Consider the following 61,246-nt stretch of genomic DNA (forward strand, 5'->3'; position numbering starts at 1 on the left):
ATTAGAGAGCTCTGTAACTGGAATTATTACTAGTAAAGATTGATTTAGAGAGCTCTCTAATTGTAATTGTTACTTGTTAAGAATTCAATTAATTGTACTAGTAATAAAGCTCTGTGATAAAAAAAATGAATGGAAGTCAATGGAGACATATGACTAGTAAAAATTCATTTGTAGAGCTCTTTAAATGGAATTGTTATTAGTAAAAATTGAATTATAGAGCTCTCTAATTGAATTGTTACTAGTAAAAATGCAATTATGACGAGTAACGCACATAGACTGTAAAAAATATGGACGTAGTATCGTGACATCACCCGTAGGGCAAAACTAGCTATATAGACCAAAACCATTTTTTGAACCAGGCTGTAAACATACTTTTTTCTGCTGGAAAGTTGGGCATTTTAACATGGAGTGTCAATGGGATTGACTCCCTTTTGCAGCCAGCCTCAAGCGGCCAGTCGATGAATTGCAGTTTCAGTCACTTCCGTGTTGGTTTCACGAGGGAGACCAATTCGGGGAAGGTTGCCCCTTGGTAACGCATAGTATATTTTAGGCTAAAACGGCTTGCCATAGGGCAAAATTGTAAGCAAACACATTGCACAGCAAACAGAGTAACATAAAATATAAAATTACCTCAGAAATTCATCGCTAGTTTGGACAACATTGTCTTGCCTCCTTTGAAAGTCCTTATTGTTTTTATTTCCACTACATTGACTACGTTACAAAAACGCTAGATTCGCTGTTTAGATGCTGAGGACATGTACTGGTTGAAGTCGTGTAATTGCAACAAAATATACAGTTATCGTTCACTAATGTGGACGCAAATATAGTTATCGTTGTATTTATAGTTATCGTTATCGCCCTTGGTGTGAACGGGCCTTTACAGAAAGAAAACGGTGGATAACTTAAAACGTTTAATGTTTGGTTTTTATCCTGTTTTATCCATGTCAACATGTTCCACGGAATTTGTGATCATTTCTTACTTTTATGTCCAACGAAAAATAACGACTGACTAACGTTATTTTCATACGACATATCAATTTGGAACGACATGAGGGTAAGTAACTAATGACTATCCCTTTAATTGTGCATCACTAGTCATTTAGCGTCTGAGGCAGGAATACACCGACTGCCTGGAAAAGGGGTGAAATGGAATAGTGGTCCAGACACAAATGACCCGTGAGAATTGAGTTTAGGCACCGCGGAGCTAGCGATACCATTACCCAGAAAGCATTACAGTTCTCTAGAGTCTCTAAGCTGAGATGTCAGACAAAATAAATGCGTTGAAGCGACAGTAGGCCTGTTTCGTCCTCATTAATACAGATATACTGTTTGTGGGATAGTGTTTGGCGTCCATACGAAACGACACAGATGTTTATTCAGCACAACGTCGTGAATAGCTGATTTGTTGTCGAATATTCACAGATGCCACATTTCTATTGTACAGACTGAGACTAGGAAACAATGGGCTTTTTCAGGCTGCAGTACAGTATGTTCATGGTATGTATCTGTGTTGTAATCTGTAATGGTATTGAGGTTTCAACTTCACCTCCATCTGTCACTTTCTACCAGCATCTCTTCTGTCCATCTGTTGGTTTCTGTAGATTCTCATCATCACCTCTGTTGAGTTATTTGTACTCTCAGTTATGTCTTTTTTAGTTTATTTTATGTTTAAAAGGCATTTAGATATAAAATATTTGCACAGCTAAAGGTATAGTCCACCCCAAAATGTTTACTTAACTCATGTTGTAAGACATAATATCTTTTGCAGAAAACAAGATATTTTGAAGAATGACTTCTGGACATCACTGTATGTACACTACCAGTCAAAAGTTTTTGAACAGGAAGACTTTTAATGTTTTTTTTTTTTTTTTTTTTTTAAAGTCTCTTCTGCTCACCAAGCCGCATTTGTTTGATCCAAAGCACAGCAAAAGCAGTAATATTGTGAAATATTTTAACTATTTAAAATAGCTGCTTGCTATTTGAATATATTTTAAAATGTAATTTATTCCTGCGATCAAAGCTACATTTTCAGCATTATTACTCAAGTCTTCAGTGTCACATGATCCTTCAGAAATCATTCTAATATGTGACCCTGGACCACAAAACCAGTCATAAGGTTAAATTTGACAAAACTGAGATTTATTCATCATATGAAAGCTCAATAAATAAGCTTTCTATTGATGTATGGTTTGTTAGGATAGGACAATATTTGACTGAGATACATCTGTTTGAAATCAGAAATCTGAGGATGCAAAAAAATCAAAAAGACTGAGAAAATCACCTTTAAAGTTGTACAAATTAGGTTCTTAACAATGCATATTACAAATCAAAAATTACATTTTGATATGTTTACAGAAGGAATTTTACAAAAAATCTTCATGGAACATGAACTTTACTTAATTTCTTAATGATTTTTGGCATAAAAGAAAAATCTAAAATTTTGACCCATACAATGTATTTTTGGCTATTGCTACAAATATACCCCAGCGACTTAAGACTGGTTTTGTAGTCCAGGGTCACATATGGTGATTTGCTCTTTAGGAAACATTTATTATTATTATATCTATATTTAAAACAGTCAAGTACATTTTTTTTTCAGGATACTTTTGATGAATAGAAAGATCCGAATATCAGCATTTATCTGAAATAACAAGCTTTTGAAACATTATACACTATAGCATTCAAAAGCTTTAATAATAATATTAATTTAATTTTTTAATTAATACTTTTATTTAGCAAGGATGCTTTAAATTAACAAAAAGTGATAATTAAATTCTATTTTAGATAAATGCTGTTCTTCTGAACTTTCTATTCATCAAAGAAACCTGGAAAAATTCTACTTAGCGGTTTTCAACATATTAATCATAATAATAAATGTTTTTTTGAGCAGCAAGTCAGAATAATAAAATGATTTCTGAAGGATCGTGTGACTTGAGTAATGATGCTAAGATTTCAGCTTTGAAATCAAAGAAATAAATAATATTGAAAAAAAACTTTTTTAATAGTAAAATATTCAAAACTGTACTATGTTTGCTGTACTTTTGATCAAATAAATGCAGGCTTGGTGAGTAGAAGACACTTCTTAAAAAAACATTAAATAATCTAGTAGTGTAAATGTAGTTTTATATAAAACCAATAGCAGTCTATGGTGTATTTGTTGACTGAAATGACTGATATTGTCATTTGTGTTTGCACTGCAATCCATAATATGACCACAATATAAACACCATGCAGCAATAATGTGAGATTAACAATATTATGACATACAAAGCTGACAATAAAAAGACTAAAAATCAAGAAAATTAAGTTTAATACAGCTATTGTACATTGTCCATCAACAAAATCAAAACCCAAGTCTATTCAAATTGTTATATTCATTTGTACAATGAAACAAAGATGCCAACACTCTGACTGTTATTGATTAATTAATGTTAAAGGAAATTATCTTTCATTTTATCCTTTAAAATGTACTGCTATGATTTTCAGCTTGTATTTGTGAAATAATATTTCAGCTCTGAAAGACTAGGTAAGATTACAGTAGTTAAAAACTAAAAAGAAAAATAGATAACACAAATAGGGATCAGTATGCAAAACAATGCAGTTCAGATACTAGATTATGTACAAGAGGCACAAAGTGATGCACTCATTAATGAAATTAATAAAATGGTAAACAGTGACCACTGGAGCTTAACATGCTGTATGATAAATAATATTTGATTGATTGATTGATCCAGTATCATGCTGGAATTCAGGCTGTGTTCGGAAATGCATACTAGCGTACTGCAGCGGGTGGCTCTATAGTGATTAGTCACATGGGATTAATGGCTTAAAATACAATAAGGCCATAGCTGAGAGCCCGTTAGCAAAGACAGAGCCATGCATGTTGTGTATTTCCAGGGCTGTGCACTTGCTGAGGCATTGAAATGAATGGAAAGCGCTTGGTATTATTATAGAAATGATTGAAATGGACTTCTAAGAAGCATTTTAGCTCAAAATTAGATTCAAAATAGCAACTTTTTTAAATTAAGGCAAGACACTATGAGCAAAATCCGTGTTTTTTCATGCACTGGTCAATTTTGAGATTTGTTTTGCCTCCAAAAGAACATTTAATGGTTCATTTGAATTATACTTTGTCAATTTATGCTTGTAGATTTCAATTACAATACAAAATGAGTTGTTTGTTGCATACACCAGAATATCCAGTTTTATTTTTATAAATATTATGAAGGCTTTCACAAAATGTTTTTTCAATGTAACATGCTCCATTATTATTTTTCTAACTTCTAACTCCAAAATATATATTTTTAGAGTGTATCATAGTTGTTATTGGTAACAAAATCTAGAATTAATTAATTTGTTGTTGTTGTTGTTAATTAACGTAAGTTGAAATAAAATAAAATAGAAAATAAATATTAAATGAAAATATTTTTAAAAAAAATGTAAATGTTGTGACCTGGCAGCTAACAAAAGTAAAATAAAATAAGTTGCAGTACTAGTTTTACTAAAAATAAAATAAAACTATTACTAAAATCCTTTATAATAATATGTTTAATACATTAATGGGAAAAATGGACAGAAACGTAAAAAACTCAAAAAGTGATAAAAATAACAAAAGCACATAAAATCACACATAAAGTTAAACACATGAAAAATATAAAGAAAATCAAATTCAATATTTAAAACTTTTTTTTTTAAATGGCAAAAAGTAAACTATATACAGTACCAGTCAAAAGTTTTTGAACAGTGAGATTTTTAATATTTTTTAAACAAGTATCAAGTCCCAAGCCTGCATTTATTTGATCCAAAGTACACCAAAAACTATTTTTTTATATATTTTGCTATTTAAAATAACAGTTTTTTTGTTCAAATATATTTTAAAATGTAATTTATTCCTGTGATTTCAAAGATGAATTTTTAGCTTCATTACTTCACTCACATAACCCTTCAGGAATCATTCTAATATTCTGATTTGCTGCTCAATATTATTATTATTAGGTTGAAAAGAAGTAGAATTTTTTCAGGTTTCTTTGACAAAGAGAAAATAGTATTTTGTTAATTTTTTTACCCTATTTACCTAGAGTCTTGCCTTAAACATCTGAAAGAATTACAGCATCAAAGGTTTTCCATTCCATACTTCATACAGTTTCAAATAAATAATAGTATACAGTAGGTTAGTACTTTATTCCGTACACAGCCCATGTGTCTCCACTGTAGTGTTGTTGCTGACCTTGTTGATGCTTTTGATATAGAAAATAAAGCAGGACAGTGCTGTTAAACATGGAAAGATGTACAATACATGCATGTGTAGATCACGCATAACAGATCGATGGAATATATTCATAATCGCAAGACACTGAAAAAAAAAAAAAATCCGGTCAGATTGGCACGACATGTAAATCACAGCAACTTAAGGGTCTTTGTTCAGGGGGGACATATTATTAAGAAACTGCACATGATGGTTAAAGGTGAAGTATGTAATAAATGTGACATCAGAGAAGCAAATGCTAAAATAAGCCATATTACAGAAACTTCCTATGTCTTAACATTTAAAATCAGGAGCCGAAAGTCTTGAATTCATTAATTCATGGCATTCAATGTGGCCTTTACTGCAAAAAAATGATGTTCTTCCTGAGTGTTTTTGTCTTGTTCTCCAGGAAAATATCTAAATATTCTTACGTTTTTGCTTTTGTGAGAAGTTGAGTGAGTTTATGCTTAAAACAAGAATAAATAACTAACAAGGAGTAGACATTTGGTAGATATTTGTTGTTGTTTTAAGCGTAAAATTACTTAATTTTTTTATACATTTCTCAGAATACAAGACTTCTTTTGTCAGTTTTCATCTCAAGTAAATATATCTTGATTATGAATCTTTAGAAGAACGTTTTTTTGCAGTGTGATTAGGTACACTCTTAAAAATAAAGGTGCTTCAAAAGGTTCTTCACAGTGATGCCATAGAAGAACCATTTTTGGTTCCACACAGAACTGTTCAGTCAAAGGTTCTTTAAAGCAGTGGTTCTCAATCCTGGTCCTGGAGGACCCCTGCTCTGCACATTTTGCATGTCTCCCTTATTTAACACACCTGATTGAGATCTCCAGCTTGTTAGTTCAGTTAATGGATCTCTACTAATGAGCTGATGATCTCAATCAGGTGTGTTAAATAAGGGAGACATGCAAAATGTGCAGAGCAGGGGTCCTCCAGGACCAGGATTGAGAACCACTGCTTTAAAGAACCATCTCTTTCTTACCTTTTTATAATCTGAAAACCTTCTTTTACAAAGAACCCTACTGTTGAACAGAAAGGTTCTTCAGATGTTAAAGGTTGTTTATTTAACCATGTAGACAAACAAGGTTCTTCTATGGCAGAGGTTCTCAACTCTGGCCCTCGAGGTCCACTTTCCTGCAGAGTTTACCTCCAACCTTGATCAAACTCACCTGCCTGTAACTTTCTAGTAATGATGAAGAGCTTGATTAGCTTGTTCAGGTGTGTTTGATTAGGGTTGGAGCTAAACTCTGCAGGAAAATGGACCTCGAGGGCCAGAGTTGAGAACTCCTGTTCTATGGCATCGTGAAGCACCTTTATTTTTAAGAGTGTAGACTGAAAAAGCTCCTAAAAGTCTTAAGTTTACTTTCATAAATACTGCAGAAAACTTGTAAACAGATAGAATAGTATTATGAGTTTGTATGATTCCGTAATATAAGAGTAGGGTTTCACTCTCCCCATTGGTCAGACAAACAGCAAATCCCGCCCCTAGACTCACGCCATTGGTTGAGGCTGTTGCTATGTCAGGCTGGGCAGGACGCTCAAACAAACAGAGCCGTAGTTTTTACATTTATCTGGAAAATCAACCTACAACGTCTCTTGCATATTAGACTGGATTGAGCAAAATTACACACTTCACCTTTAATGACCTTTAATTACAAGACCTTGACATCAGTAACCTCATATAGAAAACCTAAGTGTCTCTTCAGGGGTGAGTCATGAAGATCCATGAGCAATTTCCGCTAATGCATATTCAGAGTATCCACTGTCCATTTACTCAGTCCATTTCTCATACTTATTTCTTCAAATTTAAACACATGGACGCAATCGTACACCTCCGGTGGGTTAAAACGCACACATCAACAAACACCGGAAACGTTCATACTGCACTTCTGAGACAGTTTGTGAATTGTGTCCGTCCAAAACCCACCACTGATTTTTCTCCTTAGCCCAAACAACCTGCTTCCGGAAGTATGTCTTTTCCATGCAGGTCTGATCAGGGTGCTGCTACTCCAGGATGTCCAGGTAGACGGGCGGGTTCTTGACGAGGGCCACGAGGCGGTTGTAGATGTCCTTGATGACAAGCCTCTGCTGCGGTTCTCTCTGCCAGCAGCCCTGCATGAGGAGATGCACTTCCTTCGGGCAGGTACGTGGTCGCTCAAGCTCTCGCCCCTGTGTGATGCACTCAATGGCCTGGAAAGAGGGTAAATATTTCATATTTACAGTCAGACAAGTGGAAATGATGGTAGTATAGTTGTAGTTCTTTTTTTAGTCTGCTATTTCAAACTACAGTTGAGGTCAAAAGTTTACATAATGTTAATTATTTTACCAAAATAATTGTTATTTTTTTATTTAGTACTGACCTGAATAAGATATTTCACATAAAGGACATTTACATGTAGTTCACAAGAGAAAATAATAGTTAAAAATGTATAAATGTAATTAATCCTGTTGTTACCTGAATGATCCATAGCTGTTTTTTGACCTGAACAGGTCCAACAAATTCTTTGGTTTTTCAGCATTTGTGTGTATTTGAACCCTTTCCAACAATGACTGTATGATTTTGAGATCCATCTTTTTACACTGAGGACAACTGAAGGACACATATGCAACTATTATAGAAGGAAACACAATGCATTATGAGCCGGGTGAAAACTCAGGGTAAATTTAACTTATTTTGTCTTCTGGGAAACATGTATCTGCTGTGGCTTCTGAAGGGCAGTACTAAATAAAAAATATATATTTAGGCAAAATAAGAAAAATGTACACATCTTCATTTTGTTCAAAAGTTTTCACCCCCTGGTTCTTAATACATCGTGTTTCCTTGAACCTTCTGTAATAGTTGCATATGAGTCCCTCAGTTGTCCTCAGTGTGAAAAGATGGATCTCAAAATCATACAGTCATTGTTGGAAAGCCTTCTTTTCAGAAAACACACAGCTGTGGATCATTTAGGTAACAACACAGCATGAAGGTTGAAGCGTATGTAAACTTTTGAACAAGGTAATTTTTATAAATTTAACTAATGTTTTCTCTTGTAAACTATATGTAAAATCTTTTATGGGAAATATCTTACTCAGGTCAGTACTAAATAAAAAACATGCATTTTGCAGATTCTGCAAGGTGTATGTAAACTTTTGACTTCAACTGTACCTTCAAATTCCAAAGCTGTTAAAACTGTGAGCCTGTGCTTGCATTTAAAATTGTTTTTGTTAAAATAAAAAATAAAAATATTGTTATAAAAAATAATAATTTATAATAATGTGCATTGTACTTAATTAAAATAAAACAATCAAAAATAAAAATAAATTAATGTCAAAAAAACAATTATTTTGTTTAGCTAGTTGCCAAATGTCTGATCTGTCTAATTTTAAATAATTGAAACTAAACCTGAAATAAAACAAATAAAAGCAATGTAAACAGAAAAAAAACAAATACAAACAACAAAATTACTAAAACTTTAACTAAATTTTAAATGAAAATGGAAAATAGTGCGGTACTAAATGCTAAAATTTAGGCAAAATAAGAAAAATGTACACAAATTTATTCTGTTCAGAAGTTTAAACCCTTGACTCTTAATCCATTGTGTTTCCTTCTGAAGCATGAGTGAGCGTTTGAACCTTCTGTAATAGTTTATATAATCATAAATGTCAATTATTTAAATTGGGTCATACATGATTTGTTTGACAATAATATTTTTAAATTATTATTAAAGGAAGAATAAACATATAAATGCTCTTTTCTTTAATATGGAAAAGTTCTAAACATTACATTACGTTTTCGTGGTTTATTTCATGTATTTTATTTTAAGAAAATCAAAGAAAATTTGATTTCTCTGACTCTATTTTCTCCAGGTAGCAGTTGGCTGCAAAGAAGCACCCTCTCTTCTCTCCAAGGCTATTCCTGGTGGCTATTTAAAACGGCAGTGACTTCAAGCCCTTATAGTATTGCCTCTTAATCAAATGAGGTGAAGAGACTGTCAGCACCACACAACATCATTCTGAAATGGGCTTTCAATCACTGCAATAAATTAACAAAAATTCACATTGACCCCTCTGAAAGTCTGGCACCCTCTCTCTTCGCAGATGGAAAGTTACGAACGATCCGTCTCCGTCCCATACAATTAGGCTCTGGATAATTAGCTGTGTCCATCATGGCTCGAGAAGGATTAGGTTAACAAGGTTAAACAACGTCGGCCCAAGGCGAAGATGAGGTTTAATCGGATTAAAATCGAGTCGACAGGAAAGTGATCTACCTCTCTGTTGAAAGAAGAGAGGCCTCTCCAGCGTAATAGTGCAGTTGTGGTCACACCAGAGTCCACTTTTTGGTGCCTAATCTGAGAGGTCTGGATCACTCTGGAACCGAAAAACATCTATTGATCTTCTCGTTCATAAGTGCTTAAGAGCACGGTCTGATCCAGTCCAAAATGGATGTTCACATCACGATGAAGGTTGGGAAAAGCAGCTCTGTCTGTTTGCTTTAACTCACTAACCAGCACTGATGCCATCAGACAGTCCAAATCACTTCTGTCATTGCAGGTAAACATTACTGCAATCGTTTACTGTCAAATGAAAATTCATTTACTCACTCTCTTGTTGTTCTAAAGCGTTTTTTTTTTTTTTTTTTTTTTTTCAGTTGAACACAAACGGAGGTGTTTTGCAGAATGATAAAGTTGAAAACCATCAAAAGTCTCATTAAAGTAGTCTACAGTTGAGGTCAAAAGTTTACATTCCCCTTTCAGAATCTGAAAAACGTTAATTGTTTTAGCAAAATAAGATGGATCATACAAAATGCATGTTATTTTTTATTAACTGACCTGAATGAGATATTTCACACAAAATATAGTCCACAACAGAAATAGTTGAATTTATAAAAATGACCCTGTTCAAAAGTTGGTTCTTTATACTGTGTTGTTACTTAAATGATCCACAGCTGGGTTTTTGTTTACTGATAGTTGTTCATGAGTCCCTTGTTTGTCCTGAACAGTTAAACTGCCTGCTGTTCTTCAGAAAAATCCTTCAGGTCCCACAAATTCTTTGGTTTTCCATCATTTTTGTGTATTTGAACCCTTTCCAGCACTGACTGTATGATTTTGAGATCCATCTTTTCACACTGAGGACAACTGAGGGACTCATATGCAACTATTACAGGAGGTTCAAACACTCACTGATGCTCCAGAAGGAAAAACCGCGCATTAAGAGCCGGGGATGAAAACTTTTGAACAGAATGGAGATGTGTACATTTTTCTTATTTTGCCCTCAGAGGCTACAGAAGATAGTTACATGTTTCCCAATGGACAAAATAAGTCAAATTTACCTTGATCTTCAAATTCAAAAAATGTTAACCCCCAGCTCCTAATGCATGGTTTTTCCTTCTAGAGCAGTGAGTGTTTGAACCTTCTGTAATAGTTCATATGAGTCTCTCAGTTGTCCTCAGTTTGAAAAGATGGATCTCAAAATCATATAGTCATTGTTGGAAAGGGTTCAAATATACAAAAATGCTGGAAAACCAAAGAATTTGTGGGATCTGGAGGATTTTTCTGAAGAACAGTGGGCAGTTTGACTGTTCAGGACAAACAAGGGACTCTTGAAAGTTTTTTAGGTGAGCTGATTCTTTAAAATCTGTTTGTTTTGTGGTGGTTGTTTTTTTTTTTAATGATGACAATAAATGAGTTTGGCATTTAAATAGGTATGCTTGTGCAGCCACACATGGTTGACACTAACTTTGAACAATAAATGTGGTACTTTACCTCACTGTTGGATAGCTGATACCATGGTTGTTTGCCATAGGTGAAGATTTCCCAAAGGACCACTCCAAAGCTCCAGATGTCACTCTCCGTGGTGAACTTCCTGTACATGATGCTTTCTGGTGGCATCCAGCGAATGGGCAGCATCGTCCTCCCACCAACCTGTGAACATGAAAGAAAACAGATTACAGCCAAACATCTCTGCTGTTGGTACATAAACAAAATCACAGGGCAAAATCACAAATGAGATATCTTAAGTGTCTCAAATGTTTCTCCCAGACCTCAGAGAGATACAGAAGTAGAGAAGTCTCCAGTTTCTGAAGAAAGTCAGAAATCAGACCAAATGATTTGCCACTTTTGTTATTCACAGTATATTTTTGGAGAAAATTTTAGGAGAAACATCTGAGACGTGTTGAAATTAAAATGCGGTGTTTTACCCTGTAGTAATCAGTGCTGTAAATGTCTCTTGACATCCCAAAGTCCCCAATCTTCACCACCAGCCCTTCTCCTACTAAACAGTTCCTGGTGGCCAGGTCTCTATGGACGAAATGAAGGGAAGCGAGGTACACCATGCCCGAGGCGATCTGAGCTGCGATGTGGAGCATCTGAGGAAGAGTCAACTGACCCATCGGAGGAACCTTCATCTCATCCAGGATACGAGCATCTGGACCGTGAGCCCTGTACAAACACAAAGTATGTACATGTTATGTGAATATGCATAGATTACCCAGATAGCTTGCTACATTGTCCTAGATATTTAGTATATATGTGATGCGATCTAGGAAAACCCAACACATGGTGCAATTATTTTTAGGTTTTCAAGCCCTTTCCAAAAGTGTTTTTATTTTGTCCGTAGCTTAAACAACAAAAGTTGTCTATCGGGATTTGTGTGATAGCTATGATTTTCAGGAATGGAATTTTGAGGAAAACTGATTTAAAGTGAGACGGGTTTTACTTTCACTTCACGGGTTTAACTAGAGCTGTCTGTCAAGTCAGAAGCGCCAAACTGCCTCATTACACAAACAGACTAACGTCTGTTTTCCGTTAATTATCAGGGACATAGTCTCTAAACTTTTCATCATGTTTATATAGCATGAATTTTAATTTTAGCTTTACATTTAGTTTTTACATTTACATTAGTTTACATTTAGAAAAGCGAATGTAGCGTAACCTTTTCATACAACAGACTGTCTTTCGACTCCTCCTCTTTAGTAACTTCGTCATCCGATCCTTCGTCTCTGGATGTGAAATAGCCATCTCACCATTTAAAACAAAATATAAATAAATAAAAAAAACTTTGCGTGCCATAGTTTACACAGGACTGGTGGGGAATGTTCATTGATACACCTTTATTAAATATGTTTCATGATTTATTGTGGTAGGTTAACTGTTTTTGTGGTGTTTAGAGAAAGCACCTCCATAGGGCGTTCTTATAAGAAGAAAGACAGAGTAATTTCTGCTTGCTGCAATAAATCGCTATTTTTCTGCAGTAAACAAGTGAATTTTGCTAAGATTTTTTCAGTGATGATAGACAAGATGTTATAGACTAATTTAATGAAAACCTAATTTTGACCAAAAATTTATATTCTACCTATTTTTCTGAATTTCCTGAAAATGTCCCAGTGCGATATCCGACAGGTTTTCCCAGATTGCATCACATATTTAAAGCATGCTATACTCTTAAAAAAAAAAAATAGGTTCAGAAGGGGGTTTGTATGACAGCATATTTTGAGATGAAATGTTGAAACGTTTCGAGAATAAAGTCGAAATGCTTTTAGAATAAAGTCGAAATGCTTCGAGAATAAAGTCGAAATGCTTCGAGAATAAAGTCGAAATGCTTTTAGAATAAAGTCGAAATGCTTCTAGAATAAAGTCGAAATGCTTTTAGAATAAAGTCGAAATGCTTCGAGAATAAAGTCGAAATGCTTCGAGAATAAAGTCGAAATGCTTTTAGAATAAAGTCGAAATGCTTCTAGAATAAAGTCGAAATGCTTCGAGAATAAAGTCGAAATGCTTCGAGAATAAAGTCGAAATGCTTTTAGAATAAAGTCGAAATGCTTCTAGAATAAAGTCGAAATGCTTCGAGAATAAAGTCGAAATGCTTCGAGAATAAAGTCGAAATGCTTCGAGAATAAAGTCGAAATGCTTCGAGAATAAAGTCAAAATGCTTTTAGAATAAAGTCGAAATGCTTCTAGAATAAAGTCGAAATGCTTCGAGAATAAAGTCGAAATGCTTCGAGAATAAAGTCTAAATGGTTCGAGAATAAAGTCGAAATGCTTCGAGAATAAAGTCTAAATGGTTCGACAACGAATTCAAAATGTTTCGACAATGAAGTCGAAATGTCTCAACAATAAAGTCAAAATGTTTGCGATTACTGGGTGGCCGACACAAATAATGAATGGAAGAAGTATAGAGTATAGATATTATTTCCAATCATTAACTGTATTATACCGTATACTGAATACTGTATACTGTATAAAAAGTTGAATAGTCACGTATATAGCCACAAGTGAAAAGCTAAAGTTATTCTATATCTACACCACAGTTGCACAACTTCAATGCTAAGCAATTCAGACAACCTCTGTAGACTTCATGATAATGGACCTGAAAATTTAAGACTTACTAAACTTATTTCCAGGTTTTAGAACTCATTCATGCAGCACTTTATTCCCATTGTGACAGAAATGAACTGAAAGTGACACCAACTGTGATCTTGGCACAGAATGAACTGCTTGAGATGAAGACATTTTTACACAATATTGAATAAAAAAAATAGAAAAATTGTGTATTTATGAGATTATAACTGGATGCCGTTTACTAGCAATATAACAACGATGCAGCATACCGCTTTATATTGTTATATCCACCTCTTTCGGTAAGAACGGTCACGGCCATTTGTACATTGTATGGGTCTGGCGCGTTGAAGAAAAAGGTGGATACAGCATGCAATTTCACATTTTGACCCTCAATCGGTAAGGCCAAGTTTATAAATTATGCTTTATGCTTTGGAGCAAACTCCAGATTGAAGCAAGTCACTTTGGATGAGAAAACATCTGCTAATGACAGCACAAGCACCATGGGTCACCATTGCCTTGCGTGTCAGGCCTCAATGTGCAAAGCACTCTCGCCATTCATCCTAATATAAACTCTGCCACTCGCTTGCCTTCTGAGGTTTAGTATGTGATCCCTATTAGTTTAGCAGGCAGGTGGCAGGATGAGGCAGCTGCAAGCAAGACTGGAGACACATCCATACACGTGAAAATGCGATTTCATCTCCCCCTCAAACATTCATATGTCCCCACTCCCAATCTGGCCCCAGCAACCACCTGGCAAACAGACTGGATCTTTACGCACCGAGACTCAGCTGTGCTGGACATATGGTCAGTCCCCCATCAGCCACCTCATACTTCAGTCAACTTTACATCTTAATTAAGACTGGAGCATCACAAAGCTGCATCTGCATTTGGGCTCCATCGCTCCTCTACTTTGTTAGGTCTTCGAGTTTCAGATATGGAAAATGAATGCTTTGAATTTGATGCAACTGATCAAGTACACTCTTAAAAATAAAGCTTCAAAGAACCTTTCAGTGTTTTTTGGGTGCAAAGAACATATGTGACCCTGGACCGCAAAACCAGTCTTAAGTAGCATGAGTATATTTGTAGCAATAGCCAAAAATACATTGTATGGGTCAAAGTTATTGAATATGTTTCTTTTATGCCAAAATCATTAGGATATGAAGTAAAGATCATGTTCCATGAATATAATTTGTAAATTTCCTACCTTAAACATATCGAAACTTAATTTTTATTAGTAATATGCATTGCTAAGAACTTTATAGGCAATTTTCTCAGTATTTAGATTTTTTGGCAAACTCAAATTCCAGTTTTTCAAAAAGTTGTATCTAGACCAAATAGTTTACTATCCTAACAAACCATGCATCATTGGAAATGAAAATTTAAAAATTTTGACCCTTATGACAGGTTTTGTGGTCCAGGGTCACAGTTAAATTTGGACTGGAGCATCACAAAGCTACATCTGCATTTGGGCTCCATCGCTCCTCTACAAAACTTTTAGTGTTTTCCTGGTGTAAAGAACATTTATGACCCTGGACCGCAAAACCGGCCTTAAGTAGCATGGGTATATTTGTATCAATAGCCAAAAATACATTGTATGGGTCACATTTATCTTTTATGCCAAAATCATTAGGATATTGAGTAAATATAATGTTCCATGAAGACATTTTGTAAAGTGCCTTACGTAAATATATGAAAACATAATTTTTATTAGTAATATGTTTATTAGTTTATTGCTAAGAACTTTATTTGGACACCTTTATAGGCAATTTCTCAGTATTTAGATTTTTTGGCAAATTCCATTTTTTCAAAAAGTTGCATCTCAGCCAAATGTTCTACTATCCCAACAAACCATGCATCAATGGAAAGCTTATTTATTCAGCTTTCAGATGATGTATATATCTCAATTTCAAAATTTTGACCCTTATGACTGGTTTTGTGGTCCATGGTCACATTTTAATTAAGACTGGAGCATCACAAAGCTGCATCTGCATTTGGGCTCCATTGCCCCTCTACTTTTTTGGGGCTTCGACTTTAGATGTGGAAAATGAATGGTTTAAATTTGATGCAACTAATCAAGTACACTCTTAAAAATAAATCGTCAAAGAACCTTTCAGTGAAACTTTTAGTGTTTTCTTGGTGTAAAGTGGTTGGTGTGTCTTAAGTAGCATGGGTATATTTGTATCAATAGCCAAAAATACATTGTATGGGTCAAATTTATCTTTTATGCCAAAATCATTAGGATATTAAGTAAAGATCATGTTCCATGAAGATATTTTGTAAATCTCCTACCGTAAATATATAAAATTAATTGATATTAGTCATGTGCATTTCTAAGAACTTAATTTGGGCAACTTTCAAAGCAATTTTAAATTTTTTGCACACTCAAATTCCAGATTTTTTTAAAGAGTTTTATCTCGACCAAATATTCTACTATCCTAACATCATACCATCAATGGAAAGCTTATTTATTCAGCTTTCGGATGATGTATAAATCTCATAAAATATAAAAATCTTAAAAATTGACCCTTATGACTGGTTTTGTGGTCCAGGATCACATTTTAATGATCTTAAAACCCTTTTCCACTTTAAATGACTTTAAATAAATGTTCATTAGTGGCATCTATGGGTCCATGAAGAACTGTTGATATCTATGGAAACTTTCCATTCCACAAAAGGTTCTCTATAGTGGAAAAAGGTTCTTCAGATCCTTAAAACATTCTTTACACTAAGAAAATAATTGTTGTTTTAGGAAGTACTCACTGAAGGGTTCTTTGGTGAACCCAAAATGATTCCTCTATGGCATCAGTGGAAAAACGAAGGTTGTCTAAGAACAACATTTTTACATCGGAGCTTTAAGGAAGCTCTTTAGTTTCTGACCGCTGTACTGCATTGCTGGTGCTGTAGTTAATTCGTTGTGAGAGGCTAGTGGTTATTAAACTGACCTTAGAAAGCGGTTGAGGTCTCCGTGTCGCATGTACTCAAACACCATGGCCAGAGGTTCTCCGTCTGTACACACGCCGTAGAACCGCACAATGTGTTCATGCTGTAAAACCGTGAGCAGCTCGGCCTCTCGCTGGAAGTCCTGCCGGGTGGACTCGTTGGCGACTTTCAAGGTCTACACAGACAATCAGATATGAAAATAGAGTGAGCATATTTGGACACTGTTAAAGAAATTCAAGGTAATAGATTTTGGAAAATAAATACTTGAAAATTTATGCCATTCAAATTCAAACTGCAATTCTTCATTCTGTTCGCTACTTAAATTTTACGTATTAAATGAATTTTAATTTGAATTTCTAAGTTCAGTTCTAAATGGCACTCAGCTCTGGTTTAATGCTTTGTAATTTTGTTATGTGTTTTTTGTTTGTCGTTTTTAGTGTTTTCTATTTACACTACCAGTCAAAAGTTTTTGAACATTAAGATTTGTCATGTCTTTTTAAAGAAGTCTCTTTTGCTCACAAAGACTGCATTTATTCAATCCAAAGTACAGCAAAAATAGACAAATTGTGAAATATTTTTACTACTTAAAATTGTTTTCTCTTTGAATATGTTTTAAAATCTAATTTATTCCAGATTTCAAAGCTGATTTTTAGCATCATTACTCCAGTTACATGATCCTTCAGAAATCTTTCTAATATTCTGATTTGCTCCTCAAAAAACATTTATGATTATTAGTATGTTGAAAACAGCTGAGTAGATTTTTTTCTTTGAAGAACAGAAAGTTCAGAAGAACAGCATTTATCTGAAATAGAAATATTTTGTAACATGATAAATGTATTCATCAATTTAAAGCATCATTGCTAAATAAAAGTATTAATTTCTGTAATTTCTTACCCAAGAAAAATCCTGAAAAAAATGTTAAATAGTAAAAATATTTCACAATATTCCTGCTTTTGATGTATTTTGGATCAAATAAATGCAGGCTTGGTGAGCAGAAGAGGCTTCTTTTAAAAACATTAAAAATCTTACAAAAATGTTTGACTGGTAGTGTAGCCTTAATGTACAGAAAGAAAAAAAAAAAAATATATATATATATATATATATATATATATATTTCTTTATAATTTATTTATTTATTGTTTTTTTTTTGTGTGGATGTTTTGAATGTTGTTGCAAATTTCCAATTTTAACTACTTGTCTAGCTAGCTAACATGAATGTGACAGACTTGAATGAATCCGAATTGGTTAAAAATCAGTGATGTTTTGCATTGTATACGATCAATCTCAAACAAATGCGTGGTTTTGCACATGCAGTTACTGTATGTATTTTAGCTGGAGAATTTCTAGCTATAATTATATAATTTTTTCTGGCACTTAAGAGTATATTGACTTAAAAAATCTTACATAATGCTGAACTACAAGAATGTTAAGCCCTGATAACATAAAGCGTGATTGCATACCTTGATAGCAACCAGCATCTTGTCAGTATCAGGACAGAGATTTGCACATTCTGCCAGGTAAACCTTGCCAAAGGCTCCTTCGCCCAGTTCCCACTTCAAAACAATGTCTTTTCTTTTAATGTGCTGGACGCCTGCAAAGTACAAAGTATTAATCACTTTAATGTAATCAACATGCTGAAAACTTGTGTGATATGGTTGAATTGTAAGACACTCACACATGTCTTTATCTTTGATGATTCCACAGAAGTACTGCGGGTTCTCTACAAAGCTGGACAAGCCAGAATCTAATGTACCATCATCTGAAGATGGAGGACTTGCACCGAAGTTCATGAAGCGAAGAGATACGGCCAAATCATCCTCAGTGCCTAGAACAGATGAACCTGTGGGGAAACAGACAGGAAGTGGTTGTCAAGCTGCTCCGGTTTGGTGTATTTGTTTCCTTTCTTCACATCTATATCCTGAGCCCATGTTAGGTTAATCAACTTATTGGCAATCACTGAGTCATCTGAAGTGCTCTACACAGCTTCCTGTGTATAGTTTGACAACATAATAGACGCTACATTCTCTCTTATTTCCTTGTGTATTTTTAGCCGGCCACGTTTAACACTTTCACATCTGTTTACTGTTTAACTTTTTAGAACTTTGGATAATGTTCTGGCAAGGTTCTCTCAAATGTTCTTCCAGTAACACTTATAGAATGTTCGTTTAAAGATAAGTGGTATTCAAAAATGTTCTTAGAATGTTTTCAGACTTTTTTTTAAAGGTTTAAATTAAATATTTTAAATGCAACTGTGTTTCAGAACATCCACAGAATATTCAAATGTAACATTCCATCTCCCCAAAATTAAAATTCTATCATCATTTATTCTCCCTCCACTTTTTCCAAACCTGTATGAGTTTCAATCTTCTGTTGAACACAAAAGAAGATATTTTGAAGAATGTTGGTAACACACAGTTGATGTAGCCATTGACTTGACAGAAAAAAATACTATGGAGGACGGTGGCTACAGTTAACTGTTTTAGGGTGAGTAAGTGATGACAGATTTTTCAGTAAAATATCACTTTTGCATTTGCAAAACCAAGAAAAAAAACCTATTTATATATTTTTTTGTTTTTCATAACGTAAGGGGAACATTGGCAAAATGTTCTTAGAAAGGTGGTTTCAAACTGGGACCCAAGAGAGTGTGGGAAAAGTTGAGGGAAAAAAATAAATAAGTAAGCAAACCAAAATCTATTTGACATAAAATAAAAATAAATAAAATGTAATTACATTTTTAAATAAATAAACGCATTTATGCATATTTATAATATACATTTTTTACAATATACACTGACGCTCAAAAGTTTTGGAATCAGAACAATTTTTAATGGTTTTTAACGACGTTTCTTATGCTCATCGAGGCTGCATTTATTTGATCATAAATACAAAAAAGTATTATTTCAATTTAAAATAGCGGTTTTCTATGTGAATATTTTTTAAATGTAATTTATTCCTGTGATACAAAGCTACATTTTCAGCATCATTACTTCAGTATTCAGTGTCACATGATTCTTTAGAAATTATTCTATCTAAGTTGTGCTGCTTAATATTTTTTTGTAACCTGTGATGCTTTTTTTCATGATTCTCTGATCAATAAAAGGTTAAAAATAACAGCATTTATTTAAAATAGAGAGGTTTTTTAGCAATATACACTGCTGTTCAAAAGTTTAGGGTCAGTATATTTTCCTTCTTTTTTTTTTTGAAAGAAATTAATACTTTTATACACCAAGAATGTGTTAAATTATTAAAAAAAGATTTACATTGTTAAAAAAAGATTTATATTTTAAATAAATGCTGTTCTTGTTATTCATCAAAGAATCCTGAAAAAAAAAGAATCACAGGTTCCATAAAAATATAAAATAAAAATATAAAAACTGTTTCCAACATTGATAATAAAAGTAATAAATCAGCATATTAGAATGATTTCTAAAGGTTCATGTGACATTTAAGACTGGAGTAACAGCTGATGAAAATTCAGCTTTGCATCACAGGAATAAATTATATTTTCAAGTGATATTGTAATAACATTTTGCAATATTAGTTATTTTCTGTATTTTTGATCAAATAAATGCAGCTTTGATGAGCATAACTTCTTTAAAAAACATTACAAATCTTACTGATACCAAACCTTTGTACCAGTCTTCATATATGAAAACATTGCACAAAGACCATATTTGGTGGTCTCCAAGATTGAAATCCCCTGGTTTGAAAAAGTAGCATTACAACTTTCCTCAACAAGCAGCGAGATTTAAGGTATCATGTGGCGCAAATGATTACATAGTGTAATTTAATACTTGAGGCTAGGAGTTTGTTCAAATCTGTAACCCTAAGTGTGCGAAGTAGTACTGCTGATGCTTGCCTTGTTAGATGTTGTTTAAAATTGACAAGAAGATGCATATCCAAAACAGCATCTACAAAACAGATACTGTATCTGTCAGAATGTTTACTTGATCCGAAGCAAATGACTCTGGTTTTTAGAAAGCAGAATTAGACGCGAAAGCTTCTCCTTCAAATCACAAAACCCACTCAAGCTATAACCGCAGAGACCCCAGACTGGGCAGAGAAGAGGAACGCAGGGAATAGAGGGCGAGAGGGGAGGGAGGCAATCAGGTCCACTTAGGCACTTTGTGAGCCGAGCGAGTGGACCTGAAAAGCCTGGCTCCATCACTCTTCTTTAATGGCTCGCTCGCGGCTGGGGCTCCCGATGCTATTTACTTTGCATGCTGTAATTAAGACCTGGCAGCACTTTGCCGAGCTGTTAGGCTGACACTGTACAAAGTTACAGCTTCGAAGAGACTGTATTTCGCTGCCTTTTTGTGCCTTACTTAAAAGCAACACAATGCCTCCTGTGGAACTCATTCAGATTCCAAAATAATAATGGAGAAAGTCATTTTGGCATGGGCTGTGATTGTGCTGTCTCCGGCTTTCATTTAACACCAACGTCTTCTACTGTTGCGTGAGTTGCACCTGGTTTGTTTTCACAATGCATTTGTTTGCGATAGTTCTCTTTTCCATGAAAGACCAAAACAGCTTCAATTGAGACCAAAGTAAACTGATTTAGTCTTCTGATTAACTGCAAATTAATCTGGATTTTGAAGAAAAATTGAGGCGTCCAAATATGATTTTAAATTGTTGTACTTTTGAGAAATTAACAGAAATTGTGAAAAGTCAATAGTCTTGAAAAAGCAGTTTTATGACTGCTGTATCAACCAGTTATACATGAAAAGTAGTAAAATATTAATCACAACTAATTTTGCTTCTGTAATCTGATGTATTGTGGAGGTAAACAGGATATTTAATGAGAAAAAAATGTACGGTGGTGCTTAATAGTTGTTCGTGTCAGATTTGTTGCTGATTTAAAATTCAATTTAACAAACATTTCCCATTTTCCATTCCCATTTCCCAAGTTGGTCTTGCATGCCCAAACTAGTTGCTTGAATAAATTGCAAATACCCTTTCTAGCTCTTTACTTTCTAGCTTAAACAATGCCTGATATATGGTATTATGACCACTTCCTATGTCAGTCTGCCTCTTTAGGATGAATCGCTTGTTGTACTCCCCAATTGTAAGTCGCTTTGGATAAAAACGTTTGCTAAATGAATAAATGTAAATACGGCTATAGAGTGAAACTGACTTTCCTTTAAGGGGCATCTGGTAACACATAAAGTCAACATGAAATCTTAATCACAACTTGTATTCATAATCTGGTGCATTTCCGTGCTGAACAGGATGTTTAATGAGAAAGAACTGCAGAGTGAGGCTTGTTTGTATCAGTTTAGAATTAATTTGTTTGTGAAAAGTGGATGTAACATGCCAAAATGTGGTTCCATCAGCTTAAAAGGAAAGTTTTTCAGAGCAGTATGGAGCAAGGTTTAGAAGGCAAAAAAATATATTATTAGGAATAAAATGCACAGTAAAACTAGGAACATGCATCAAGAAAGCAAATACAGGTGATATTTTTTTTTACATGTTGACTTTTAAGCCTAAATGTGGAAGTAGTACTTACGGTGGATGCCAAACTTGGAGTGCTGTCCACATTTATTGATGACGACAACCATGATGAGCAGAAATGTGCACGCGAACACAGCGAGACCCACCGCTACTGACACCTATGAAAGTGGAAAATTAGATTGATGAGTGTGGAAACCCGTTTCCGTTACTGAATGAAAAATAAAAAAGGTAATTGTGACTTTTTATCTCACAATTATGACTTTTTTTTTCGCAATTGAATGTTTCATCTCAGTATTCTGACTTTTTTTTTCGTAGAATTGCATGGTTTAAACTTGCAATTGGGAGTTATAAAGTCAGAATTAAGAGACGTACTCTGGCAATTCTGAGAAATAAATTTCCACTTCTGAGAAATAAAGTAAGAATTGTGAGATATAAACATTTTTTCCCCTCAAACTTACACTTTAAAACTCACAATTGCGAGTGTATATCTCACAATTCTGAGAAAAAATTGCAAGATATAAACTCTCATTGATGAGACAAACTGAGAATTCTCAATTCTGACTTTATAACTCGCCATTGTGAGTTTATATAACACAATTCTGATTTTATAACTTGCAACTGTGAGTTTATATCACGCAATTCTGAGAAAAAAGTCCGAATTTTTTTATCTTACAATTCTGACTATCGCAATTGTGAGTTTATATAACGCAACTCTGACTTAATAACTCGCAATTGTGAGTTTATCACATGCATTTCTGACTTTATAACTCGTAATTGTGAGTTTATATCACTCAATTCTGAGAAAAATTTGAGAATTACGTTTTTCTGTCAATTCTGAATTTTTAACTCGCAATTGTGAGTTTATATCATGCAATTCTGAGAGACAAAATTGAGAATTAAGTTTTACCTCAATTTTGACTTTATAACTCACAATTTTGAGTTTATATCACTCAATTCTGAGAATAAATTGAGAACTGTGAGTTTATATCACGCAATTCTGAGTTTATATCACGCAATTTTTTATCTTACAATTCTGACTATCGCAATTGTGAGTTTATATAACGCAACTCTGACTTAATAACTCGCAATTGTGAGTTTATCACATGCATTTCTGACTTTATAACTCGTAATTGTGAGTTTATATCACTCAATTCTGAGAAAAATTTGAGAATTACGTTTTTCTGTCAATTCTGACTTTATAACTCGCAATTGTGAGTTTATATCATGCAATTCTGAGAGACAAAATTGAGAATTAAGTTTTACCTCAATTTTGACTTTATAACTCACAATTTTGAGTTTATATCACTCAATTCTGAGAAGAAATTGAGAACTGTGAGTTTATATCACGCAATTCTGCCCTTATAACACAATTGTGAGTTTATATTACGCAATTCTGAGAAAAAAGTCCGAATTTTTTTATCTTACAATTCTATCGCAATTGTGAGTTTATATAACGCAATTCTGACTTTATAACTCGTAATTGTGAGTTTATATCACTCAATTCTGAGAAAAATTTGAGAATTAAGTTTTTCTCACAATTCTGAATTTTTAACTCACAATTGTGAGTTTATATCATGCAATTCTGAGAAACAAAATTGAGAATTAAGTTTTACCTCAATTTTGACTTTATAACTCACAATTTTGAGTTTATATCACTCAGTTCTGAGAAGAAATGAAGAACTGTGAGTTTATATCACGCAATTCTGCCCTTATAACTCACAATTGTGAGTTTATTTTACGCAATTCTTAGAAAAATGTTTGCGTGATATAAACTCACAATCGGAAAAATTGTGAGATAAAAAAAACATTGACTATTTGTTGCGATTGTCATGACTTTATAACTTGCAATTGTGAGTTTATATCACTCAGTTCTGAGAAAAAAGTTGTGAGATAAAAGGTCCTTTTTTAAAACTTTTTATTCAATGGTGGAAACAGGTTTCCATAGATAACAGTTATAAAAAAATAAAATAGAAAATAATAAGTTGTGCATCATATCTCGTCTCTTACCCCAAAGACTCCGTTCTCCAGTTTCTCTGTCTCTGTTGACTGGTTAGTGGGAGCTGCAAATGTTAAAACATTTAATAAAAAGTTACTTTATAAACACTGCAAAAAATGCCATTTTTTGTACAAATCTAAACATTCTTAAATCAAGATACATTTACTTGAGAAGCAAAATAACTTAAGATAGTAAGTCTTGTTTTCTGAAAAACCTATCAGAATTAAGTGAGGGGGGAAAAAATCTTATTTTCCCTTAGAATTTATTTTAATGAGTCATTTTGCACACTGAGAAAGTATGTGCAGTGAATGAGATAAATTGTGTATTATAGACATTTTAATATTTGACATATAGGAATTTGATTTAGAGTAACTTACTTGGGTCATCAGGGAGGACTTGCATGTGGAGAGAGAATTAAGTAATAAATGAGTCAATGCACGACACAGGCGATGAAGTACATGCCATGTTTTTGCCATGATGTGCACTCACCAAGAATGATGCCCTCCGGGTCAAGGGGGTCAAAAGGATTGTCCATGAACTTCCCTTTTGCCGTCGCCTGATCTCTACCCAGTTTATTTTCCACGATGAGCGTGTAGTTGCCATTGTTGAGGTGAGTGGGCTTGTTGAGGAACAGGCAGCCGTGTTGAACGGAGCCGTCGGCCGCGTCTCTGATCAGTTCGGTGTAGGCGTAGCGTGTTTCGTTGAGAGGCGTGTGGTTGTACAGCCATTTGATGGTGGCGGGAGGATTGCTGTCCACAGCGAATGGGAAACACCAGTGATGTTGTGGTTCTGGATCCTTTAGGAACAAGATCCGCACTGGAACTAAACACATAATGGGAATGAGTTTACACACATGTGCATATTTAACAGTTTCTTCAATTTTGAGATTTGGTTTACTTTTGATATGATCTTTCTTGGCTAATGTAAAGGGATAGTGATAGATTTTGGCAAAAAAACACTTTTATTAAATAACAGAATTATTAACTTTCTTATTGTCTTATTATTAACTTTATATTTTTAAGAAAACTTCAAAAATGATGTTTTGAAATTATTATTATTATTATTATTTTAATAAATTTTTGTTATTATGTAAGAATATGGAAAAACAGTAGAGCTGTGTGTGCATATATGCATAAAAGAATTTAAACTTGTATTGTTGTTGTTATTATTATTATTATTATTATTTAATTAAATAACAGAATTATTAGCTTTCATATTGTCTTTTTATTTAACTTTTCATTTTTATATTTTTAAGAAGACTTAAAATGATATTTTAAAATTATTATTATTATTATTATTATTATTATTATTCAATAATTTAATAAATTTAGTTATGTAAGAATATGATAAATCAGTAGCAGAGCTGTGTGTGCTTATATGCATAAAATAATTTAAATTTGTATTGTTATTATTATTTTATTAAATAACACAATTATTAACTTTCTTATTATCTTGTTATTTAACTTTTTATTAATTTTATATTTTTAAGGAGACTTCTAAAATGATATTTTGAAATTTTGAAAAAAAATGATATTTGATTTGCTTTCATTATTATGTAAGAATATGATAAAACAATAGCACAACTGTGTGTGCATATATGCATAAAAGATTTTAAACTTGAATTCTTGTTATTATTATTATTAAATAACTCTTATTATTTTAACTTTTTATTAACTATATTTTTATCTTTTTTAATACTTCAAAAATGATATATTGAAAATGATTTATGATTAATATATAAAATTATTACTATTATTAATAAATAACATACTTATGAACTTTCTTATTATTCTATTATTTAACTTTTTATTAAATGTATATTTTTATATTTTGTCAAATTATATTTTGAAATTATAATAATTATTATTATTATTATTAAAGTATTTTTATTAACTTATGTTATTATATAAGAATAATTAATGAATAACTATAACTTTTTTATTTGTGATTTATGTGTATTTTAGTGTGTTTGTCTCACTTTTGTCCCTTCTTCTGTAGCTTATATTTGCTTTTTGCTTTTTTTTAAATGTGCAACAGCCTTTATATATTTGTCAATCTAAACAATATCCCATAGGTTCCTACTCTATTATTATAAGCTTTTTTTCCTCAAATTTAAACAGTGTATTTTAAAGTTAATTTAAAAAATAGTATTTATTATTATTATTACTATTATTTCACATATACTGTTTTTGAAATCAGTTTTAAATATGTACTGTTTAATAAATATACTTTAAAATATATACAATAATAGAAATAATAATAATAAATACTGTTTTTAAAATTAAATTTAAAATTACATGCTGTTTAAAACATATACTTTAAAATATATACTGTATATATTAATATTGATGATAATAATAATAATAACGATAACAAATATATACTATTTTTAAAATTGGCTTACTGTTTAAAAATGTATAATTTAAAATTTATACTATTTATACTAGTAATTGTAATATCTAGGGTTGCAAAATATCTGTAAACTTTTTAAAAAATTTTGAATGTTTCCAAAAGATTTTTTTTATTTATTGAAATTTTTTTGTCAATTTCTGAAAATGTTCTGCATCTTTGCAACCCCAATAATAACAAAGTATTTTAAATAATACATTTTTTTGAAGATTTTTTTTTCGCCTTTATTATAAAGAATATTTAAAGAATACCTTTCAACCTGTGCATTATAAAATGGTTTGGTAATTTGTGATTTTGTGACAATTTTGTGAATTCAGCTCTCTGTGTTCCTATTGGTAGTCATTGCTTCGCATCACAGCTCATTTGCATTAAGTTAAAACCAGTTGCTGCTTAAAATCACAGCTGCCTTCAGCATTCACGCTCAATTAAAGAAGTCCACCTAATGTTCCTGTACAGATAATGCTTTTCTAAATCCAGTACCTGTTCTTCAGAATAGCTCAAATGACTGGCACATCCGTCATATTTTTTTTCCACGAATCAATGTGCTCCATTTTTACAGTAAACCTGTTGACCTGTTATAAATAATAAATCCCTGTCTGTTTAGGGGACCTAACCACAAGAGGCACTTGAGAGCCTGCCGAAGGTGGGATGCAGGAAATGGTTCTTTTAGCCGGGAGAACATGCTGATGCGCACGGCCCGCTCTCTGCCTCATAACCATTTCACTGCTCTTAACCCGTGACCCTGCCTGCGGAAAGTGCTTCGCACGGAGAATCGCAGTCATTTGTGTCGTGGCCTAGAGTTCACGCTTAAAAACCGTCCTCGTTACACCGACCCCACGTTAACGGTCGAGTTCGAGAGCCATCTGTGAACTCTGCTAATTGTGGTAATCAAAAGGAATTAAATAATTGAACCATCAGGTTGCAGTTAAAGTAGATGGCCATAGGTGAATTTCATCATCTGGAGCTACGGTTAGCTGTAAGTACAGTATGCTAAGGCCATTACAAACGTTAAGGGAATTATATTATCGATTGGTGTCTGGGTTTAATAAAAGAGGTTTTGAATCAGAATTAGGCCTGTGTGCGGTACGGGATTTTGTGAGCACGTTGCTGTGACCACCCCGCTAATTCACGAAACTAATTAAGCAGAGGCCGTTGACGAGCCGTTGTCCACCCGTCACATGATTCTGATAGACTGGCATCTAGCACACTTGCTATCTGCCAATCAGTCCTCACAATTATATTTCCGGACTACGGGGGAGAGAAATCCATTAGTAGAGAACAAACAAGATCTGAAGACGGTTATCATCCCATTTTCCTGACAGTCATTATCGCTCCCCTGATGGCTATACATTTGTCTGAAGTCAAGCACTGTTTTTCTTCTTTCTGAAGAGGAGGTGATAAACAGTGATAATTGCTGTGGTGTGGAGTGCGGTCATATGGGAGGATTTTCGATGGAAAATCTCACAATGCTTTTGCTTGCTGGCAAGAGCAGGGATATTGTCCATTACTAAAACTATTCAAGCATTTTTTAATTGAAATAAAGTTTTAATAAAGTAAAATATAAATATTTGGTAAGAAACTTTAAATGGACGTGGAAATGTCGCCTTAACAGTGAGCTAAAATATATTTAAAATTAAATTATAATTAAATAAAGCTATGAACCTAAACAGGGTTATTATAGTTATAGCATTTTTCTTAATAAATATTAACTGAAAAAATACTAAAATAAAATTAAGTATACACTTGCACAGCAGCGTGTTTGACTAAAACGATGCAGAATTTAAACCACTAATTAAAAACTCAAGAAAAATTACATTTAAGATTAGAATAGAAAAATGAAAACTATATGAAAATATTAATAAAAGAAAAATATGATAGTATCTCTACACTGATTCTAGTAATTAAAAAAAATAAATAAGTAGCAAAAGAACAATAAAATACTTAATATATATATATATATATATAATATTAATATTAAATAATATTAAAGTATACTATTTACTATTTAAATAAAAGCTAGAAAGAAGTCTCTTCCGCTCATTAAGCCTGCATTTATTTGATTCAAAGTACAGCAAAATCATTACAATTTTGAAATATTTTTACTATTTAAAATAACTGATTTCTATTTGAATATATTTTAAAATCGTGTTTATTCCTGTGATTTAAACGCTGAATTTTTAGCTGCATTACTCCAGTCACATGATCCCTCAGAAAACATTCTAATATTCTGAGTTGCTGCTCAAAATTATTTATTGTTATGTTGAAAGCAGCTAAAAACAGAGTAGATTTTTTCAGAAGAACAGCAATTATCTGAAATAGAAATATTTTGTAATATTATAAATGTTTTTATCATCACTTTTGGGCATTGACAATTGACAATTTTGTAATGGTATCTTTTCTTTGGATCTTTCTATTCATCAAAGAATCATAATAAAATGTATTTAATTTTACAATTGTTTTAAATATAATTAATAATAATAATAATAATAATAATAAACATTTCTTGAATCAACATATTAGATGATAATGATTTCTGAAGGATCATGTGACACTGAAGACTGGAGTAATGATGCTAAAAAATGTCGCTTTGATCACAGAAATAAATTACATTTTAAAATGTATTCAAATAGAAAACAGTTATTTTAAATAGTAAAAATATTTCACAATATTACTGCTTTTGCTGTATTTTGGATCAAATAAATGCAGGCTTGGCGAGCAGAAGAGATTTTTTTTGCTTGTGTGGAAACCTTATTCGCAGTTGTATTCAAATTTTCAAATGCACTGGCGGACATTTATGCAACGCGACTTGGTTTTCCACAGAAAAGTAACCCTGTACAAACTAAGAAAAAAATCCAGGAAATTAAAAGACAGAAGGTTTTAGCACATACATTCGATGTCCAGTTGCACCACAGCTTCTCCCATTCCAGCACGATTCTCCGCCTCACATGTGAGGTTGTGCAGGTTGTCTCCGGACGACACGTTCCTCATGTAGAGAATCAGCTCCAGACTTGATCCCCAGATTCCTCGCTGTGGACAAGGATGGATGTAAGCAAGATTTTACTGACTGACACCTCTCCTGCAACTACGTTTGAAGAAACCAACCTATAAGGCACTTGAACAACTGTTCTTTCAACCAATTTTGCTTGTAATAATTGTCAAAAGTGGCTTACAAATGAGGAATACTACAACACAAGTAATTCAAGATTGCATGGTTTTTATGCTCCAGTGCCAACAGATGATCTTGATTTAAGTATTCAAGTATGTAAATCTAAATTCTTGGTTAATCACATTGGTCATTTTCCATAGATTTCAATTTCATTGACATTGTCCTTGTCTGAAAGCTGCGTTGTTTACCTGCAGGGTCCAGCTGGACTGTAGATGCTCTGTTCTCCAGCGGATCGTCGGTGTTGGTACTCCAGTCACTAGACAGGTAAATGTCAGATTTCCACCTTCTTGAGTTGACAGTGTTGATGGGTGAATTAAGACCTCAGGAATACCTGCAGAAAACAAGACGTTTTGCCGGTTTTAGTTTTAAGGACGTTGGAAAATAGGAAGAAGATCAGGAAATATACCAATATGAAGTGTGTGAGTACACTCTTAAAAATAAAGGTGCTTCAAAAGGTTCTTCACAGCGATGCCATCGAAGAACCATTTTTGCTTCCACAAAGAACCATTTTAGTCAAAGGTTCTAAAGAACCATCTCTTTCCTACCTTTTTCTAATCTGAAGAACAATCTTTTCACCACTGTTTTGTGAAACAGAAAGGTTCTTCAGATTTTAAAGGTTCTTTATGAAACCATTTAGACAAAAAAGGTTCTTCTGTTGCATTGTGAAGCACCTTTATTTTTAAGAGTGTACATGGAATATTCTTGAATACACTGCTATTTACAAGTGTGTTTTTAAAGAAATTAATTCTTTTATTGAGCAATGATGCATTAGATTGATCAAAACTAAGAGTGAAGAGTCAAATAAATGCCGGTCTTTTGAACTTTCTGAAAACTGATCACAGTTTTTACAGATATAAGCAGCACAACTGTTTTCAATAGTGGTGATAATGAAACAAATGTTGCTTAAAGGAGTAGTTCACTTTCATTACAAAAATTTACAGATGAGGTACTCACCCCCTTGCCATCCAAGATGTTCATGTCTTTCTTTCTTCAGTCGTAAAGAAGTGGTGTTTTTTGAGGAAAGCATTTCAGGATTTCTCTCCATATAATGGACGTCTATGGTGCCCCCGAGTTTAAACCTCCAAAATGCAGTTTAAATGCAGCTTCAAAGGGCTCTAAATAACCCCCCTTCGAGGAAAAAGGGTCTTATCTAGTGAAACGATGGGTTATTTTCTAAAAACGTTTACAACTTATACTTTTTACATACTTTCGAGCTAGACAAGATGAGCATTTGAGGTTAAAAAGTATATAAATTGTATTTATTTTTTTTGCTAGATACACTGTAAAAAAAAATCTGTAAAATTTACGGTAAAAAACTGGCAGCTGTGGTTGCCAGAATTTTACCGTAAAAATACGGTAGCAATGTTTTACATTTTAAGGTTTTCACTTAAATTTACAGGTAAATACCGTAATTTCATACTAAAAACCGTAACTCATATAATGGTAATATACCAACTTTTTGAAGCACTGAAATCTGTTTTGTACCTTTGTAATACAATGATAAAACACATAAAACTGAAATAATGCAAAAAAACATCAATTTAACAACATTATATGTAACATACAACCCTAATGTACAAAACTGCCAAGAAAAAAAAAATTAAGATGATGTTATTTCAACCAAAGAAAAATATCAAATAAAAAAATGAAATTCAGGGAATTCTGGAAATGTCAATTTACGGTTATTCACTGTAAATTTTACGTTCTTTTTCACTTCCAAAAACAGTATACTACCGTAAAATTAAATGCAATGTCCAACACAGTTTTTCGCCGTATATAGAAGGGGAACTTACCGTTAACCATTTCACAGGTTTTTACCGTAGCATTTTTACAGTTTTTTACCGTTAAATTCACTGTCATTTTTTACAGGGTAAGACCCTTCTTTCCTCAGCTGTGATCGTTTAGAGCCCTTTGAAGCTGCATTTTGGAAGTTCAAACTCGGGGGGCACCATAGAAGTCCTTTATGTAAATACTGGGTACTTCTGCCTATGTCAAGCTTGGTCAAGATGAGCATTTGTGGTGTAAAAGTTGAGTTTTTTTAGAAAATGAGAGATCGTTTTACTAGATAAGACTGGGATCGTGTAGAGCCATTTGAATCTTCATTGAAACTACAGTTTGGCCACCATGGAAGTCCACTATATGAAAAAAAAATCCTGGGATGTTTTCCTCAAAAACCTTAATTTATTTTTGACTGAAGAAAGAAAGATATGAACATCTTGGATGACATGGGGGTGAGAACATTATCAGGATTTTTTTACTAGAAGTGAACTAATCCTTTAAGCAGCAAATGAGGATATTAGAATGGTTTCTGAAAGATCTTGTGACACTGAAGACTGGAGTAATGATGCTAAAAATTCAGCTTTGCATCATAGGAACAAATTCAATTTTAAAATATTTTCTAATAGAAAACAGTTAGTTTGAGTTACAATAATGTTTAACTATTTTATAGACTTCTTTCAAAAACACAAAATCTTACAGCCCCAAATTATTGCACAATGTAATATTGTAAAGTATCCTTCACAACAATTTGGTTTCAATATCTTAAAGGTAAAGTGTGTAATTTACCATAGGTAATGATTGTTTCCTAAACACTGCCATTAGTCAGTCCATCCCTAGTGTTTCGGGAAATCAATCTATGCATGACTTGCTTATATTAAGCTCAGATAGAAGTTAGTAAAACGACACACTTTTTCTTAAAAATAGGTTTTATCCCAGATAGGTGCACTTACTGCAGTTATCCATTTCAAATGAATCCAGCTGAATGCTGTTGCCATTGTACATGCAGTTTTGTTGAGAATCAGTGTCGCTTTGTCTTTTTCTGTGCCACTGCTGAAGCCAGTAAATGTCACATGAGCAGGTGAGCGGATTGTCTCTCAAGATTCTGTGCGAAAGAGAAGCAGTTGACATTTCTTATGCTTATTTCACGCTTTCAGCAAAATAATACATGCGTAGGACCTCAGATCTATCATTTAAACTTTTCAGACAGAGGTAAAGTGTTCACATTTTCAGTTTGAAATCACCAGCAGAGCAGAATAATTCTGTAAATCTCAGTGGCAGTGCAGTGTGTTACTCACAGACTCAGCAGAGGGACCGATTGGAACACCCTCCAACTGATGTGCATCAGGGAATTAGAGGCCAGGTTTCTGTAAAAGACGAGAAGATATGAATTACACATGACAAAGAGAGATACATATTCTCGTGCATTGAATTCTTTGAGCTCTGGTGTATAATAGTTAAATAGACTCCTAATAAATAGGACTATTTCTCTTTAAAAATGTTATATAAAGTGTAGAGTTTAACCTGTTTGGAGAAAAATTAGACTTTTATGTAAATTGTGTAAAATATGTTGCTGTGATACTATACCAGAAGAAAATGGATATAGAAACAATTTTTACTCAGAAATTGCTAATAAATGTAACAGACAACCACACAGAACCAGCAAGTAACAGAATTAAATATAGTTTTAAAGTAGAAAAACCGCTGAACTTTAAAGTTTAAGTTTGAGTCAAACTAAAAATTAAAACTAAAACTAAACTTAAAACTAAAAATTTTAAAAACAATAACCAATTCAAAATAATAATAATTACTCTAATAATATATAAATAATTCTAAAATAACGCTATGTGCAAGATGTTTTCCTAGATATTTTATTTAGTTATTTATTTATTTATTATTTTTTATATATTTATTTATTTGTATTTTATTTTTCAAAAAATAAATAAATGGAAATTTAACATGCCTTGGTAACTAACTAAAATAAAACAGGTTTAAGTTGATGTAAAATTAACACACATTAAAAGTTACTAAAACTTAAACTAAAAATTTAAACAAAACTCTAAGATGCAAATTCTAAGAACAACAACCAATTCAAAATAATAATAAATACCCTAATAATATATAAATAATACTAAAATAACACTGCAAAACATTTTCATATATATATATATATATATATATATATATATATATAATTTATTTTTTTATTTTTTTAAAGAAAAAAAAATATTTAAAATGCCTTGGTAACCAACTAAAATAAAATAAGTTTAAGTTGATGTAAAACTGAAACTAAAATAATAATAGAAACTTATTAGAAATAGAAATAAAATAAAAAAATTACAAAACCACATTAAAAGTTACTAAAACTTCAAATTAAAATTAAAACCAAAATTCTAAAAACAACCAATTCAAAATAATAAGAAATACTCTAATAATATATAAATAATAAAAAATAACAAAAGACGTTGTCCTAGATATTTTATTTCTTTAATAAAATAAATAAATGACAATTTAAAATGCCTTGGTAACCAACTAAAATAAAATAGGTTTATTTCAAAATTGATAAAACAAACTAAAATAAAGTAAAGCTTAATAGAAATACAAATACAAAAAAATCACTAAAGCACATTAAAAGTTACTAAAACTATATAAATAATACAAAAATAACACTACCTGCAAGGCATTGTCCTAGATATTATATTTTATTTTATTTTTTTAAATATATATATATTTATAAATGCCTTGGTAACCAATTAAAATAAAATAAGTTTGAGTTGATTTAAAATTATTAAAACTGAAACTAAAATAAATGAAAGTTTAATAGAAATATAATTACAAAAAAAATCACAAAAGTTACTAAAATTCTAAAAACATCAACCAATTCAAAATCATAATAATTACTCTAACTGTAACTACTTGCAAGACCTTTTCCTATATATTTTATTTTATTTTATTTTATATTAGTTTAGTTTAGTTTAGTTTATAAATAAATAATTAAAAAAAAAAATAAATAAATAAAAAAAGCCTCGGTAACCAACAAAAATAAATTAAGTTTATGCTGCGGTAAAATTAATAAAACTGAAACTAAAATAAATTAAAGCTTAATAGAAAATATGAATACAAAAAACAAAAGCACATTAAACGTTACTAAAACTTAAGCTAAATTAAAAAAAAAAACGAAATTCTACAAACAACCAATTTAAAATAATAATAAATACTCTAATAATATATAAATAATACTAAAATAACTCTACCTGCAAGACCTTTTCCTATTTTATTTTATTTTATTTTATTTTATTTTATTTTATTTTATTTTATTTTATTTTATTTTATTTTATTTTATTTTATTTTATTTTATTTTATTTTATTTTATTTTATTTTATTTTATTTTATTTTATTTTATTTTATTTTGGCAGTTTTGTTGTCCTCCAATTAAAAATCTGAAGTCCTAAAATAACTATACCTGCAAGACCTTTTCCTATATATTTTATTTTATTTTATTTTATTTTATTTTTCTCCAATTAAAAATCTGAAGTCCTACCACCAAGTAAATGTATCATGATTTGAGGTATTTTTCATATCTGCAGCACAAACATAAAGGATGCTTTATGCTCCGAAGCCCAAAATATTTAAGCTTAGGCATTTCTATAAATCTCAACCATCATATATGAGCAATGGCAAGCAGCGGTAACAAGATTCAATGCAGTAAAATATTTCACAACAACACTGCATTTCTAAATAACACTGGCACACATCTCTTTGAATTGGACTCAAACTTAATTAGTTGAGTGTATTTCTTCTCTTTCTCGCAGACAAGGTTTGACTAAGAGCAAGCGAGTGAATTTCAAAGGCTTGTTTGTTGATCGCAAAGATAGTTTGATAGATATTTTGCATGGTTTTGTTTAGAGAAAACTTCTCAATTCAAGATTTCTGAGATATTTGTCGTCCAGTCTAATTGAATTTGCAAGACACAAGCTGAAATCCAAAGCTAAATAGAGAGATATGACAGCCGACGGTGACGGATTTGCACGTATAGATTCTCAGTGGCAGGGCTAATGGGGGCCAGCAAGGGTTCAAATATTTGTTTTCCCTACTCCCAAAAGTTCATGTCAGATGGGTCGGCCATCGGGGCCTATCTATTACAGCTCGATTCTACCGTAGGGAGAGAGCGTCTGAGAATAGCAGCTGCCGTTTCGTACTGGCGTTGAGGGGAGGGGGAGGCCGTGGATTAAAGAACCCAAGGCACGGACGGGTCAGGCGAATAAAAGATAGACTCGTTTATCCTTATGATTTTTCATACTGTACATCTCCAGCGCCACACGATGAGATACAGACACATCTGGTGCCCTGCGCAGCCCTCTGTGAAATATTGATTGCGTGATAATGGACCCTTAGTGGAGTGTATTTATTATGCATCAGTTGTCAATAATACGCCAAAGTGGGCGAGTAAAAGGTGACTGCTGGATATGCTCTCATGTTTCCCCAGAACCCTCCCGTTCCCCCTCCTGTGTGACCACTTTCCCCCACATCAACAACAGTGGACATGTCGCTCACACTGAGAGATAATGATAACAAGATAGTGGAGATAAGGGTCAACAGCCTTTCGGGCTAATGTCGTTAGTGTTTTGTTGATGCCGTGATTAGAAATCTTCCCTTCAGGAGGGAATAGATGCCACATCTTGAGCCTTAAAAGGATGCTTTGAAAATGGCTATGCTTCTATGCTGAAAAAATTAATTTGAAATTACTATAAAGACTCAACGATTTTAATTTAATGCAAAATTTTGAATAGTATTTTCTAATACACCAATAATCAGCTTTATTAAAGAATTCAGAACAAAAATTTACAGATAATGTACTCACCTCTTTGTCATCCAAGATGTTCATTTTTTTTCTTTACTCGTAAAGTAATGATGTTTTTTGAGGAAAACATTTCAGGATTTCTCTCCATATAATGGACTTCTATGGTGCCCCCGAGTTTGAACTTCCAAAATGCAGTTTAAATGCAGCTTCAAATGGCTCTAAACGATCCCAGCCGAGGAAGAAGGGTCTTATATAGCAAAACGATCAGTTATTTTCTGAAAACGTTTACAATTAATATACTTTTTAACCTCAAATGCTCGTCTTGCCTAGCTCTGCGTGAACTCTGTGTATTCCAGTTCATGACAGTTAGGGTATGTCGGAAAACCTCCATCTTAGTGTTTACAAATGGAACGTGCAAAGAAAATCAAACATCCTTTACAAAAAAAAGTTAAACAGCAATGTAGGACAATTTTAAAGTTGGAGGAGAAAATGAGATGGGAGTTTTTCGACATAACTGTCATGAACTGGAATACATAGAGTACACACAGAGCTTAAAAAGTAAATAAATTGTCTTTTTTTTTTTTTTTTTCTTTTTTTTTTGAAAATAACCGATTGTTTGCTAGATAAGACTCTTCTTTCCTCGGCTGGGATCATTTAGAGCCCTTTGAAGCTGCATTTTGGAAGTTCAAACTCGGGGCACCATAGAAGTCCATTATATGGAGAGAAATCCTGAAATGTTTTCCTCAAAAATCATAATTTCTTTATGACTGAAGAAATAAAGACATGAAAATCTTGGATGACGAGGGGGTGAGTACATGATCTGTAAATTTGTTTCTGAAAGTGAACCACTCCTTTAAAAAGGATGCTTTGAAAATGGTTATGCTTCAACACTGAAAATTTTTTTAAATGGTTTTTCCTAAGAAATTACTATGAAGACTCAAGTAACAATTTGAATTTAATGCAAAATTTTGAATAGTATTTTCTAATACACCAATAATCAGCTTTATTAAGTCACTTTTTAGACTGTTTTAGAGTATTTATCTGTGTTATGCAGTTTTATTCTATTAAAGCTTTTGCTAAAGTGGTAATGTTTTTTGCTATGTGATGTTAGATTTGTTGTACACTCTTAAAAATAAAGGTCCCAAAGGGGTGTTTTGCAGTGATGCCATAGAACAACCAATTTTGGTTTCCCAAAGAACCTTTTAGTGAACAGTTCCTAAAAGAACCATTTTGAAGAACAATAAAAATCTAAAGCACTTTTTCGACTATAAAGAACCTTTTCTGCATTTGAAAGGTTACATTGATTTTCAAGGTTCTTCATAGAACCACTGATGCCAATAAAGAACCTTTATTTTTAAGAGTGTGTACATGATTTCAAAAGAAATCATAAGCATATGATTATATTTTGATATTTGTTTTACCCAAATAATTCACCCAAAAATAAAAAAAGGAAAGAAAATAACTGCATAAAGAAAGAGCTTGTATACGGGTTTGTTATGACATGAAGTGATTTGTTGTATACATGATTTTCATGAGATCAAGGGCTTAGAAACCATTGTTGTTGTTATTTGAAGATTTTAAATAATTATTTCCTCCTAAAAATTACAATTTAATTATTTATTCACGCTATCATATCTATGGAAACCCATTTCCGCCACTGAAGAAAAAAAGAGGTAATTGCGACTTTTTATATCATAATTCAGACATTTTTCTCGCAATTGCAAGTTTACATCTCGCAACTCTTTTTTCATAGAATTGTGAGATATAATCTTGCAATTGTGAATTATAAAGTCAAAATAGCATGATATAAACTCGCAACTCGTCTTTTTTCCTCTCAAAATTGGACTTTATAACTCGATATTTCACGTTTAAACCTCACATTTCCAAGAAAAAAGATATAAAGTTGCAAGTCAGAATTTTGGAGTTTTGATTTCTCGCAATTGTGTTTATATCATGCAATTGTGAGAAAAAAAGTCAGAATTGTGAGTTTGTATCATGCAGTTCTGATTTTATAACTCACAATTGCATGTTTATAGCTCACAATGCTGAGAAAAAAGTCAGAATTGTGAGTTTATATCATGCATTTCTGAGAAAAAAGTCAGAATTTTGACTATATCATGCAATTCTGACTATAACTTGCAATTGCAAGTATATAGCTCACAATTCTGAGAAAAAAAATCTGAATTGTGAGGCTACATGGTGCAATTCTGTGAAAAAAAGTCAGAATTTTGAGTTCATATCACACAATTCTGACTTTATAACTCGCAGTTGCAAATTTAAAGCTCATAATTCTGAGAAAAAAGTCAGAATTGTGAGTTTATATAAAAATCTATTTTAAGTTTGTATCGTGCAGTTCTGACTTTATAACTCACAATTGCACGTTTACGGTTCACAATTCTACATTGCGCAATTCTGTGAAAAAAGTAAGAATTGTGGGTTTATATTATGTAATTCTGCAAAATAAATTGTGAATTTATATCACACAGTTCTGTGAAAAAAATCAGAATTATAAAGTTACATTGCGAAATTCTGAGAAAAAAAAGTTCGAATTACGAGTTTGTATCATGCAACTCTGTGAAAAAAAAGTTAGAATTGTGAGAAAAAAGGTTGCAATAACCTTCAGTGGCGGAAATGTGCTTCCATACATATCATTCCCAAACTAAAAATATATATACAGTATATATTTTTAACTGTATTCTTTTCCATCCAGTTACTGTATATTCCATATGATTAAGTCTCATTTACAGCATGATTAAATAATTCCATAGAAAAAAATAACAGCATATTCGCTTGAAATGTTAGGAATGTGAATAAATAATGACAGAACTGTCACACCTTGCATTGCAAATAGCAAATCAGGTTAATTTTTTTGTTGGAGTGGGCGGGTTTATCAAGCTTTTGGACTAGAAATCATCCATCAACACTGGCCATTTCATAAAAATAATAAATGAATATTCATGAGCCAAGATGATTCCAAGTCTCCTCCACCCCACCAAACACAGTTTTCAGATTGTTCTTACACCCTTGGAATACATGATGATCATGATCTAATCTCTGCTAATTTCCTTTTGAATTAGGGACAATTAATGGAATTAAATGATTTCAGGAAGTGAAATGTGGAAATGTTTTCCTCAAAAGTGATTTGGTTGCTAACTAATTTTAAATGCGTCTTGGGTTTTTACCGCCTGAGACCAATAAAGCAGCTTCACTCATCAGAAGGGAAAGAGGGTTTGAAGTGATTGACAGGTACAAGCCTTGAGACCCAAGTGTATTGTGGGAACGCCAGATGCATATGTAAAGAACACTCACACATACTGCAGCTTGAAATTATGCTGGAAGGCATTTTCAGAGATGTACACCAACCCACAATCTGTGACCGTCCTGAAACACAAATATAAATGCACAAAATCTCATTCAAATCTAAAGTTACTTGAAAATCTTTTGGAATCTTATATATGTTTTGTCGACTGTGTTTTACTTACAGGTTCTTCAGTTCTCTGTAGTTGGCGAGGTCTACGTCTGTGATGTTCTCCAGGTAGGTTTGGCTCTCTATGTAGCTAGAGGGTTAAAATGAAAGAGCAGGTTGAAATTCAACTACAGTGAGGAAAAAATTTATTTAATCCCCTGCTGATTTTGTATGTTTGCCCACTGACAAAAAGAGGATCAGTCTATAATTTGAATGTTAGGTTTATTTGAACAGTGAAAGACAGAATAACAACAAAAAAATTCTGAAAAACGCATTTCAAAAAAGTTTGCATTGATTTGCATTTTAATGAGTAAAATAAGTATTTGATCCCCTATCAATCAGCAAGATTTCTAGCTCCCAGGTGTCTTTTATACAGGTAACAAGCTGAGATTAGGAGCACTGTTTAAAGGAATAGTTCACTTTCAGAACAAAAATTTACAGATAATGTACTCACCCCCTTGTCATCCAAGATGTTCATGTCTTTCTTTCTTCAGTCATAAAGAAAGTGTGTTTTTTGAGGAAAACATTTCAAGGTTTCTCTCCATATAATGGACTTCTATGGTGCCCCCAAATTTGAACTTCCAAAATGCGGTTTAAATGCAGCTTCAAAGGGATCTAAATGATCCCAGCCGAGGTAGAAGGGTCTTCTAAAAACATTTTCAACATATATACTTTTTAATCTCAAATGCTCGTCTTTCCGTATTAGAAAATAACCCATCATTTTGCTAGATAAGACTCTTCTTTCCTCGGCTGTGATTGTTTAGAGCCCTTTGAAGCTGCATTTTGGAGGTTCAAACTCGGGGGCACCATAGAAGTCCATTATATGGAGAGAAATCCTGAAATGTTTTCCTCAAAAAACATAATTTCTTTACGACTGAAGAAAGAAAGACATGAACATCTTGGGTGACAAGGGGGTGAGTACATGATCTGTAAATTATTGTTCTGAAAGTGAACTACTCCTTTAAAGGGAGTGCTCCTAATCTTAGTTTATTACCTGTATAAAAGACACCTGTCTACAGAAGCAGTAAATCATATTACAAACTCTTCACCATGGCCAAGACTAAAGAGCTGTCCAAGAATGTCAGGGACAAGATTGAAGACCTACACAAGGCTGGAATGGGCTACAAGACCATCGCCAAGCAGCTTAGCGCTGTGCCCTTGCAGCCGTTAATATGAGGCATAAGCACCATCACTGAAGTATTTTGAAATTGATTACTTTTCAGTTCCACAGTTTCGTTGAAAAGCACATGTACTTCCAGGAAGGAGAACACAGATTCCTTTAGAGAAAAGTTTTAATGCTTTCTCCACAATGGCTCAGTGAATCAAACTATACAGAGCTAGAAAACAATATGGATACATCGTATGAAGTCAAAAACTATGCAAAACCATCCATGGTTTGGTGAAATCAAGTCTCTAATCATCCAGAACATTTCATTCTCTAGGTCAGTGTCAACTGAAAGCAGCACTTGACATTGACAAAGCCAAATAAACCACAGAACTCATATCTGAAGTACTTTTTGTAAACCATTTTACATGATTCTAAAGTGCACATCTAATTAAATTCAATTCAATATGATGTTTTCAAGCATTCGCCAATTATTGCATTTACTGTAACATGCTGAAACATGGTCTTTAAAGAGATGAAATATGATATAGCCAGTTTGTTTTGATGTGTATTAATGCCAAACAAATGATTGATTTTTCAAAGATTATTGGAATATGTTTTGCAAGAAAAATACCATTTCATTCTTCTACTTCAAATTAACTAGCGATTTAAGTTGCAATAAAGGTAACTAAATAAAAGTTACTCACTATATGCTAACTAAAGACATTTTGACTTTACTGGAATCCTTTGATCTGTGATTCTGTTTAGTTGTGTTCAAGAAGCACAAACAGATATTTATTAGCGTCTGAGTGACCCAGAGAGCCATAATGCAATTACAGAGCAGGTGGGACGACATCTCAAACTGCTTTGGCTTATTGAATCGAGTCGAGTGGGCAATATTTCATCTATTGTTTTCAGCGGTGCATTCGCGAGCAATTCACAGAATGGAATTTACAGCATGATGAATGATGTATTTCTGCTGCTGGTATGAAGTTAATGGTCTCTTGTTTTCCTCCCTGGTAGAAGCGCTGTTCCTCTGTACTTTGCCCATCTCACTAATACGGCAAAATGCTGCGTTTTTTTTCATGGGCACAAAGTGTTCTGTGTAAACACGTGGCGAAAGAGCATTCTCATTTATTGATTGAATGCTCGTAGTAAATGTTAGACTCGACTGGAGTTCAGAGAATCGCGCCTGAGCAGGTGTACTGTGAAAAACAACTGTGCAGAACTTAAAAATACAGTGGTGATGAAGTCAGACATTGTGGGATGCAATTTGGAAGCTATATGTTACTATATGGACCAGAAAACCAGTCATGAGTCAATGTTTTTGCTTGTTAGGATAGGACAATATTTGGCCGAGATAGAACTGTTTGAAAATCTAGAATCTGAGGTTGCAAAAAAATATTTAGAAAGATGTCCAAATTAAATTCTTAGCAATGCTCATCTCTTCTAGAGAACCAAGAGAGCCAGATCCTTAAAACATGATTGCAAAAAACATGGAAAACATGATGATGTACAGTTCATCAGAAAGGGTCTTTGCAGCATCTTTGTGCTTGGAGCGCACATTGTGATCCAAACAAGCGCAAATCAAGTAAAACATCTAAATGCCACTACATGAATGCAATAAATGGTAATTAAGTAAATATCATAAGAAAATGAGATGCAGCATTGCTTTAAAAAATAGAAATGATATTGTTTTGACTAAATTATGAGGTGAATCATACTGAACAAATCCATCTTGATAATCACAAGTGAATTACAGTCAAACCTAACTTTATTCTGACACCTTTAAAATTTCTCACACTATTATAGTTTATTCACTACAGTTTAGAAAATGGTAATAAATCATGACAAGAACTCAAGCGTCTGAACAAATTCATCTTGAAAATGTCCAATAACTTTGATAGAAAGGTATGTTACAAAACAAAGTGTCTTGGTATAATATAATGCTGGGTATAATATTTCACAGTTCATTTTGCTATCCACACTAACATGAACTAGAGTGTTCTGTACTCGCTAGTAAAAAACAATATATCAAAAATTATATCAGGTGTCTGAATAATTTTGGTTTGACTATTTTAAACAATGTTGTAGTGTAAAATAAACATTGCCTTTTTAAATATAATGCATATGATAAACTAAGTGATCAGGCTTTTTCTAGCATTTCTTTCCATTGAAATATTGCATTGTTTACACTGAAGGGATGACAAGAGAGAAGGCATGAAACTGAGATGATTGTAAGAGGTGTAGTGATTATGTTTCCTACTATAAGCATGAGTGCTATAGTGATATAAACACTATTCTGAATGAAGTGCACTAAACTGATCTCAAGTCCTGCACCTCTGGGAACCATCCGTCTGACTGTACACACATGAACGTGGAGATGTTTTCTCGCCATTTCCGAGAATAGATTATGTACCTGACACTCTTAAAAGCACTTAAAGAGATGCAGCACAAAGCTGCTCAGCAGCAACACAAAGTAGCAGGCCTTTCCTCCAGTCCTTGACTAGTTCCTTAGGATTGAGAAAGTTCTGCTTTTAGAGCATTACGTCTTGATTCCACAAATTAACTGCAATGCTTTCAAAACCAATAAAAGCTGATGATAATTGAAATGGTCTGACTGGAAAATCCACTAGGCTACATCATGCACAAACTATATATCCAATTTTCTAATTTCCCCATGAAAAGTCATGAAGGCCAATCACTTCGATTGAACTCGCCACCCGTTTCGTCTCCTTCCAAGATCAAGCGCTGAACTTCCACGCAACTTCTAAGCTAAGCACCAAACACAACTTACATTTCAGTGACGTTTTCGCTCTCTTGCGCCGCCAGCGCTGGGATGCTGGTGATTCCGTCCGGCTCCAGGCATTGAAGCATGGCGAAGGAGCAGCGACAAGCGCCTGGGCATCCGCTCAAGGCTGGTGCGACCAGGACGAGAAGCGTAACCACAACCGGGGCCACCATTCGGTCAGCCATGGTGAGGTTCGAGTGAGTTTTGTTATCCTGATGGAAACTCCACCCTGCAGCAGGAACTCTGGATGTGAGGAGAAGCGGCTCTTCTCTTGGCCAGCACTCAGGGTTATGATCCCATCCAGGAGCTGAGCTATTGAGCCGTGTAGCAGGGCCCAGGGGAACGGTGGGCTGTTGCCTCCTCTCCTCCTCTCACTACCTCCCAGTCCGAGATGGAGAAACGAATGGGAGGGGCAAAGCAGTCCATTAGTTGAGTGTGAGTGTGAGATGAGAGAGAGCAATAGTCACCAGACACCTCTGTGACACTCGCAGAAGCGAGCGGGTTAGCCAGAGCTGCAGGTGGACACGGATGGATCAGAAGTGCTCCACCTGTTAGAGCTGACTGCAAACTTTGAGCCCATGAGGAAAAAACAACTTAGTAGAGTAGGAGGTCTCCATGCATAAAGGGCAATGATCATGGGACTTTCCTAAATCGTCTCCCTTTACCTCTAGAATGGTGCAATGTTTATTTAAGGCATGATGTGTGTAACTTTCTGTGTAAGTGACCTCTGTTTGGTCTCATATTAAATGCTAGAGTGATCTGTGAGGAGGCACATGGAGTCTTTTTCTTAGGAGATTACATCCGAGAAGACTCAAGTGAACGTTGTCATTTACTTCAACTCCATTTAACCTCATTGCTGTCTTGAGAGCCAAGTGAGATATTAAAGAGATCTGATTTTGTATCAGAGGAAAATTATATTGCTCAGAAGATGCTCTTTTATAGCTCTGAAGATCTCAGATGTATCAATTTCGTTTTGGTTCATTAGAAATATGTGACCCTGGACCAAAAAAACAGTCATAAGGGCCACTTTTTTAGATGTATACATCTGAAAGCTAAATAAGCTTTCCGTTGATGTATGGTTTGTTAGGATAGGACAATATCTGGTCGAGATACAACTATTTGAAAATCTGAAATCTGAGGGTGTAAATCAAAATATTGAGAAAATCGTCTTTAAAGTTGTCCAAATGAAGTTCTTAGCAATGCATATTACTAATCAGAAATTAAGTTTGGATATATTTATGGTAGGAAATTTACAACATATCTTCATGGAACATGATCTTTACTTTATATCCTAATGGTATTTGGCATAAAAGAAAAATCAATAATTTTGACCCATACGTAAATTCTTTGTCTCTTTGCTGTCTTGGGAACCAACTGAGATATCAAAGAGATGTGATTTTTGTTTTCTTTCCTAGTTTTTCCTTGTATGAGAGGAAAATTATATTGCTCAGAAGATGCTCTTGTATCATGTATCTGAGATCTGTTTCGGTTTGGTCAAAAATAAGTAAACCTGGACCACAAAACCAGTCATAAGGGCCATTTTGTTTAGATGTATACATCTGAAACCTAAACAAATAAGCTTTCTATTGATGTATTTGTCACACTCTGGGTGGTTGAGGAGTGGAGAAGGAGGAGGAGATCCGGAGTAGATAAAATATAAACAGTTTATTGAAACAAAACACTGAAACTAAATACAAACAAACAAAAACCAGGAGCAAAACCGAGGACATGTAACGTTAACGACGGACACTGGGGAGTGAGCAGACACAGACTTTATACACAGAAACATGGGCGTGGTCACAAACAAGATGACGAGGGGGAAATACAAATATGGGCAAGACTAAACCAAAAGGACTAAACCAAAAGGGGGAGAACAAGGACTAAACCAAATTAACTAGAAACATGGGGGGAAAAACACTTGGAAAACATGACAGAACAGGACAAAACACAGACATATTCCTGACAGTATTTGGTTTGTTAGGATCAGACAATATCTGTTCGAGATACAACTATTTGAAAATCTGAAATCTGAGGGTGTAAAAAAAATCTAAATATTGAGAAAATCGTCTCCAAGTTGTCCAAATGAAGTTCTTAGCAATGCATATTACTAATCAGAAAATAAGTTTGGATATATTTACGGTAGGAAATTTACAAAATATCTTCATGGAATATGATCTTTACTTAATATCCTAATGGTGTTTGGCATAAAAGAAAAATCGATAATTTTGACCCATACGTAAATTCTTTGCTCTCTTTTAACCTCTTTTCTGTCTTGGGAACCAACTGAGATATCAAAGAGATGTAATTTTTGTTTTCTTTCTTAGTTTTTCCCAGTATGAGAGGAAAATGATATTGCTCAAAAGATGCTCTTGTATCATGTATCTGAGATCTATTTTGTTTTGGTCAGAAATAAGTAAACCTGGACCACAAAACCAGTCATAAGGGCTATTTTTTAGATGTATACATCTGAAACCTGAACAAATAAACTTTCGGTCCCACTTTACATTAGGTGGCCTTAACTACTATGTACTTACATTTATATTAATCATTTGGTACAATGTACTAATTGTGTACATATGTCACAGTTTGGATGGATGAGGAGTGGAGAATGAGGAGGAGATCCGGAGTAAATGAACACATATAAGTTTATTAAATAAAACACTTGAAAAATGATACAAATAAACAAAACCGGGAGCATAAAGCGAGGACATGTAACGTTAACGACGGACAGCGGGGAGTGATCACAAGCAGACTTAAATACACAGAGACATGGGCGTGGTCACAAACAAGTAAACAAGATAAGGAGGGGGAAATACAAATATGGGCAAGAACAAACCAAAAGGACTAAATCAAAAGGGGGAAAACAAGGACTAAACCAAATGAACTAGAGACATGGGGGGAAAAACACTTGGGAAGCATAACAGAACAGGACAAAACACAGACATGATCCTGACAACATACATGTGTTTACATTGTACTTATATATTTTTAAAAACCTATAAGTAATTATATTTGTAATTAACTTCTGTAATTACCACTGTTGACCCATCCCTTACACCCTAACCCACCCTTAAACCTACCCATACCACCAAACTTGTCCCTAACCTTACCCATATCCCACCTTAATAGAAGCAAAAGTGTTTTGCAATGCAATATGACCATATTAAGTACATTGTACTTATTTTTTGATGTAAGTACATAATAGTTAAGGCCACCTAATATAAAGTGTGACCAAACTTTCTATTGATGTATGGTTTGTTAGGATAGGACTGGTTGAGATACAACTATTTGAAAATCTAGAATCTGAGGGTGAAAAAAAATCTAAATTTTTGAGAAAATCCAAATGAAGTTCTTAGCAATGCATATTACTAAAGTTTTGATATATTTACGGTAGGAAATTTACTAAATATCTTTATGGAACATGATCTTTACTTAATATCTTAATGATTTTTGGCATAAAAGAAAAATGTATCATTTTGACCCATACAATGTATTGTTGGCTATTGCTACAAATATACCCGTGCTACTTACGACTGATTTTGTAGTCCAGGGTCACATATATAAAGTTATAAAATGAAAGTGAGTTGCGTGTCTCAGGTAATTTGATAAGAAATGTTTGAGTTTATATTATATCTCTGACATTTGATTTCAGAAATTTAAAAAAGGAGATTTAAAGTAAATTCTTTGCTCTCTTTCAATTTAACCTCTTTGCTGTCTTAAGAACCAACTGATATATCAAAGAGATGCAATTTTTGTTTTCTTTCCTAGTTTTTCCTAGTATGAGAGGAAAATGATGTAGCTTTCATAACTCAGGAGATCTCAAAGAAAATTTCATTTTGTTTTTTTTTCCTGCTAAAATTCCTTGGGTTTGTTAAAAAAAAGAACACATTGTACAGTATTTTACATTTGATGCCAATTATTTGGGTTTATAATGAGATCTCTGGAATTTGATTTCATACTTTGGGAAATCTGAGTGCAGTTTGAGATATTTTGAGATTTCTTCTGAAACTCTAGAGGAGGCAATTCAAAATTATTGGGGTCTTTTCTCATGAGAATATTTCTGAAAATAGAAGACTCGTGCAAACGTCTCCACTAAGTCTCCTTTTAATATTTATTGTGAATATTATGAAGAGAAGTTTGATTTGTTTTCTTTCCTACCAGTGAGCCTGAGGAAGTGATTTTGCTTAGAGGCTTTGGTGCTTTTATAGCTCATGGAGAACTTGGATGTGAGTATTGGATTTTTCCTGATAAAAATAAATAAAAACCTTTAAAGTATACTGTAAATGTACAGAGCTATAAAAATGAATGTGAATTAAATAGATCACTTGGCCTTGGAAGTATTTGATGCAAAATGTTCATATTGGTTCATATTCTTAAAAAAATCTAAGCACATTTTAAGACGTTCTTCTGAAACTCATGGAAAGCTGTGAGTTTAGGAGTGTAAATCTGAGAAGCAGGAGACATAGCAAAAGTCTCCATTTAACCTCATTGCTGTCTCAAGAACCAGTTGAGATATCAAAGAGATGTGATTTTTGTTTTCTTTCCTTCCAGTGAGCAGGTGTCAGAGGAAAATACAATTTGACTCTAGAATTTGATGAGAAATGTTTGAGTTCATATTGAGATCTCTGTCTTTGATTGCAGACTTTGGGATCCTGGAAAGTCTGAGCACAGTTTGGGACATTTTGAGATATCTTCTAAAACTCTTGATGACATACAAATGGATGTCTGGTATTTCTGTCTCTTTCTCTGGAAAACAAATCTGAGAAGCAGGAGGTTTTTTTTTAGAAGTCTTCAATTGCTCTCCATTGATGTTATTAAGGAGAAACAATTGATATTATAAAGAGAACTAATTTGTGATTTTCTTTCCTTCTTTTTGTCCCAAAGAAAAGGTTAGTAGCTCTTTTATTGTTTCTCTTAGAATGTAAAGGAGAAATATAAGTTCACATTAAGATCTCTGACTTTGAAATGCAGACCTTGGCATCTTGGTGATTCATTTTAGTAAAGACTTTTTGATCCCGGATGAGACGTGTGAGATCACTAGGTCTTTTCTCAGAAACAATTGAGTGATTTTTAATAATTTGTGATTTTTCTTTACTTCTTTTTGTCCTTGAGAAACGCTGCATTCTCAGAAGATGCTCTTTTATTGCTCAGGAGATAATCACAGTAAGTATCAATTTTGTTTCAGATGTTTCTCTTAAAATGTAATAGACACAATGAAAAAAAATTTGACATAAAATGAAACTATAAATGCAGACAGCTGTCGAATTTGATGAGCAATTTGAGTTCAAATCGAAATTTTTGACATATGATTGTAGAATTTGGCAAATCCAAGCACAGTTTGAGACATTTTGTTCCTTCTGAAACTGTAGATGAGACACCTGTGAGATTATTGTCTTTTTCTGAGGAGAATAAATCTGTTTGCATTTGCTATTTATTCATTTTGTTAAAGGAGAAACAACTGAGATGTTATAGATGTAGTTAGTGATTTTAATTGCTTAAATGGCTTTTTTATTGCTCAGGAGTCAATTACATTAAGTATCAACTTAGTTAACCTTAGTTAATGCATTAACTAGCATTATCTAACAATGAGCAATACATACAGTTGAGGTCAAAAGTTTACATACACCTTGCAAAATCTGCGAAATGTTAATTATTTTAGGAAAATAAGAGGGATCATACAAAATGCATGTTATATTTATGTAACGGGTGTTTTTGGTTTTGTTTTGGGGTTTTGTTTCATGTTCATGTTTTCATGTCTTTTATTATGTAATCATTTTCATGCTGTTGTGTCTTGCTTCCCTTCCCTCATGTATTCCTGTCATTGGTTCCCTAGTTTCATGTGTCACGTTCTGATTGGTTGTCATTGGTTGCTATGGTCTTGTTCCTTGTTTTTCATTGGTTTGTTTGTATCATGTGATCCTCCTTGTCTAGTATAAATAGCCCTTGTGTTTTAATGGTCCTTGTCGCGTATTGAAGTATTGAAGTTGTAATTCTGCTGTCTGGTGAGTGTTTTTCAAGTCTGTTTCAAGTCAAGTCTGTTCATGCCAAGTCAAGTTTATGTCAAGTCTGTTCAAGCCAAGTCAAGTCAAGTCAAGTCTGTTTATGTCAAGTTAAGTCAAGTCAAGTCTGTCAAGTTTATGTCAAGTCATTGTCTGGATTATGTTTCACGTTTGGATTGTTTGGATTTATGGATTATCGTCACTGTAAATAAACTGCACTTGGGTTCATCACATCTCGCCGTCTCAGTGGACTGATAATTGTTACAGAATACGCGACCGCCAACTATGAACCCAGCAGTTTCACGCCTCCTCTGCCTGCGACAAGGAGAACGGGCTATAGAGGAGTATGTTCAAGATTTTTGTGGACTTTGTGACTTAGTGGGTTTTAATGATGTGGCGCTCAAGGACATTTTTAGAGTGGGATTGAATGATCCCGTTCGCTCATGGCTTCCTGGAGGAAAAATACACTGGACTCTCGAACAGTATATTGATCATGCTCTTTTGCTGGCTGGTTCACATTTTACTGTGGGGGTTGTAGATGAAGAACCCCACAATCCCACAGTACCCACACCATCAGAGTGCTTTCATGTCCCCACCGTCATGTCTGGTATTGCTCACGTCACGTCTGCCAAGCCACAGCCAGCTCACGCCATGTCTGCTGCTTCAGGGCCTGCTCACGTCATGTCTGCTGCTTCAAGGCCTGCTCACGTCATGTCTGCTGCTTCAGGGCCTGCTCATGTCATGTCTGCTGCTTCAGGGCCTGCTCACGTCATGTCTGCTGCTTCAGGGCCTGCTCACGTCATGTCTGCTGCTTCAGGGCCTGCTCGCGTCATGTCTGCTGCTTCAGGGCCTGCTCGCGTCATGTCTGCCGCTTCAGGGCCTGCTCACGCCAAGTCTGCCGCTCCAGGGCCTGCTCACGCCAAGTCTGCCGCTCCAGGGCCTGCTCACGTCATGTCTGCCGCTCCAGGGCCTGCTCACGCCAAGTCTGCCGCTCCAGGGCCTGCTCACGTCATGTCTGCCGCTTCAGGGCCTGCTCACGCCAAGCCTGCCGCTCCAGGGCCTGCTCACGCCAAGTCTGCCGCTCCAGGGCCTGCTCACGTCATGTCTGCCGCTTCAGGGCCTGCTCACGCCAAGCCTGCCATTCCAAGGCCTGCTCACGCCAAGCCTGCCGCTCCAGGGCCTGCTCACGTCATGTCTGCCGCTTCAGGGCCTGCTCACGCCAAGCCTGCCGCTCCAGGGCCTGCTCACGCCAAGTCTGCCGCTCCAGGGCCTGCTCACGTCATGTCTGCCGCTTCAGGGCCTGCTCACGCCAAGCCTGCCGCTCCAGGGCCTGCTCACGCCAAGTCTGCCGCTCCAGGGCCTGCTCACGTCATGTCTGCCGCTTCAGGGCCTGCTCACGCCAAGCCTGCCATTCCAAGGCCTGCTCACGCCAAGCCTGCCGCTCCAGGGCCTGCTCACGCCAAGCCTGCCGCTCCAGGGCCTACTCACGCAAAGTTTACACCCAAGATGGCCGCCATTCCAAAGCCTGTTCACAAGATGGCTGCCGCTCCAGAGTCTGCACCTGTCATGGCCGCCATTCCAGAGTCTGCTTACAAGATGGCCGCCATCCCAAAGCCTGTTCACAAGATGGCTGCTGCTCCAGAGTCTACACCTGTCATGACTGCCCTTCCAGAGCCTTCAACCATCATGGCTGCCATGCCAGAGTCTGCACCCAAGATGGCTGCCATCCCTAAGCCTGTTGTCAAGATGGCCGCCACGCCAGAGTCCCCGGCCAAGATGGCCGCCACACCAGAGTCCCCGGCCAAGATGGCCGCCACGCCAGAGCCATGCCAAGCCTCAATTTATCCTTCAAAGCCTCATCAGGTCTTGATTGCCAGCATACTGGATCCTCCTTTAATGTCAGTACGGGCTGCAGGCATACCCGCAGAGCCAACGCTCCCAAGCCACACACCCACTAGCCTGGAGGGCTCCCCTCTATCCACTGCGCTGCCTGTGATGGCCATCGCCATTTTAAGTGTGTGGGCTGCTCACTGCGTCCCAGAGGCCACGTCTGTCCATGAACCCGCTGCGCCCATGCCTCTTACCGAGGCGGCGTCCATAGCGGGATTTCCTGCTCTGCCGGCTCCGCCATGGCTTCCTGCTCTGCCTGCGCCGCCTAGTCTTCCTGCTCTGCCTGCGCCGCCTAGTCTTCCTGCTCTGCCTGCACCGCCAAGGCCTCCTGCTCTGCCTGCACCGCCAAGGCTTCACGCTCTGCCTGCTCCGCCAAGGCCTCCTGCTCTGCCTGCACCGCCAAGGCTTCACGCTCTGCCTGCTCCGCCAAGGCCTCCTGCTCTGCCGGCACCGCCAAGGCCTCCTGCTCTGCCTGCTCCGCCAAGGCTTCACGCTCTGCCTGCACCGCCAAGGCCTCCTGCTCTGCCGGCTCCGCCATGGCTTCCTGCTCTGCCTGCCCCGCCATGGCTTCCTGCTCTGCTGGCCCCGCCATGGCTTCCTGCTCTGCCGGCCCCGCCATGGCTTCCACTACTCCACAGTCTGCCACTGTTTCATGGCCCTGATCCTCCAGAGCTTCACTGTCTGCCATCACTCCACGGTCCAGGCCCTCCACTGTTTCATTGTCTGACACTGCTTCACGGCCCAGATCCTCCAAGTTTCCACTGTCTGCCACAACTCCATGCCCCAGGCCCTCCATTGTTCCAGAGTCTGCCACTGCTGCACGGCCCAGGTCCTCCACTGTCTCACTGTCTGCCACTGCTCCATGGCCCAGGTCCTCCCATGCTTCACTGTCAGCCATTACTCCATGCCCCAGGCCCTCCATTGTTCCACAGTCTGCCACTGCTCCACGGCCCAGGTCCTCCAGTTTCCCACTGTCTGCCACTGCTTCATTGTCTAGGTCCTCCATTACTCCACTGCCCAGGTCCACCACTGTACCCTTGGTCTTGCCCATTGTTTCTTGCTCCATGCCATGATTCTGAATCTGTTCCCCTACATGGACCTGGCCCTCCATCCTACCCCCTATTTCACTCCTGCTCTACCACCCTCCTGGACTTTTTAGTTTAGGGTTTTGTTTTGGGCGTCGGGAGCCGCCCTTAGAGGGGGGGAAATGTAACGGGTGTTTTTGGTTTTGTTTTGGGGTTTTGTTTCATGTTCATGTTTTCATGTCTTTTATTATGTAATCATTTTCATGCTGTTGTGTCTTGCTTCCCTTCCCTCATGTATTCCTGTCATTGGTTCCCTAGTTTCATGTGTCACGTTCTGATTGGTTGTCATTGGTTGCTATGGTCTTGTTCCTTGTTTTTCATTGGTTTGTTTGTATCATGTGATCCTCCTTGTCTAGTATAAATAGCCCTTGTGTTTTAATGGTCCTTGTCGCGTATTGAAGTATTGAAGTTGTAATTCTGCTGTCTGGTGAGTGTTTTTCAAGTCTGTTTCAAGTCAAGTCTGTTCATGCCAAGTCAAGTTTATGTCAAGTCTGTTCAAGCCAAGTCAAGTCAAGTCAAGTCTGTTTATGTCAAGTTAAGTCAAGTCAAGTCTGTCAAGTTTATGTCAAGTCATTGTCTGGATTATGTTTCACGTTTGGATTGTTTGGATTTATGGATTATCGTCACTGTAAATAAACTGCACTTGGGTTCATCACATCTCGCCGTCTCAGTGGACTGATAATTGTTACAATTTAGTACTGACCTGAATAAGAAATTTCACATAAAAGACATTTATATAACCCGCAAGAGAAAGTAATAGTTAAATTTATTAAAAAAAAAAAAAAAACAATACACACTCGATTCTTAATATTGTGTTGTTACCTGAATGATCCACAGCTGTTTTTTTGTTTAGTGATAGTTGTTCATGAGTCCCTTGTTTGTCCTGAAAAGTTAAACTGCCCACTGAAAAATCCTTAACGGCCCACAAATTCTTTGAGTTTTTAACATTTTTGTTTATTTGAACCCTTTCCAACAAAGACTGTATGAGTTTGAGATCCTTTCACACTGAGAACAACTCAGGGACTCGTATGCAACTATTACAGAAGGTTCAAACGCTCACTGATGCTCCAGAAGGAAAAACGATGCATTAAGAATATGCAGATAAGAGTAAATTTAATTATTTTGTCTTCTGGGAAACAAGTATCTCCTGTAAAGAAAATCTTCATTCTGTTCAAAAGTTTACACCCCCTGGCTCTTAATGCATCGTTTTAAGAAAAAAAAAAAATGAATTTACAGTATGAATATAGAGCTATATTAAAAATGTAATGATATTTGAACTCATACTGAGATCTTTGACGCTTTGGAATCTTGAAAGATTTTGAAATGAAAATCCAGAAATTATTTGGGTCAAGTCTCATTTCATTTTGTTCTCATTTCGATTTTTTTTCCTTCTGTGTGTTACGGATCCAACTGTGCCTGTTGTAATTTTCCATGTGGTTATACCTTCAGGCACTCAAGGCTTTCTGGAACTGAAAGGGTACAAGAGGAGGATGGATGTTGTTGGCCGCCCGCTGTGATTGCGGAGTCTCATCCTCCCATAAGGGATAAATATTATGTCCCGCCTCCCTCTCAGAGAGTCTCCATACACACAGCAGTAAGGTCATAGTGCCCTGACCACAATTACTGGCAGGACCTTAGCAGATCCTTTTTTCTGCTGCAATAAGGACATAGTGATGGCTCCAGACTTCCTCCTCTCTTTCCCTCTTCATCAGAATCAGCAAAGATAGGAATATAGCTGGAGAGAGAAAGAGAGGGAGAGAGAATGAGGGTGCGAGTGAAAAATCCATCTATGGTGGTTTTCCATCCCGTGGACCTAAAATGGCAACTCGAGAGTTCGGACGTTTCTGTCGTGCTCTTTAAAAGCTCAGCTTGTGAAGAGGCTTTTAAGACCATTTCGCAGATTCCGGACTCTATTATTGCCTCAGTTGTTTACCTCTTTACATCTAGCAGTGTACCTGTGTGCTTCCACCAATCCATTGATTTATTTCAGCGCGTTCTCTCTTTTTGAAACAGCGAAAACCGTCAGAGGAGAGGCTGGCTGTTAATACTCCCTCGGTGTGCTTTAAAGCACAACTCAGCACAGAAACATCCATGCTGACCGTTACACGCCTTCACTGGTCTTGTGAATTTAGAGAATGGTTTGAGAAAAAACAACAGATTCTGGCATCATTTTTCTAAAAGAGTCTAAAAGAGAGATTGCGAAACATACATTCTGCCTCTTTTTCATTTCCTCTTTGAAGCAAAGCTTCAAAAATGACCAAAAAGAGTCTTTGTGACTCCATAAGAATCTGCAGAGGTCATATCATAGCAGATTTTTTTTTACAGAATTAATGAATCAATAAGATCTGACTCAAAAGAGAATGAATGAATCTGGATGCTTTTTTGTCATTTTTTTAAAAGACTTGCTGTTTTTCTTTATTTTTTGGGCGTGCCCTACCAGTCCATTAAAGTTAGGCGTAGGAAGTATCAGTGATTTTGAACAGGATATGCTGAATAAGTCCGTCAAGCCAATCAGAGCAGAGGATAATTCAATTATTGGGCCGAATTCACCACTCCCACACAACAAAACTACTGCTAATGGGCTGCAGCTTCCAAATAAAAAGGAAACAACGGACCTTTCTCAGAGACTGTGTGCACATTTGAAAAGTAGCATATTGTTCAAAAATAGTAAGTGAGAGAGAACGCAATATGCAATGATACATGTTTCAAAAAGTATTTTAAAAAGTAGTAATTTTATTTTAAAATCTTTGTTTGTTTGTTTGTTGGTGTTTGCAAACACCATTTTTAACAAGTGCCATCCATTCATCTCTGAAAAAAACAATTAATTTATTTGTTCATTCGTTCATTCATTCTCAACTGCAATTTTATTTTAAATGTCTTGATTTTTGGCATATTTAAGTCATTCGTTTATTTATTTAAAATACAATTTTAGAAACAAGTGCTATCCATCTGAAATAAATACAATTATGTATTTATTTATTTATTTATTTTCATGTTGTTCGTTCGTTCGTTCATTCTAAACTGCAATGTTATTTAAAAAATGTCTTGATTTTTGGCATATTTTATTCATTCATTAATTTTTTTCTTTAAAATACAGTTTTCTAACAAGTGTCATCCTGTTATTTCTAAAAATAAATACGCATTCATTTATTTGTTTACTTATTTTAAAATACGATTATATTAAAAAATGTCTTGATTTTTGCATATTTTATTCATTCATTTATTTATTTAAAAACAATTTTATTCTATCTGAAATAAATACATGTATTTATTAATTAATTTATTCATTCGTTAGTTCGTTCATTCAAATCTGCAATTTTATTTAAAATGTCTTGATTTCTTCCATATTTTATTAATTCAAATACAATTTTAGAAACAAGTGCAGTCCATCTGAAAGAAATACAATTATGTATTGATTTATTTATTTTCATGTTCATCTGTTCGTTCATTCTAAACTGCAATTTTATTTTAAAAAAAGTCTTGATTTTTGGCATATTTTATTCATTCATTCATTCATTCATTCTTTAAAATACAATTTTATAACATGTGTCATCCTGTTATCTCTAAAAATAAATACTCATTCATTTATTTATTTACTTATTATTTACGATTATATTTAAAAATGTCTTGATTTTTGGCATATTTATAATTCAAATACAATTTTAGAAACAAGTGCTATCCATCTAAAATAAATACAATTATTTATTTTTATTTTTTTATTTAATTTATTTGTTTTTTAAACTTCAATTTTATTTAACAATGTCTTAATTTTTGGCATATTTTATTTATTCATTCATTTCTTTAAAATACAATTTCATAACAAATATTTATCTTTGAAATAAATAAACATTTATTTATTTATTTAAAAAAACAATTATATTTAAAAATGCCTTGATTTTTGGCATATTGTATTCATTAATTTATTTATTTAAAAATACAATTTTAGAAACAAGTGCTATCCATCTAAAATAATCCATTTATTAATTTGTTTGTTTGTTTGTTTGTTTGTTTGTTTGTTTATTTGTTCGTTCGTTCCAAATTGCAATTTATATAAAAATGTCTTGATTTTTGCCATATTTTATTTATTTATTTAAAATGCCGTTTTAGAAACAAGTGCTATCCATCTGAAATAAATGCATATATTTATTTCTTTATTCATTTATTTGTTTGTTTATTCTAAACTGCAATATTATTCAAAAAATGTCTTGAGTTTTGGAATATTTTATTCGTTCATTTATTTATTTAAAATACAAGATTTTTTTAGAATAGAAAAAATGATCTAGAAACAAATGCTGTCCATCTGATATAAATACATTTATTTATTTGTTTGTTCTAAATGTTATTTTAAAATGTCTTGATTTGTGGCATATTTTATTAATTTACTTATTTAAATTTAGTTTTATAACAAGTGTCAACCATATATCTCTGAAATAAATATACTTTTATTCATTTATTTAAAATACAATTTTAGAAACAAGTGCTATGCATCTAAAATGTATTTATTTATTTATGCAATTATGTATGCATTTATTTATTTATTTATTCCTTCATTCTAAAATATTATTTTAATTAATATATTATAATTAAAATATTGCTTAATATATATTGCATATTGCATAAATTTTGATATATTTGAATAATTTTAATAATTTTTTATCTTTATTTTTCCTTTTTTTTTTTTTTTAAGCAGCAGTGATGAAAGACGTATTATGACATTTGGGGAGAGGAGTGACCGGGCTGCAGGTTACTCAATCCACATCAAACTAATGTCCTGCCACAGAGAGAGACCAGTGTGAAGTGGACCTGAGTAAAAGCACTCCTGGAACTGGGACAAGGAAAGGCTTTTACACCTGCATTGGTTAATATATAGATCTCCACATGACTGCTATCCACTGGCACACACAATAAAGCAACTCATCGACCTGGGTGTGCGCACAGCATTTGCATATGCAGTTAAGTTATGAGTATTGTCAAATTAAAATAACACTGGAAGCTTTGTGAATTTATTGCAGCCCCTAAAATGTGACCCTTCCACCTCAGTCTGAAAAAGATTGTTTAGTGGTTCTTAAGCTCACCAATGCACACCCTCCTTTTTTCATGTGATGAGTGTTTTTAAGTGTGTTGCTTTTTTAGCAGGCTCTGTGGTGGTTTATTTGTTTTCTGTTGCTATGGTGATCTGGGAAGTTTTTATCATGTGCTGTTTTAGTTGGTTTTTAATGTGTTGCTATGTGATTTGCTTAGCAGTTGCTATGGTGATTTGGGTAGTTTTAGCAGTTTCTATGGCGTTTTCTAGGGTGTTGCTGTGTGGTTGCTAAGCAGTTCCTATGGTGATCTAAGACATTGTTAGCATGCTCTGGTGTTTTGGTTGGTTTCTAGGGTGTTGCTATGGTGAACTAAGAAGTTTTTAGCCGTTTTTAGTGTTTCGAAGGCTCTGGTGTTTTGGTTTGTTTCCAACACTGGAAGCTAACGTAGCTTACGGTTTTAGTAAGCTAGTAACGTAGCTTTATGTTTTTACGTAGCTTAGCTAACACCATAGCTAACATTTTTAGCTATGGTGGCAGGCTCTGGTGTTTTGGTTGGGGTCTAGGGTGTTGCTATGGTGAACTAAGAAGTTTTTAGCAGACTCTGGTGTTTTGCTTGTTTTCTAATGTGTTGCTATGGTGATCTAAGAAGTTTTTAACAGGCTCTGGTGTTTTAATTTGTTTCTAAGGTGTTGCTATATTGATCTAAGGATTTTTTTAACAGGCTCTGGTGTTTTAGTTTGTTTCTAAGGTGTTGCTATGGTGGCAGGCTCTGGTGTTTTGGTTTGTTTCTAAGGTGTTGCTATGTTGGCAGGCTCTGGTGTTTTGGTTGGTTTGTAGGGTGTTGCTATGGTGAACTAAGAAGTTTTTAGCAGACTGGTGTGGTGTTTTGCTTGTTTTCTAAGGTGTTGCTATGGTGATCTAAAACATTTTTAACAGGCTCTGGTGTTTTAGTTTGTTTCTAAGGTGTTGCTATTGTGGCAGGCTCTGGTGTTTGGGTTTGTTTCTAAGGTGTTGCTATTGTGGCAGGCTCTGGTGTTTTGCTTGTTTTCTAGGGTGTTGCTATAGTGATCTAAGATATTTTAACAGGCTCTGGTGTTTTGGTTGATCTAAAAAGTTTTTAGCAGGCTCTGGTTTCTAGGGTGTTGCTATGGTGATCTAAGAGATTTTTAGCAAGCACTGGCGTTTCAGTTGGTTTCTAGGCAATTGCTATTGTGATCTAAAACGTTTTAGCAGGCACTGGTGTTTCAGTTGGTTTCTAGGCAATTGCTATTGTGATCTAAGACGTTTTAGCAGGCACTGGTGTTTCAGTTGGTTTCTAGGCAATTGCTATTGTGATATAAGGTGTTTTAGCAGGCTCTGGTTTCTAGGGTGTTGCTATGGTGGTATTAGATGTTTTTAGCAGACACTGGTGTTTTGGTTGGTTTCTACGGCGTTACTGTGGTGGTCTATAGTGTTTTGATTGGTTTCTAGAGCGTTGTTGTGGTGATCTAAAATGTTTTCATTGGGCACAGGTGTTTTGGTTGGTTTCTAGGGTGATCTAAGACCTTTTTAGCTGGCTCTAATGTTTTGGTTTGTTTATAGGGCGTTGATATGATGGTCTAAGACGTTTTAGGAGGCATTGGCGTTTTGGTTGGTTTCTAGGGTGTTGCTATGGTGGTCTAAGATGTTTTTAGGAGGCATTGGTGTTTCAGTTGAAATCTAGTCTAAAGTCTAAAGTTGTGACGTATTGTCAAGTATGGTGACCCATACTCGAAATTCAGTCATGGTATTGGTGGTGGAAAGAGTGCTGTTCATTCACAATCCCCACCTTCAATTCCTGCCGGTTTGGGTTACAAGCCCAACTCCCTCACCATTAGGCCACGGCTATGGTGATCTAAAACGTTTTTAGTAGGCTCTGGTGTTTCAGTTGGTTTCTAGGGCGTTTGTATGGTAGTCTAACATGTTTTTAGGAAGCATTGGTGTTTCGGTTGGTTTCTAGGATGGTGGACTAAGACGTTTTTACAAACTCTGGTGCTTCAGTTTGTTTCTAGGGCGTTGCTATGGTGAGCCAAGATGTTTTAGGAGGCATTTGTGTTTCGGTTGATCTCTAGGGCTTTGCTATGGTGGTCTAAGATGTTTTTAGCCGACTCTCGTGTTTTAATTTGTTTTCTTGGGTGTTCTGATTGGGGGTAGTGGTTGATAAGGTGTTCTGAGTCATTTCTAAGGTGCAATGCGAAGCAATGGACCAGCGCCATAATGCATTTTTTTTCGGTTAACAGAGCATTCAATTGAACAGTATACAGTTTTGTTTTTATGCCAAAAAAAAAAAAAAGACACTGAGATGTTTTTCCATTGCAGGGTGTGGCCTTCTCTGCCTCATCTTCCCCTCACATCATCTCTCTACCAGGAAGCAGACCCCATCAACACCCAAATCACAGTGATCAGAGCAGCAGTGTTAGTGAGACTCGCTGGGGTAAACCTGGGATCGATTGGCTCGTGCTGCTGGGGGTTTTGGTAATGTAACTGTATCTAGGTTCTCTCATTAGGGACACAAGAAGCCCGTCTTCATGCAGATGAGCCGAAACTCGAGGAGCGCTTCGCCAAAGACTAATGAACATGCAGCATCTCCTCTCGTACTCTCCATTCTGACTCGCTCTTACAGTTGTTGTCTCCATTTCTACCTCTTTTGTACGTATTAGCTCACTCTTACATCTAATCTCCGCTGCCCCTCTTAACTTAAATTAAAGCGTAATGATTTCATTATGTGTTTTTATTTTCAAGAAGGCACTATCATCAGAAGCATGGCTGCCTTGTAAATATTCTAATAAAAGCGGTATTAAAAAGTGCAGAGCCGAGAGAGGAATCAGAAACGGTTTGCTCTGTATCGACAGATCCTATGTATCTCATAAGGTTTGGTCTTGGTCCGGATCCATTCAATTATTATAATGCATCATTATGAAATAGCCCAATTACATGACTGACCTCAATGCAAAAATAGCATTTAATTTCTTTAAATGAAAGGCTCCAAAAAAGCCAAGGCTATTTGGTGGATCTGATCACAGCTTCAGGCGCTCAGGGTCGATTGCCATTCACAAGTAGACATGAATGTCCAGCATCTCTGATCCTTGAAGAAACTACAAAAAACAAAACAGGTCTTTTCATCCATTTCTGCTTCAATAATAATTGGTTAGAATAGATATTCTAATGCAACTTTATTTTTTCAGAAAGTTTTCTGCTGTGCAGTTGCTTGCTGTTGTCTATGGAAGCTTGTTTCTTCCACGGAATAAAAAAGTAAAAGGTAATTGTGTTTTTTTTTTATTATCACAATTCTGACCTTTTCCTTCAACTCTGAGATTATTCTGTTTTTTCCACTCCGAACTCTGAGATTGCATCTCGCAATTCTGCCACAAAATGAAAAAATAAAAATGGTAGTTGCAACTTTTTATCACACAATTCTGTCTTTTTTAAATAAATCTGCCATTTGATGTAAAGTCAGGATTATGGATTCATATCTCCCATTTCCAAATTTATATCTTGCAATTCTAAGAAGAAAAGTCTGAATTGTAAGATAAACACTCGGTAAAAAGTAAGAATTGTGAGATAAGATATAAAAGCAATAAAAAAAGAATTGTGAGATGCAAATTTAGAATTCCAAGAAAAAAGTCGGAATTTTTAATTTATATCTGAGAATTCAGAGTTTATAAGTAAATGTAATAAATGTGTTTGTTTCTTATTTATGAACCACATGTTGCTCATTAGAACTGAATTAGTGCTCACACTTAAATAT

General features: G+C 34.7%; 1 protein-coding gene across 1 annotated transcript; it reads right to left on the reverse strand.

Moving 5' to 3' along the window:
- Window positions 1–4,470: 4,470 nt before the first annotated feature.
- On the reverse strand, window positions 4,471–43,998 carry LOC141342962 (high affinity nerve growth factor receptor-like). Its single transcript, XM_073847551.1, has 17 exons — window positions 43,489–43,998; window positions 39,603–39,677; window positions 39,430–39,501; window positions 32,618–32,686; window positions 32,273–32,424; window positions 29,732–29,874; window positions 29,266–29,404; window positions 24,458–24,790; window positions 24,346–24,363; window positions 23,980–24,032; window positions 22,028–22,130; window positions 18,197–18,361; window positions 17,982–18,112; window positions 16,524–16,696; window positions 11,442–11,682; window positions 11,008–11,166; window positions 4,471–7,453 (listed from the first exon to the last, which is right to left on the reverse strand). The coding sequence occupies exons 1-17, from the start codon at window positions 43,665–43,667 to the stop codon at window positions 7,268–7,270; spliced, it is 2,391 nt and encodes a 796-aa protein (XP_073703652.1). The 5' UTR covers window positions 43,668–43,998; the 3' UTR covers window positions 4,471–7,267.
- Between the last annotated feature and the right edge of the window lie 17,248 nt (window positions 43,999–61,246).

Source organism: Garra rufa, chromosome 9 (genome assembly GCF_049309525.1).
Source record: "Garra rufa chromosome 9, GarRuf1.0, whole genome shotgun sequence".
NCBI classification, from domain to species: Eukaryota; Metazoa; Chordata; class Actinopteri; order Cypriniformes; family Cyprinidae; genus Garra; species Garra rufa.

Coding starts and splice junctions, on each gene's coding strand:
- LOC141342962 (XM_073847551.1), bottom strand. CDS start 43,667: ATGGCTGACCGAATGGTGGCCCCGGTTGTGGTTACGCTTCTCGTCCTG. Junction 39,678..43,488: donor AGCGAAAACGTCACTGAAAT/GTAAGTTGTGTT, acceptor TTAACCCTCTAG/CTACATAGAGAGCCAAACCT. Junction 29,875..32,272: donor ATTTGAAATGGATAACTGCA/GTAAGTGCACCT, acceptor TGTTTTCTGCAG/GTATTCCTGAGGTCTTAATT.